Below are 71,756 nucleotides of genomic sequence, written 5' to 3'. Positions count from 1 at the left end.
GCGTTTCCATGTCCAAACATAAATATATATATATATTTTTTATATATCAAAAGAGATTTAAAATTTATATTTTTATCCATGCCAAAATATATAATCACGAAGTACCGAACATGAATATTTAAAAATAAAAACTAAAAATCAAATAAAGTTTAGTGTATGTTCTTGCTATTGCAGATGTAATCTACATTTCTTTCATTAGTTTAATTTCTCTAAGAATGGATACTAAAAATGTAAGAAGATTGGTTACTTTACAACTGGTTTCTCCATTAATGACTTTGAATGAATTTAATAATTTTCGATTAAGTTTGACGTTAAACCGAATTAAATATTTAAATTTAATATTCATAAATATTATTTCAACTTTTTTAGAAAAAATCTGATTAATATATTACTCTAAGAAAATGAGCCTCTTATAAATATTTAGTCATAATTTATATTCTATTGAATCTTTAATTCAATTAGCATTAAAATTCTTGTCAATATAAGTAAATACAAATTCAAATATATTATAAATAATTTTAAATATTATATAAAAATTTAATAATAAAATTTACATATAAGAATACTTGATGTGTAAATTTCAATATGTTCAAATATGGATGATCACACTAATCAAATTAAATTTACTAGTTTTCACATTTGAAAAAAATAGAAGTTATAAAAAATACATATTTAAAAATAATTATAATTTCATTCACGCTTATTAATTAAAAAAAGATTTTACTAGTTCTAAAGTTGACTGTTACTTGAAAAACTGAAGCATAAAATAAACGAAAAAATTATGGCAATTGTAATAATAATTTAAATTATAATAATTAGTTAAAAATTTGATGTAAAGAGAAATTAAATTAATTTTAATTGATGTAAAAGAAAATTATTACTCTTAATTATCACTTAAATAATTATATTAATTAGTTATTGTTCTAAATAATGTTACTTAAAATATGTTAAAATTTTTAATTATAGTTAAAAATTATTATAATATTTAATAAGAGATATTATTTCACGTTAATCACTACAATTAAAAATATAATATTTAAAAATTAGTCAAATATCCAACAATGTATAAGACCTAAAAAGCTAATATTTAGTATTTCTGAAAGTTGAGTATTTTTATTTATTTACATATTTAGATTTGATTATGAACATAATTTCTCAGAAGAAATTAGTTTATAGATCTAACTAAAACTGCCTCTTCATCATCTTTAGGTTTCCCTTCGCAACTTTAAACGTACAACCAATGACTTGCTTAATAAATATTGACCAATATTGATAGGTTTGATATTTTGAGTCAAAATTGTTGTAAAAAGCTCGAGCTTAATATAGAAAATTAATTCTGATAATATTTTCAGTTATTTAATTTTTAAAACAGTACATATTATAAAAATATTTGAGAAGTAAAAATAATAAATAGATTTAATTTTTTTTTTAATAATAAAGAACATTTGGTTTCAAAAATTGAACATTAATAGACTAACAAAATTTTTCAACGATTTTGGTGAATTAGACTAAAAAAACATAAGATGACTAAATCATATCAAATTATAAAATTAAATTCTAAGTTGAGTAATAAGATATGGCCTAAAACTATAATTTAGCTACTTAATTTTATATCTATTTCTCAATGTAGAAAAGATATGCTACTTCTAACATAGATTTATGATATATATATATATATATCATCTACTTATGAAAATATTCACAGCATTGAATTAGCTATTATGTACCACTTCCATAAGCCTTCTTTGTCAGCCAAATTCATCATTTTTTACTATCTTGAAAATGAACTCACGTCCTTTGGACGGGTTCGGGTCGTCGTTTGAAATGAATTTTTTAACTACCTCGAAGTAATCATTATCGGAATAAGCATATCTCCGTGAGTTACCCAGTTCACAAAGATCTCGGAGAATTCGGCCGGGATACCATCAAAAGTGAGTTCGGATGTGGTTCGATACCCTCCCTAAACAAAAGGCAGGAGAAACATCAAATGGATCTAAAATCATGTACTTGATACCTCTTTGGGTCGATAAAAAAACACAAGAATGATGAATGGAACTCTTTCAGATGTGGTAATTTACAGGGATGAAGCTAAAAAAATTGCTGTAAGGGCGGCTAGAGATAAATCATAAATTATTAAGAAGGCCAAAGTGCAATTTTACCATTATACTAACATGTAATTTCATAAAAATCTAAGAGGACAAATGAAAATCTACCATTTTTGGGGGACCAAGGCCACTGCCTGCCCCCCTTTGCCATTAGCTCATATCAGTTAATCAGTCATTAAACAACTATTTACTGACCTTTATGCTTGAACCAGACTCACTTGAAGATGTTGCAATTTCGGTTTTTAGTTCCACACCAATGTTTTCAGAGAATGGACCTGTTGTTGACCTGCAAGCAATAATACAGACTCATTTACGAGATGACAATGCAGTCAAATGAAGGTCTTCGAAAGCAAGAATGGATGCGTAAATTTCCTACAAACGCTGCACATATAGATTTTTCACCACAATTAACCTTATTTTTACCAACATTATTACAGTAAAAGTTGAACATACACAAATGGTAGTTGGCATAATGATCATTCGTTTCCGAAAAAAACATCTGGAAAGTTTTCTGCTTTCTTAAAGTAAGCTCTACTGAAGATGAGATTTAACTACCTGTCACATGTATCATCGTCACATGAATTTCCTGAAGATGAAAGCCAGTCCATATCGAAATTCGTGCAGTTACATTCATCTCCATTTTCATCAAAACATATGCGATTACCTTCGAAAAAATGGTCCATCTCCATATCTCCAAAAAGCTGCTTGCAAGACATTCTGGGAATAAGACTAGAAAACCAGCCCGAGTCAGTTTAATGTTCCTCGGTACAACAACCAAAAAGTTTCAAAATATTAAGATGTTGCCACCTTTAGGATAGCTATAAACTGGAAAATTTGAAGTCCAAAAGCTACTGTTTTATTATATTAACCTTTATGCAGGGGCGTAGACAGGGGGCAGTGCCAAGCCCAAAATGGTAAATTTACCTTGTAACTCCTTTAAAATTTTTAAAAACTATAAGTTAGTATAATGGTAAATTTGCACTTTGGCCCCCCAAAAAATTTATGATTCATCTTTGGTCCCCCTAAGGCAATTTTCTGGCTTTGCTCTAGCCTTTAAGATAGTAAACTTGGAAAAATAGAAAAAAGTGTGTGCACACCTGGAGTAAGAAATTTCTGAAGTTGGCATCTCCGAAGAGGAGTCTGAAAGACCTTGAGTAGCTCCTAAATTTTCAGACAAAGGCTCAAGGTGTCCAACATTTGAAGCAGCCATAGAAGTGTTAGTTCCGTAAAGAATGTTGCCATCAGAGAGTGATCTTTTGAAAGATGGCCTGCAGATATTTCAAATTCATCTCATTAGCAATTTATGCCATATTAAACTGGGATCACAAAACAGCAGCAACATTACTTTCCCGATTGATTAAATCCAAAAGTTGTGTAGTTTCTGAAACATGGTGATAAAATCGTAAGATTTTTAGATTTACAAGCACAACATTGTATATAAAAACATTAGAATATAGTTAAGCATTTGCATATTCTATTCAGAACTACATTTATTAGGCAATACGTAGTATCAAAGAAATAATTTGAACTGGAAATTTTGTATGAAATGTATTTACGACACAGAGATTCGATATATACTTTGCATACTCGTCGGAATTAAGAACATGACTTCCAACAGTATAGTGCTGGTCTGAATCCAATTCCCAGAGTGCTGGTTTACCTTGTTGTGGCTGAAAGTGACCCAAGAACCTGCATAGCATAATGCAATTTTCTAGGAGTGTTATCCATCATGATCCGTATGAACTACGAGTGCGTTTGGTAGCACATGGCAGTGTGGTGGAGGGACTCCCCACACACTGAGCGCTCCGTGTTATCGCACATCCCTAAGTATCATACATCAAAACTGCAATTTGCAAGACACTAAAAGATTTCCTGTCATAAGCCACTAAAGGCATACCGTATACGAAGAACGAGGCTAGTTTTTATCTTACAAATTAATGGCTCTTTGCTTCTCTGCATCCAAGTATGCGTTCCTATAGTAACGTTGCAAAGTTCTAAAGAACTCCTGGGACTGAGTTGCTGCTTTCCATTGACCTCTCATTTGGCAAAATATCTGTTTAACACAACCAGTGCAGAATAATATAATATACTCTGAACCTAAGACTTTAAGGTTCCAGTAAAAGAAAAAACTCATGATACTCCTGGCCAGGGGCCCGGTGGGGGGGGGTGGGGGACAGGCAGTGGTCTTGGCCCCCACAAAAGTGAAAAATTCTTTATATAGTCCCTTTAGATTTTAGGAAATTACTAGTATAATGATAAAATTGCACTTTGTCCCCAAAAAAAATGTATTCATTTTTGGCCCCCCAAAGCAATTTCTCAGCTTCGCCCCTGCTCCGGGCTAGCCACTCCATGTTACTACTACCCCAAGGTTTAAAGTCTTATGCTAACATCTTAAAACCCTAAAAGGTACATTAATAGCATGGATGGAACATATATTAATTGGTTTTATTATCATCAATTTCTTTTGGGGTGACTAAAAAAGGTCCCAAAATGTTTAAGAAGAATTACCTTGTTGTGTGCTGCAGACCCACCATACTGTAGAGCAAGTGTGTCACCCATTTCTTCATAAACTGTCATTAATTCATCGACCAAAGGACTATTTTGATCAATGGTATGGGATTCTATGAAGCTCATAGCATGGAGCTGGCGTCCAAGAGCCATCAATCCATGGGCATACTGCGCAACATTTGTTCGATCTAGACAATCAATGCAGTTCGTTCTAAGGACTCCATTTTGAAACATGGGTGGTTTTACATTCTCACTAGAGTTCTGTTTATCGTTACCAGCATCCTTTCCCAATTTCTCATCATTTTGCCTGAAATAAATAGTTAACATGGATAATCTAATAAGCATCAGCAAACCAATATAGCAAATACCTAAAAGGCTATATTTTTCAATAAGGAAGCAAATGAAAGAGGGACAAACAGCATGTAAGTTTAAGACATTTGTAAATGATGTGCATGCTATTGTAATTACAAGTTGAGATAATTCATGACATAAAGGGCACAATAAACAGATATTTTTTTATCAAATAAGTAGTAACATAAAGATAAGGAACTCTACAGTTTATATTTGAAAATTGAACTTTTAACAAAGAAGGAAGAAAAATATTACTTACAGGATCGTGAAAACATGATTTAATAATGTACAAAACTTACACTAAGCAAGATAAATTCAGCAACCCCTCTGGTCTACAATTTGGTGTAACTTGACAGTAAAAGATTCCCGTTAAGTTTAATGCATAATCAGCCACTCTGCTCAGAACTGCCACCGACTTTGTAGCTCTGCAGAAAAAGATCAAGTAAGTGAACCATTGTATAAAAGATCAGTAAGCAAGAATTTTGCAAAAGCAAGGGATTAGGGGACATAAAAGTACTTTCTGGAGTGTCGACTCAGGTCCCAGTGAAGGAACCTCAGACGGTCCTCCTCGGTTAAACTATTATTGAGAAATCTGATGGAATTTGCAAACTCAGCACGTAGAATAGTTTCACGAGGTTTCTTCTCACACCTCTGTTAATCACCGGAACAGAAAACAGAACAAATCAGGAAACCACTGCAGATAGAAAAAGAAACATCACAAAGTTTATGGAAGCTAATACACACTTGGCACAAGGCCTACCTTTATCAAATTCAATATGATTATTGGATTTCCATATCTCCTTACAAGATTTTCAAAATGTAGTCTTGTGGCATCATAATTTGGATCCTTCTTTGATACTGGAAACAAATGAAGAAATTAAGAAAATTTATAGTAGTTAGCACGTAAAACTACAGATTTGTGGCTCTTGGTGCATTGTTAAACAAGAACGAATTCATACATATAATGTCAGGTCTCAAATTCAAACGTGAAGTTTCCTGCGACCAGAAAAGTGGGATAGAGCCTCTATTCTGGACAACAGAACTTATTTGTGTGGGGCAGCCTTCAGGAACATCTTCAAACACAATTTGTTCAGTCTCAACATCATTTGCTACTCTACCTTTCTCATTCACACCACGTTTCAGATATCTATGCAATAGAAGAGAAAAAAGAAAAGTGAGTTCATTTTTTGAATCAAGAGCAACAACAGAAGTAGGTGAAAAAAAAGGTTTATCTATAATATGAAAGGAGCAATTACAGTTCTAAGTAACTGAAGCATACACATAACAAGGTAAAATCTCAAACCATTTGACAATGGAAAATAGCAAAAGAGTTAATTTTCCCAATGAATTGTGGACCAAAGGAAATGGCTAAGGGCAGTTCTAACTAATCCAGCAGAAATTTAAATCAGTAGCTAGTAAAGCATCTAAACCTTGTTCCAGCATAATGTCGGGAACGTCTTGCAATGAGAGTAAACATAAAGTCCCTGCCAGACACTGAAAGTTTGACCTGGATCTCAAAGTAGGGAATAATGAATGTTAGATCAAAACTTTAAAACCATGAATCAAAAGGAAATAATAATTCTAGCAAACATGTATGGCAAAAGTTTGAAAGTGAGAACCTGCATTGTTTAACTGCTATAGTAAATTTTAAGGTGGCTAAAGTTATAAGAGAGCGCTTTGTAAATGGGTTATTTATACTCTTAAAGTTATTGACCATGGAACTCTGTTTAATAAGACAGAACTGAAGAAATTATAAATTTGATAATTAGTTCAAAAATGAGGATTTAACAAATAAAAATACCAGTTTGTAAATGCAAAGCAACACATCGAATTCGAAAGCTATTCCATACCAGAAAACATCCACAGCCGCTGAAAATGGTATGAAAGTTTAGGGTTATCAAGATTCCTCTAGAGCAACATGTTTTATACGTTAAACAATCCATAGAGATGGAAACGGAAAGAAAATAATATAACTACTTCAACTTAACCATCTTCCTCCAAATCCTTACTTCCCTTTTTCACTTATCACTAACAAATAAGAAGCCTAAAGTGTATCATACCTGCTTGAAAAAGCCATATACCAAAGCAACAGTCCACAGAGTATTATTGAGATTATTCCGGATTCCGCGAGTTAAGAACTCATTCCAGACAAACATTGTTTCATAGTGACCTAGTCCTGTCTCATTCTTACATAAATTTCTTTGAAGACTATCCATGACATTGTATGAGTAGCTGAAAAAGAAGTCTTTCGTAAGATCCACTGCGCAAAGGAGCTTCTTATATCTAGTTCCACAAGTAAAAAGAACAAGAAAAAGGGCAACCCACGTTAATGCATGTTTAGTCATTATTTTAAGGAACAAATGAAATGAAACAATTACTTAAACTATAAATTTTAACTGGGAAATAAAAGAGAGTAATTTCCCCCAGAAACCCTGATGAACGTTGTTTCATTCAGCATGTTATACTAACATGACACAACAATGAAGTTTGTCCCTGTACATATGCAGGAAATGGTCTTACAAAAGGAGGAAGAAGACTCAAACCAGAAGAAGTGCTTTAGATAATTTCAAGTTGCATGGGCCCATGTCAATGATATAACATGAAGGAATTATCAGAAAAATAGCACAGAAATACCTCCACACCTTCTACTTTTAAAAGAGAACTCCAGAAATCAATTATAGCCCCAGAGATCATAATTAATTGAGAATAAAATAAAATAACGAGAAAATAACATGATTACATCTAAATACAATGGGCAACGGATACTTTCAGTGCTAATCTCATAATGTATCCTAACTTCTGTGCTAGTCTCATATGTCTCCTGATAAGTACCAAGTACATAATACATTTACATGCAGAATTGGCAAAAGACCTCTTTTCATTCTTAGAATAAGCCACATTGGACTGGTCAGGAGAATTAGAAATTGGAATCATCTCGCTCTTTGTAACGGCATAGATGTTATGGCCACAAATTGAACCAATCTTCCTTCTCTTCTTGATCAGCAGCATGTAATAAGGCCCCAAAAATTTTAAAAATCCTATATTAATTGGGAGAACATTAGCTTATACTGAAAAGGACAGAGAGAAAGTTGGAGAACCTGACATATATAACATACCAACGATTCCATAACAAGCTGTAACAAAATTAAGTCCACCTGTGGACCTGTTTCCATCATGTATCCGTCTTAACAGATCAAAGCATTCAAATTCTGAGTATGTTGTAGGATCTTCAAGAATGGTTAGTTCAGATGAATCTAGTCGATGAATCTTTAGTACCCTCCAAACAGTTTGGTTCTTATCTCTTCCGATCATATAGAAATTCTGTTGCACACCAGGAAAATACAAATGTTGCATTAATATTGTGTAATGGAAATGGAAACACCATTTATTAGCTCAAAGAAATTTTGAGGGGAAAGGAAAGAGATATTAAATCAAAAGCAGCACTTATCTATTCCTATCAGCACCATAGCGAATATGGGAAAACAACAACATTGTCTGATCATCTAGGATCTGTTCAAGGCATAAGGACTTTTTCTATACCAAGCAAGAACATGCTTGTCACCTCCAAAGTACATTAACAAATAACAATCCCAGCCATAACCTCCGACACAATGAACCTACTTTATCAAATTAAAAACAGTCTAACATTTCATAGGAGATGATTGCAGTTAAAGAGAAATTGTACACAGAAGTAAACCCGACCACAAAAATACCTACAATCATAAGCCTATTTATTAAATGAAGACTTCACCTTGTTAAGTTTAAATTAGAACACTGAAAAGTTCGAGCGGAGAAAAAACTAAAGAATTCTAATGCAAAATTTAATCCCTATGATAATAACAAGCACTGATTTTTATTTTTTTTAAACAATGCCTACTAAAGAATTCTAAAACATACTTGTGTGCTCGCACCCACTTGCTACGGATTGCTACAATATCAATTGTGCCAATAGAGCCATTGAGCAACAAGCAGGAATGTTGAAACAGGTAAATTGCTTACTTAAACTTCGTATTGCGAATTAAAAAAAAAAAAAAAACTGGTTCAACCTCACAAAATACGATACCACAACTAATCAATCATCCATTTAGTAAAAAAATCAAATTTCATTTAAGAAACAGAAAATTCAAATAATTCCAATATCAAGCTAACAAGCAAATCATTGACCAGCTTTCAAACCTAAAGCTAAAATTCATAATATATACTCAAAAAAACTTCACTTCCTTTTATAAATGAAAGAATTTGGATAAAAAAATCGCCAAAAAAACAGCATAAAGGAGAGAAGAGCTTTAGCGTGAAAAACATATAATCAACTTCAATGATTAAAACTAACAATTCAAAATTCTCAAATCTACATCCGTATACGCATTAAAACAAATACACAAGCATACGAACACTGTACAAAAAATAATATACATACATATGTATATTTGTGTGTGAATACATATAGAGGAAATATACCGAGCATGTCGAATATAATCCGAATTTCTGCAAATAACAAGGATTCGAGTCGGGTCCACCATTACTGTAATTCTCGGCTGCCATTTAAGGATCCTGAGTCCCGAGCTTCGAAGCTCCGGTTCACTCAATGCACAGATCACCAAAAAACCGCCAAAAATAGTTACAAGAAAAACAAAAACTCTATTGCTTTATAATGTTCGAACTGTATATATATATAATATATATATGCAGATAAAAATCAGAAAATCAGAATTTTTTTTTTTTAAATTGGAGAAGAAGGTGGAGGCAGAGCTCTGATGGAGACTGTAAACTCAGAAAGTAACAAAAAAATGATTATGAGAAAATATTATTTTCTAAAATTAATAAAAATGGGAGAAAATGTAGGGGTATTCCCGTCAATAGAAATCTCCGTTTTTCGGCTTTTTTTTTTCCTTTTGCCTTTTTTGTTTGGTTTAATGATTGGTTTGACGAGTAATGGCTCGTCAATAGAAATTATTATAACTAGTCCACATTTTTACATATATTTAGTAAAATTAACGTCGAGAACCTGTATTAAGAGTTTGATTAAATTTTATTTTTTTATTTAAAAAATTAATAAATTAGTCATTGTATATTAAATCAAAGAGTAAAGTAGTCTTTATAATCGCAATTTTCACTCAGTTCTATTGTTAAAAATCAACATAGTTGATGTAAAAATTAGATAATTATATATGGTGTGTTACGTATACCTCATGTTGATATATAGGGACCAGTTTTTAATTATAGATATAAATGGAACTTTTAACGGCATAAGAATTAATTTTCTCATTTTTTGAATAGAAAGAGAAAATGCAATCTAACTCCTATATATTTTTAATTGGTTAAAATATACTCCAAATCCTCGTATTCTTCATACATTTGAGATTTAGTCACTCTCTTTTACAGATTTTAAAATGCAAATTCAATCATTCTCTTAAATTCGTTAGTCTGATATTTTGGAACAGAAAATTTTTAACGATGTTAACAATTAAATTCTTAATTTTAAATTCAAAAGGTAAATGAACTAAATTTCTTAAAATAAAAGTATAGGGATCAAAATTTAAATATAAGAAAAGTAAAGGGCTTTTAACCTTTTTAATATTATATATATTTAAATATGTTCATATTAAATTAATTTCAATAAATATATTATTGATATGATATTTAAAATATTTTTTTCGAACTATTAAAATAACTATTTTAAGAGTAATATGATATTTGAATTTGTATTAAATATTATCTAATTTGAATAAATTTTTAGAAGTTATTTAGTATTATTTTAGATATTTTAGATAATACTTAAATATAATAATTATTTTAATATTATAAAAATAAAAATATTTTTAAAATTTTTAATATATGATGTTGAAATAAATTTTAAAATAATAAATTATAAAAGTGATTACGTCACTAAATAATTGACTCTTAAAAATATTGAAAACTTAAAATATTAAATTTTTAAAAATAATTAATAATAAATAAGTTGGTAAAATAGTGTTTGAAAGTGAAATCTTGTTAAAATAAAACAAAATTATGACTAACTGGAAAAAGGAAAAAATATATAATAAATCAATATTTTTCAAAACTTTACCTAAAAAGTAAAATTTAATTGATTGCAACATTAATTAAATTTATTGTCCATTAAATCATATATGGAATAAAAAATATGTTTAAATCTTCGGTTGATATGTATTTCAGATTCAATCTCTAATTAATCTTTATTCCTTATTTTCTATAAAGAAATATTAAAATTATCATTTAATTTTATGGAAAATATTAAATTATGCTTATTGATATCAATTTGGAATTTATGATTTTTAAATTTAAATTTAAATTTAAATTATTTTGATTGATATCAATCAAATCATTTAAATTTAAATTTTGTATAGAATAATACAAAATATTTAAAAATAAGTATAAAATAATTTTAAATCTTGCTTTATCACATGTACCCTTTATCTTCTCCCTAAATGTATTACAATTTTATTCTCATTATAGGTTCTAGTTATATCTTTTTTTCTTTTTTACATAATGTCATATTAATCGAGCTCATATTCTTTTATATTGACAATAATGTCCATACTAATTGAGTTAAGACTAAATCAGCAAAAAGGGATTTAAATATGAATATTTGAAGACACAAAACCACTTACTTAATATTTATTTAAATTTACACCCAAGTCATTTATGTTTAAAATATTATGTTTTAGTCACTTACGTTATTATTTTATTACGCAGTAGTCACTCTGCCGTTAAGTTTCATTACCTACTTGACGACAATCCTACATGGTAGCCCAAATAGATTTTAAATGCCAACTTGGATGTCCAATTGAGATGAGAATAGTTTTTTCAGTCAAAATAGAAAAGAAAATTGAAAGAAAAATGAGACGAATGATTTTCTTTTTCTATATAATTAATTAAATTTATTTAATTAAAAACTTATTTTCGCCTAAATTGGACATTCAAGTTGACATTTAAAACTCATTTAGACTGCTACGTAGGATTGCCATTAGAGAGATAACAGAGCTTAACAACAGAATAATCACCTTGTAACAAAACGATAACGTAAATAATTAAAATATAATCTGAGGTAAACAGAAGTGACTATTTTTAAAATTTATTCTTTATTTTAAATTGAAAATAATATTTAAATAAAAAATTATTAAACCAATTAATAAATTATTTTTAAAATTTGAGGATAGACATGAACGAAAAGCAAAAATGGCTTGTGATGATCTTTGCATGAAAATTAAACAAACCCCTAACATGGGGCTTAGCTATTTCCAACGTCACAACCTTTTTTTTTTAAATTAAATTATTTTTCTCAGATAAAGACAAAATTTTAATTTTAACACTTTTTAAAAAAGTTAAATAAAAAATTTACATTTATTAATCTTTATGTTTAATCACAAGAAAGAAATAACAGAAATTAAAAAAAAAAAAGTCGACAGTGAAATAAAATAGACTATGGGGGAAAGCGAAGTGGCCAAAATTCAACGTGGCAATGATCTGTGGCGTAGCTGGGGACAGCTGGCATTATGACGTGTGCAAATGTGGATGTTTTACTTGCGAGGCACGTGATATTCTGCTGTTTCTTCTTTGGATTAACTATGCCGATCGTCCTTAAACTATTGATTATGTTTCAAATTGATCCTTGAATTTTATAAAATTCTCAAATTAAAGCAATTATTTGAATTAGATCTTTTCATTAGTTTAGTTTTTTGGTTTTAGTTGTAAGTGTCCGTTTGAGTCTAATGTGGTTTTGTTTTTAAATATGTTGAGGGTCAAGGGCAAAATTAGACATTTTACAATAGTGAGCCAAAATTGAATTGAAAAAAATTGAAAAGGGCCAAAAATAGAAATATTATCATATTTTATTTATAACATTACAAATTTCAATGGTCTAAAACATAATTCCACCAAATCAAGGAATGCTAAGGCCTCAACTTGCTCCGTTGGTGTCAACTATAACCCCTGTTAAAGATTGCTTAGTCAAGTGATAGCATGTTCCCATTAATGATCTATATGTCATTAAGTTGAGTCATACAAGTTGCACATTATTGAGGAGAATCGACTATTTTGAGAGAAATTTTTGAAGTATCATCCGTCAGGTAGTTGATGCTACCCTCAATAACTAAAGGTATTATCTCGTGTTGGGTTTTTGCTTCTCGACTCCATAGAGAGCCCTGTGAGTTCATAAAGTGGGAGCACATTCGGTTGGTGGAGGTATGTACCTGTAGGAGAGGTAGAACATTAATCATAGAGAACACACGTGTGGGATTCAAACCACCAACGACAATACCAAACTTGTTAATAGAGGCAAAGTTAGAAAATTTTTCTTGGGGACAAAATTAAGTTGTATAATTTTATGAGATCTAAAATATAATTTCATCAGTTTTAGAGGGTCAGAGTGTAATTTTATCATGTATTAACTTAAAATTTTATAAAAAATTACATGGTCAAACTTAAATTTTCTATTTTAGGAAGGACTAGGCCCTGTTAGCTCCCCTGCAGTCACCCCTACTTGTTGGTGCACCCTCAACCTATGAACTAGTAAGATTCTCGAAAAAGTCGGGAAATATCAACAAAATACATACAACTAAATAAATATTTTAAAATACATTAGATCTAAATTGATATTTAACACCAAAGATTACAAATAGACTAATAAAATGAAGGGATTAAATTAAAATATTTTAAAATTTAGGGACTAATTTAAAATATTGACTTAATATAGTTTATAAAGGAAGTTAACCTTTTTGTTGTTTTTTCTTGAGCCGACAGTGACGCCCCTTGTCCACCACGTGATTGGTTTAAATGCCTGAAACAAGTTTACAACACAGAGCACGTGCATTGTCGGGTTGTACACTCGCAGGTGTTCTTGGATGCCTACACTATCGCTTTCTTTTTTTACGTTAAAATGCATTTTTAGGATAAAATTCAAAATTGGTCCTCAAATTTCATAAATTTTCATTTTAAGCACCAAAAATAAAAGAATTGCAAAAAGGGTACCATCGACAATCTGTTTTCATTTTGATCACTTGTCTGTTAATTTGGGGTTAGGCAATGTTATATTATTCATTAATTTTAGTTATCTAATTTAATAAATTTTTATTTTAGTCGCTCATTTTATCTTTTTAATTTTTATTATTTTTAACTTTTTTGGTAAAAGGGAAAATTTAGGTTTTATAGAGATAAACTTGAATTTTTACATGAAAAAGAATTTTATTTTATTTTTATTTTAGAATTAATTATAGTTTTTTAATAAAAGGAAAAACTGGGTTCTATAAGAAATTACTTTATATTTATAGGAAAAAATTATTTTATTTTAATTTCCTTTTTTGTCCTTCTTTAGAATTAATTTAAGCTTTTTTCAATAAAAATAGAAAATTTTGAGATTTTTACAAGAAATTGAGTTATAAGAAAAAAATTAAAATTTATTTTTGCAGCTAAATAACTTAATTTTCAGTAAATCACAAGTCTCCCCATTTTTCTAAAAATAAAAAAATAAAATAAATTACTGAAATGAAAATTTATTAAAAATTAAGTGACTAAAATGAATATAGAATAACATTGCGTAACCTCATAATAACAACGAGTAATCAAAATGAAAATGATTTTATGACCACAGTGCCCTTTTGCAAATTTATTATTATCAACTTCCAAAATGATAACTTATGAAGGTTAAGTGAGGCTACCCTTTTCTAAGTTTTGGAGGGTTTAATTAAAATATTCAAAATTATAAGAAATTCATTAGAATTGTTAAAGTTTAATTAAATCTTTTAAAATTTCAGAAAATTAATAAAAAATTTAAAAATTTTAGAGGATCAAATTAAAATTTTAAAAAAATCTAATATATTGAGGACCAAAGCCCTCTCTAGCTCCTACTACATTCGGCTATTGAGTAATTAACATTAGAAGTATTTTAACGGTTTTGGACAAAAATTAAATAAATTGATAAGTGGAGTAATTATTTTGTAACTTTTTAAACTTGAGTGATTTAACAAGAAATTTTCTAATAGTTGGGTGACCATTTATGCAGTTTTCCCTTTGATTTATTTATACATTTTAATTTTATTACTAGAAAACCCTTGTCACTCCACTAATAATCATTTAATTTTAATATTTTCATTCACCCGACGTGATAAAATCTAGTACTAATAATGTTGTTAATTGAGATTGTGTCACAAATTAACTCAGACACTTAGGATTGATGACAACACTATGATAAATATTTGCATTCATTTAGTATTTTTACTATAATATATTCATGTGTTTCAATTTCGTTTTACTTACAATTTAATCTATTTTTTGTTTTAATACCGTACATATTTTATGTGTCATTATTAGTAGTAGTTAGTTTATAACCATAAGTTTTATTATTTATCATATGTTATTTTTAAAAACATATTTGTGTTCTAAATACTTGGTTTTCTCACGCATACGCATGTGATAGAGTTTCTAGTACATATCTAATAATAGAAAGTTTTTATATAAAAAATAATTAAACATTTTTAATTCTGTTAATAGTTTGTGAGAATTGGATCAAATTAAAATTTCTTGTATAAAATTGCATGTTAGACCAAAGTTAATGTATAGCTTTGAGATTTATCCCTTTAATAAAATTTTATATACTACAAATAAAATATATCTTGTAACGGGATGAACTGACCAATATATATTTGAATTGAATTTTGAATGAACCGTTTGGAACTAATTAAGTTGGACTAAAACCAATTGAATTAATTTTATCTATTTTTAAATTTTTATGACTTTTAAATAATTAATTTAATTAGAACCGCACCAATAATTTAAATGATTCGACAACTACCATTACAGAAAACTTGATTGCTTTTACCAAATGGGAAATAATGGTCATTTTAATTACTAAATATAAACTTTTTCTCCAAATTATTAAATATATAATTGTTATTTAATCAAATATTAACAAATATAAACATATTAAACTATAAAGACGTTTACATTATTATTTAATTATATAAAATTATTTATTCAAAAATTATAATTACAAAAATAACCTCATAAAAACAATATAAATAAATATTAAATGAAAATAAGAACCCAAATTTTAATATAAAATCATAAATTATTAAATTCAATTCAATTGACCTCATATTTATCTCCCTCATATTTTCTCCTTTACTCGTAAATAATGTAATCTTCAAAACACTAAACTTAACTTGAAAATTTCTACTTGAGTAATGAGATTTTGAGTTATTTGCTTCACTTTTATATTTAATTTCTTGTTTTCGTTATTACTTTACCGTCATTTGAAACCCTAAATAGTATAAATTTTTTTATTCTTTAAATTAATTAGGGTTTCAATTGTTTTTGCATTCATCTAATTACCATTTTGTGATAACATGAATGAATATCTAATATTTTTCATAATGTTCATTTGTTTAGAATTCTGATTAGAAATAATGAGTCGTCCAAATAGGGTTGCAAGTTGGGGTTGAGATGATTCCTAATACATGGCTTCGCGTGGGATCGAGAATGTGGAATTCGACATATGACCCATCCATGGCTGATGCTAGATTTCCTTTGGCCGGACAGAATCAATCATTTTGTCCCGTAAATGAACAAGCTGCGAGTCATGGTTATCTTCCTCCGCTTTCTTTACAAGAATCGCTGGCAGACAGTAATAATCGGTTGAATCGAGCTATCCAACGGAAGGTTTTACTTGCTTATATCCAGTACAAGAATTCAGCGGCAGTTTCGGGGAATGACGCTCCGGCTTGGTTTGCGAACTATTTGCATTCGACTATCTGCTGTCGATATGCCTGTAGATGCACCAAATTCTTCTCACTTGCATCCCATTATGACGGCTGTCATGATGCTAGATGTGACATTTGCAACACTGTTGGGTATACTGATGTGGTCGATCCATTCCATCCTGACTTTGAACATGTAGAAGGAGGTAGTGGAGACTCTGGCCAGCCCACATATTGTAGTTCAGAAGCCATGCAACCTTTGCCGAAGCGTTTGAAGCTGGAAAATCCTACTGCTCCTGTATCTTATAATTCTGAGGCGGGCGTTGAATTGCTACCAAAGGTTTGAGATGATTCTACCATTGCCAACAGGATGGGTATGAATATGGAGGTGAACACTGAATTGCTACCATATCCTACAGAAGATCCTACAATTGCTAAAGAGATGAACATTGAAATGTTACCAAAGCCTATAGAAGATTCTACAGGTCCTAAAGAGATGGAGGATTGGAGCATGGAATGGATATCAAAGCTTATAGAAGATTCTTCAAGTGCTAAAGAGATGGCAGAAAGTTTTCCTGGTCCTCCAGAGGTGGCTATCGCTGGTTATAAAGTGGTGGAAACTGATGGTGTTGGCAGTCATAGAGAAGAGGATATCGGCTTCATAAATGTTATTGATAATGCAAGAGGCCACATGCTTTGCCCAGCTTCTCTGAAGAACTTGCAGCTGGTTGTGAAGAGGGAGAAACATAAGCTTAGTGATCCACTTAAAATTAAAGTAATTTTACATACATTTACATCTTTTTCATGAATAATATTTTAATAGTTTTGTAGTTAAATTTATTAATATAATTATATTTGTAAAATTTTATATCCATCTTATATGTATATGATATCCTTCAAAATATCACTTTTTATATATATATATATATATATATATATATACTATTAATAAAATCTCTGGATGAGTTGGTTATGATTTAAATGTATAAATGAAACTTTAATTTGACTCAATCATATATATTTAAAAAATAAATACATCAATTTATTTTTATATTGAATAAATTAATTACTTACATTATGCAATATGTAAAAAAAATGATGTTACGTAAGTAAATGCGTTACTAGTTTGTGAGACTTGGATCAGATCAAAAGTTATTGTATAAAATTACACATTAGGCCAAAGTTCATATCTAATTTTGAGATTTATCCCTTTAATAAAACTTTATATACTACAAATATAATATATACTTGTAACGGGATGAACTGGCCAATATATATTCAAATTAGATTTTGAATGAACCGTTCAGAACCAGTTAAGTTGAGCTAAAAATCGATTGAATTAATTTTATCTATTTTTTAAATTTTTTATGACTTTTAAATAATTAATTTAACTAGAACCCAGACCGATTAATTTAATTAGAACCAATAATTTAAATGATTCAGTGACAACGATCATAAAAAAACTTGATTTCTTTTATAGATTAAAATCCTCTCCATTACTTTTTTATCAAATGAAAAATGATTGACCATTTTAATTATTAAATATAAATAATTTTTTGAAGTTACTAAATATAAAATTGTTATTTCATCACGTATTAACAAATATAAACATATTTTTTTGAAAGCAACAAAACATATTAAACTATAAAAATATTTACATTATTATTTAATTACATAAAAGTTATTTATTTAAAAATTATAAGTACAAAAGTAACCTCATAAAAAGCAATATAAATAAATATTAAATGAAAAATATTATCCCAAATTTTAATATAAAATCATAAACTACGTACATTCTTCATATTTTTATTTCTCAGATTAAAAATGTAATCTTCAAAATACTAAACTTAATTTGAAGATTTCTACTTGATTTTGAGTTATCTGTTTCACTTTCATATTTTATTTTATTTTTTCGTTTTTGCTACTTGTAACTCTCTCTCCTTGTGGTTACTTAGTTGAAGAGTAAGCTTTTTCTTATCATTGCTTACTTCACCGCCATTTGAAACCCTAAATGGTATTTTTAGAGTTTTGTGTAATTTTTTTTGTACTTTAAGTTGACTAGAGTTTCTGTTGTTTTCACTTTCATCATCTAATTACTAATTTGTGATAATCTAAATGAATGATTATCTAGTACTTTTTATAATATTCACTCGTGTAGAATTCTAATTGGGTCAAATCAAAATTTCTTGTATAAAATTATACATTAGACCAAAGTTAACATACAATTTTGAGATTTATCCCTTTAATAAAATTTTATATACTACAAATATAATATATACCTGTAATGAGATGAATTAGCCAATATATATTTAAATTGAATTTTAAATAAACCGTTCAGAACCAATTAAGTTCGACTAAAAACTGATTCAATGTAATATTCAATATACTATAATCTTAACAGCAATATTAGTACTATGGACAGTACTAGCACATGAAATTTTATTACACATGAAAAAGATATAAGCTTATGTAAAATTACTGAATCACTCCTCAATAATATTTATACACTAATGCAATTTTAAAATTGTGGCTTCTGTTTCTCCCTCTTCATAACCAGCTGCAAGTTCTTCAGAGAAGCTGGGCAATGCATTGTTGAAGTGGCCTCTTGCTGTATCAATAACATTTATGAAGCCAATATCCTCTTCTCTATGACTGCCAACACCATCAGTTTCCACCACTTTATAACCAGCGATAGCCACCTCTGGAGGACCAGGAAAACTTTCTTCCATCTCTTTAGCATTTTGAGAATCTTCTATAAGCTTTGATATCCATTCCATGCTCCACTCCTCCATCTCTTTAGGACCTGTAGAATCTTCGATAGGATTTGGTAACAATTCAATGTTCATCTCTTTAGCACTTGTAAGATCTTCTGTTGGATATGGTAGGAATTCAGTGTTCACCTCCATATTCATACCCATCCTGTTGGCAATGGTAGAATCATCTAAAACCTTTGGTAGCAATTCAACGCCCGCCTCAGAATTATAAAATACAGGAGCAATAGGATTTTCCAGCTTCAAACGCTTCGGCAAAGGTTGCATGGCTTCTGAACTACCATATGTGGGCTGGCCAGAGTCTCCACTACCTCCTTCTACATGTTCAAAAATCGGGATGGAACGTATCGACCACAGCATTATACCCAACAGTGTTGCAAATGTCACATCTAGCATCATAACAGCCGTCATAATGGGATGCAAGTGAGAAGAATTTGGTGCATCTACAGGCATATCGACAGCAGACAGTCGAATGCAAATGGTTGGCAAAACAAGCCGGAGCGTCATTCCCCGAAACTGCCGCTGAATACTTGTACTGGATGTAAGCAAGTAAAACCTTCCGTTGGATAGTTCGATTCAACCGATTATTACCATCTGCCTGCGATTCTTGTAAAGAAAGCGAAGGAAGATAACCATGACTTGCAGCTTGTTCATTTACGGGACAAAATGATTGATTCTGGCCGGCCAAAGGAAATCTGGCATCAGCCACAGGTGGGTCATAATATGTCGAATTCGACATTCTCGATTCCATGCAAAGCCATCTATTAGGAACCATTTCACCCCCAACTTGCAGCCCTAGTTGGAGGAATCCTTATTTCCAATCCGAATTCTAAGCAAAAGAATATTATAAAAAGTATTAGATATTCATTTATGTTATCACAAAAATGGTAATTAGATGAAGCAAAAATAATGGAAACCCTAATTAACTTAAAGTATAAAGAAATTTACACAAAACCCTAAAAATACTATTTAGGGATTTAAATGAGGGTGGAGTAAGAATAATGACAGAAATCAAATATGAAAGTGATAACTCAAAATCCATTACTCAAGTACAAATCTTCAAGTTAAGCTTAGTGTTTTTAAGGTTACCTTGTTTAGGAGGAAATGAGAAAATATGAGGGAGGGAAATATGAGATCAATTGGATTAAATTTAGTAGTGTACGGTTTTATATTAAAATTTGGGGTCATATTTCTTCATTTAATATTTTTTATTTTTTGTGAAGTTATTTTGTAATTATAATTTTTGAATAAATAATTTTATATAATTAAATAATAATGTAAATGTTTTATAGTTTAATATGTTTATATCATATAATATTTGATTAAATAACAATTTTATATTTAATAATTTTGAGAAAAGAAGTTTATATTTAATAATTAAAATTAGCTTCATTTTCTGTTTGGTAAAGATTAATGAAGAGGATCTCAATCCGTAAAAGAAATCAAGTTTTTATAACGTAGCCTTTGAATTATTTAAATTATTGGTTTTGATTCAAATTAAATTAATTATTTAAAATTCATAAAAATTAAAAATAGAGAACATTAATTTAATCGGTTTTAGTCAAATTTAACTAGTTCGAACAGTTCTTTCAGAATCCAATTCAAAATCCAATTCAAATATATATTGGTCAGTTCATCTCGTTTCAAGTATATATTATGTTTGTAGCATATAAAATTTTATTAAAGGAATAAATCTTAAAATTATATATTAATTTTAGTCTAATGTACAATTTTATACAGAAATTTTGATTTGATCTAATCAAAATTCTACACAAATGAATATTATCAAAAGTATCGATATTCATTCATTCAAATTATCACAAATTGGTAATTAGATGAAAGCAGAAACAACAAAAATCTCAATCAACTTAAAGTACAAAAAAAAATATACAAAACTCCAAAAATGCCATTTTGGATTTCAAATGGCGGTGGAGTAAGCGGCGATAAGAAAAAGTTTACTCCTCAACTAAGTAACAACAATGAGAGAAAGTTACAAGCACCAAGAACGAAAATAGAAAATCAAATATGAAAGTAGTGAAGCTGACAACTCAAAATCTCATTACTCAAGTAGAAATCTTTTGTTGTTTCAGTGAATCTCTCTTAGTGGTGGAAAAATGAGGATTTTGTCTTGGAATATAATGGGTATGACTTTGGAGGCCAAGCTAGACTATGTTAGAAGAGTGATATGCAAAGCTAAAGTAGATATGTGTTTTATTTAGGAATAAAAATTAGATTCGTTACTGTCGACATTATTAGGAAGTACTTCAGGGTGATTATAATTTTGAATTTAGATTTTCGGTGGCAGAAGGGTCTTCTGGGTGTGTTATAACAATATGAGTGTAACGGCCTAATTTTCAGTGGTGTCGGAAATGGTGATTTGAGATCACTAAATTCGACAAATAAGATTGAACAAGATAGTAATTTAATATTTATGAGTCAAGGAAGAATTTAGAAGAATTTGTGAAATGGTGAAATTAGTGAATTAAAAGAATTTATTAGGTCAAACGGGTCAAAAATGAGGTATCGAGACCTCAAAGTTGAAAATCGAGCTATAAATATTTTTATAAATATTTATGGAGTGTCATTGAGTTAGTATTAAAGTTTCGTTAGAAAATTTTAACGTTTGGATGGCTAATTAATTAAAAGGATTAAATTGAAAATAGCACAAAATTTGTTAAATTGTGAGTAAATAGCTTAAGTATTTAAAAGATGGATTTAAAGAGCAATTAGACCCAAAGGTTAATGGCTGGACGGTTTGGGTATGAAATAAGCAAGAAAACAATGTGAACAAGGGCAAAATTGGAAATAGATAAAAGTTAATAGTTAAATAATGATGTAATTGAAAAATCTAGACATTTCTTCATATTTTCTCATCCAAAACGCCATAGAAGGTCTGGAGAAAGCTGGTTTTCATATTTTTACATCATGTGAGTCTAATTCTTGCTTTTTCTTGATAATTTTATGTTTTTATGACTTTTACAATTGGGTCCACTTGTAGAATTCATTAGTTTTTGATTTTATGGGTGAAATTGGAAGTTAACCTGGATGGATAAGGGAATTTTATGATGAATTATTATGAAATTTAAGTTCTAATTTCATATTAAGGTGGTTTTATTAAGTGATTTTGATAGGAAATGATATTTAGGACCTAATTGTGAAAAAGTTGTGAATTGAAGGTTGCTGTTGAAATTCAGAATATAAAAGGTTTTGAAATAGTTTATAATGATAAAATAAAGTGTTAATTGAGAAAAATTAGTTCAATTGATGGGTGAATTGAGTAGGGACTAAATTGTGAAAACTGTAAATTTTGGGGTAAAAGTGCAATTTCGAAATTTGAACAGCATAAATTGTGAAGTGAAATAGAAATCAAATAAATGCTAATGAGTAGAAATATTTTATATTATAGATCAAGAATCCAAAGAAGAACGAGGAAAAGAAAAAGTTGCGGAATAGTCCCTAAATTTCAATATCTTCTAAAAATTAGCGGGTAAGTTCATATGGTTGAATTTAGATGTTTATTTGTGAATGATTGAAGTTTATAATGTGTTATTATATCTGAATTTGTTGTGGGATTGTGTAGATTTTGTTAATGAAAGAATAAATGTGGAAATGCAAATTAGGAAAACGCAGGATTGAGTACGTTCAGTATCGTGGACGTGTGATGAATTGATTGGATAAGACCATGGTTGTTCCATGGCAAAGTGTGAAATGTAGGTATGGTATCATCCATACTGAGTTGTGAAATGTAGGTACGGTATTATCCATCTTGAAAGTTGTGAAATGTAGGTATGGTATTATCAAATCCATCTTGAGTTAAGAAATGTAGGTATGGCATTTCCCATACCGAGTTGAAAATGTAGGTATGGTATTTCAATGAGGAAAACCATACTGAGTTGTGAATCGTGGCATTGAGCAACGACGTACTCAATTTCGTAAGCCGTTTCCTAATTTGATTATAAGAAATAAAAGAGAAGTGATCCAAATGGAAGAGATTAAGTAGTTGTTCCTGTTGAGCTCAACTATGTGAATTATTATAACAATGGTTGTGAATCGCAGGAAACTTTAGTAAGTGTTTTGGTATTGTTTGGAAATATTATGTTTGGTAAGCATTACTTTTAACCTATGAACTTACTAAGCTTCAATAAGCTTACTTGTGTGTGTTTAATATTTTTATGTAGATTGACTTGAAGTGAAGTGGGTAGATCGGATCAACACAACAAAGCACACTATCCAGATCAATTCGGTAGCTTTTGTTTTATGTTTGAAGATTTATATGGCATGTATAGAGTTTAAATGAAATGAAGTAAAGATGTTATAAACTAGTTAACAACATTTTGTACTAAAATAGTTTTTGGTTAGTAGCAGTAGTATGAGTTTGAAAATTCACCATAAATCATAAAAATATAATTATAGGTTGAATAAAATATGAAATTAAATCTTATTGAATCTAGTTTCACATAGAATAAACGGTGTAAGCAAAAGGCTTTCATATCAGGAGATATTTGAATTTTTGTGAGACAAGGTCAGAGTGATTTTGAACTCCCCTGTTCTGATTTGTAAAAATCATTAAAAATTATAAAAAATTAATTAGGAGTCATACTATATATGTATGGATTCCTTATTTAGTCTATTTTTAATAGAAATAAACGTCTTGGTTATTTGAATTCTGTACATGGAGAAATTTGGTTCGTAGTGAACAGGGGTCAGAGCAGCCGAACCCTGAAATAGGGGAGACTTCAACTAATAAACTGTACTAACTGGCCCAACCAAAAATTCTAGAAAAAATATTAGTAAGTAGATATATGAGCCTATATTTGGGGAAAATTTACGGATTTAGATTTCGAGTTTTGTAACTCGAGATATGATTTTTTTTGCATCTGTAACGCAGTTGGACAGCTTGTCTGGAAAGTGTGATATAAATTGTTTGAATTTGTTTATGTGCTCAAATAAGTTTAGTAATGCCTCGTGCTCGACTCCGGCGACGGTCTCGGGTAAAGGGGGTGTTACAATGGGATAATAATAGTTTCCAAATAAGTAATTATTTCATTAATTTAGAAGAGATTTCTATTAGCGGAAGGTAAATGGAAGCATCTTTGATTGATGTTTATGCACCCAATGGGGTTTTGGATAAAAAAAACCCGTTACGGAGAGATATTCTAGATTTAAAGATTTACGATAGTCCGTGGATCATTGGAGGCAATTTTCTATATTTGTAACTTTTTAAAATCAGATTGCCTAACTTGATAATTTCTAATAGTCGGGTGATTATATATATATAGTTTACTCTCAATCAAAATAAGGTAAACTTGCATGGGTTCATATCCCATCATTTGTATATTTTATTATTTTTAAATTAAAAGAATAAAATACCCATAAATAATATAACTTATTTTAAATATGGAAGGTTATTATTGTAATTTCTTTAACCGAGTTGGTACTCGACACTAACTCACTTAAGAATTTTATTAATAGTATATATATATAGGTGATATTTTAAAAGATATCATAGACAAAAGACAAGTAAGATGGATTTGAAATTTTACTTGTTTTACAAGTATAATTATATTAATAAATTTAACGGTGAAACTATTAAAATATTACTCGTGAAAAAGATATAAGCATATGTAAAATTACAAATCACTCCTCAATAATATTTATACACTAAAGCAATTTTAAAATTGTTTTACATATGTTAGTAACTTTTTGTGTAATTAGCCCTGGCATCTGTTTCTCCCTCTTCACAACCAGCTGCAAGTTCTTCAGAGAAGCCGGGTAAAGCATTGTTGAAGTGGCCTCTTGCTGTATCAATAACATTTATGAAGCCAATATCCTCTTCTCTATGGCTGCCAACACCATCAGTTTCCACCACTTTATAACCAGCGATAGCCACCTCTGGAGGACCAGGAAAACTTTCTTCCATCTCTTTAGCATTTTGAGAATCTTCTATAAGCTTTGATATCCATTCCATGCTCCACTCCTCCATCTCTCTAGGACCTGTAGAATCTTCTCTAGGCTTTGGTAACAATTCAATGTTCATCTCTTTAGCACTTGTATAATCTTCTGTAGGATATGGTAGCAATTCAGTGTTCACCTCCATATTCGTACCCATCCCGTTGGCAATGGTAGAATCATCTAAAACCTTTGGTAGCAAGTCAATGCCCGCCTCAGAATTATAAGTTACAGGAGCAGTAGGATTTTCCATCTTCAAACGCTTCGGCAAAGGTTGCATGGCTTCTGAACTACCATATGTGGGCTGGCCAGCGTCTCCACTACCTACTCCTACATGTTCAAAGTCAGGATGAAATGTATCGATGACAGCATTATACCCAACAGTGTTGCAAATGCCACATCTAGCATCATGACAGCCGTCATAATGGGATGCAAGTGAGAAGAATTTGGTGCATCTACAGGCATATCGACAGCAGACAGTCGAATGCAAATAACTCGCAAAATAAACCGGAGCTCGATATAAGCATATCTACAGGCATATCTACAGGCATATCTGCCGCTGAATTCTTGTACTGGATATAAGCAAGTAAAACCTTCCGTTGGATAGCTCGATTCAACCGATTATTACCATCTGCCTGCGATTCTTGTAAAGAAAGCGGAGGAAGATAACCATGACTCGCAGCTTGTTCATTTACGGGACAAAATGATTGATTCTGGCCGGCCAAAGGAAATCTAGCATCAGCCACAGATGGGTCATAATACGTCGAATTCCACATTCTCGATCCCTTGCCAAGCAATCTATTAGGAACCATCTCACCCCAACTTGCAGCCCTAGTCGGAGGATTCCAAATTATGAACCAGAATTATAAGCAAATGAATATTATGAAAAGTATAAGGTATTACGAAAGTAAAAACAATCGAAACTCTAATCAATGTAAAGTATAAAATATTTACACAAAACCTTAAAAATGTTATTTAGGGTTTCAAATAGCGGTAGAGTAATATAAAATATATTACTCAAAATATGAAAATATCATTACTCAAAACAGAAAATCAAATATGAAAGTAAAGCAAATAACTCAAAATCTCATTCTTCAAGTATAAACCTTCAAGTTAAGTTTAGTGTTTCAATATTACCTTATTTAGGAGGAAAGGAGAAAATATGAAGGAGAGAAAATATGGGATTAATTGAATTAAATTTAGTAGTTTATGATTTTACATTAAAATTTGGTATCATATTTTTTCATTTAATATGTATTTATATTATCTTTTATGAGATTATTTTTGTAATTATAATTTTTGAATAAATAACTTTTATATAATTAAATAAATAATAATGTAAAAAATCTAATAGTTTTTTAAATAATGTTTTTATAGTTTAATATATTTATATATGTTAATAGGTGATTAAATGAAAATTTTATATTTTATAATTTCGAGAATAGAAGTTTATATTTAATAATTAAAAACGATAATAATTTCTCATTTGGTAAAAGAGTAGAGGAGAAGATTTCAATCCGTTAAAACAATCAAGTTTTTTGTAACGGTAGTCATCGAATCATTTAAATTATTTGTTCGATTCTAATTAAATTAATTATTTAAAATTCATAAAAATTAAAAAGTCCAACTTAATTGATTCTAAATGGTTCATTCAAAATTTTCAAATATATATTGGTCAGTTCATCGCGTTACAAGTATATATTATATTTATAGTATATAAAATTTTATTAAAGGGATAAATCTCAAAACTTTACATTAACTTTAGTCTAATGTGTAATTTTATACAGAAAATTTTGATTTGACCCAATCAGAATTCTACACGAGTGAATATTACCAAAACTATTAGATATTTATTCATTCATATTATCACATATTGGTAATTAGATGAAAGTGAAAACAATAGAAACCCCGATCAATTTAAAGTAGAAAAATATTCACACAAAACCCCAAAAACTCCAATTAAGGTTTCAAATGGTGGTGGAGTAAGCAGTGATAAGAAAAAGTTTACTCCTCAACTAAGTAACCATAAGAAAAGAAAGTTACAAGTAACAAGAACGAAAATAGAAAATCAAATATGAAAGTGAAGTAGATAACTCAAAATCTCATTACTCAAATAGAAATCTTCAAGTTAAATTTAGCGTTTCGAATATTATCTTGTTTAATATGAGGGAGAGAAATATTAAGATTTTACGTAGCTCATAATTTTATATTAAAATTTGGGGTGATGTTTTTCATTTAATATTTGTTTATGTTTTTTATGAGGTTGCTTTTGTAATTATAATTTTTGAATAAATAACTTTTATATGTTTATATTTGTTAATATGTGATTAAATAAAATTTTATATTTAATAATTTTGAAAAAAAAAGTTTATATTTAATAATTAAAATGGTCAATCGTTTCCCATTTGGTAAAAGAACAATGGAAAGGATCTCAATCCATAAAAGAAATCAATTTTTTTTTGTAACGCCAGTCGTCGAATCATTTAAATTATTGGTTCTGATTCAATTTATCGGTCCAGTTCTAATTAAATTAATTATTTAAAAGTCAAAAAAAAATTTAAAAATAGAGAAAATTAATTTAATAGGTTTTTCGTCCAACTGAACTGGTTCTGAACAATTCATTTAAAATCTAATTCAAATATATATTGGCTAGTTCATCTCGTTACAAGTATATATGTTAAATGCGTAGTATATAAATTTTATTAAAGAGATAAATCTCAAAACTATACATTAACTTTAATTTAATGTATAATTTTATACAAATTAATTTTGATTCGATCCAATTCTCACAAACTATTAACACAATTCCTTACATAAAATCATTTTATTTTTACATACTGCATACATAAATAATTAATTTATTCAATACAAACATAAATTGATGTATTTATTTCTGTAAATTTATATGATCGAATCAAATTAAAACCACAACCAACTCACTCTGAGATTTTATTAATAGTGTATATACAAGTGATATTTTTAAAAGATATCATATACATGACGATAATATAAAATTTTACAAATAAAATTATATTAATAAATTTAACCGAAAAATTATTAAAATATTATTCATCAAAAGATATAAATGTATGTAAAATTACTTTAATTTTAAGTGGATCACTAAGCATCTGTTTCTCCCTCTTCACAACCAGCTGCAAGTTCTTCAGAGAACCTGGGCAAAGCATTGTTGAAGTGGCCTCTTGCTGTATCAATAACATTTATGAAGCCAATATCCTCTTCTCTATGACTGCCAACACCATCAGTTTCCACCGCTTTATAACCAGCGATAGCCACCTCTGGAGGACCAGGAAAACTTTCTGCCATCTCTTTAGCATTTGAAGAATCTTCTATAAGCTTTGATATCCATTCCATGCTCCACTCCTCCATCTCTCTAGGACCTGTAGAATCTTCTCTAGGCTTTGGTAACAATTCAATGTTCATCTCTTTAGCACTTGTAGAATCTTCTGTAGGATATGGTAGCAAGTCAGTGTTCACCTCCAAATTCGTACCTATCCCGTTGGCAACGGTAGAATCATCTAAAACCTTTGGTACCAATTCAACGCCCGCCTCAGAATTATAAGATACAGGAGCAGTAGGATTTTCCAGCTTCAAACGCTTCGGAAAAGGTTGCATGGCTTCTGAACTACCATATGTGGGCTGGCCAAAATCTCCACTACCTCCTTTTACATGTTCAAATTCGGGATGAAATGTATCGACCACAGCATTATACCCAACAGTGTTGCAAATGTCACATCTAGCATCATAACAGCCGTCATAATGGGATGCAAGTGAGAAGAATTTGGTGCATCTACAGGCATATCGACAGCAGACAGTCGAATGGAAATAGTTCGCAAAACAAGCCGGAGCGTCATTCCCTGAAACTGCCGCTGAATCCTTGTACTGGATGTAAGCAAGTAAAACCTTCCGTTGGATAGCTCGATTCAACCGATTATTACCATCTGCCTGCGATTCTTGTAAAGAAAGCGAAGGAAGATAACCATGACTTGCAGCTTGTTCATTTACGGGACAAAATGATTGATTCTGACCGGCCAAAGGAAATCTAGCATCAGCCACAGTTGGGTCATAATATGTCGAATTCGACATTCTCGATCCCATGCAAAGCCATCTATTAGGAACCATTTCACCCCCAACTTGCAATCCTAGTTGGAGGATTCCTTATTTCCAATCGGAATTCTAAGCAAAATAATACTATAAAAAGTATTAGATTTTCATTTATGTTATCATAAAAATGGTAATTAGATGAAGCAAAAATAATGAAACCCTAATTAAAAGTATAAAGAAATTTACACAAAACCCTAAAAATACCATTTAGGGATTTAAATGAGGGTGGAGTAAGAATAATGACAGAAATCAAATATGAAAGTGATAACTCAAAATCCATTACTCAAGTACAAATCTTCAAGTTAAGTTTAGTGTTTTCAAGGTTACCTTGTATAGGAGGAAATGAGAAAATATGAGAGAGAAATATGAGACCAATTTAATTAAATTTAATAGTTTATGATTTTATATTAAAATTTGGGGTTATATTCATTCATTTAATTTTTTGTGAGGTTACTTTTGTAATTATAATTTTAAATAAATATTTTTATATAATTAAATATTAGTAAATGTTCTTATAATTTAATATGTTTTATATAATAATTTTGAAAAGAAAGAAATTTATATTTAATAATTAAAATGATCAATCATTTCCCATATGATAAAAGAATAAGGAGAGGATTTCAATCCATAAAAGAATTCAAGTTTTTTGTAATACTCGTCATTGAATCATTTAAATTAATGGTTTTAATTCAATTGATTAATTCTATTCTAATTAAATTAATTATTTAAAAGTTATAAAAATTTAAAAAATAGAGAAAACCAAAGATAGCATAAATTTAAATTAATAGTTTTGTTGTGTTGAATAAGGTAACAATGACTATGTCATTCATGTATACTAAAGATAGCATAAAATTTTCGAGTGGGTGATATTTTTTTAAAGGCGAAATTATATATGTGATCCGTGTTCAAATTTCAACAAAATAAAACTCAAAATTTTGTAAACATTATTGAATCGAACTCAAACTCAAGTAGTTGGAGTTGAATTTGATTCCCCTAAGGCTAAAATTATCAAATGGGTAATTTACATTCTAAGTCACTAAACAACAATTTTCATGTAGGTCGCAATACTTTAATTCATAAATTATATCATTGGAATTTCATTTTGAATTCAACTTCTTTTTTAATGGGAAAAATCCGAATTAGGATTAGTGACTTAATTTGTTCTGATTATATTATTTAATAATATAAAAGGTTTAATACCCATATGAAAATTGATTACCCTTAAACCACATTATTGAATTAATGTCCAAATCACCAATTTAATTATAAAACTAGAAAAAATGATTGAAAATTATAAATTCAAAATGAGAAAAGTCATGTTATGTGATTCTCTTTTTTGTGGCCAAAATATGTATTTATGTCTTTGACACTTACTATATTAGACTTTGAAAATGATACAATATTTACCAAATATAAATATATTAAAATTTATATAAATACAAATTAATAAACGGTAATTCGAGCTTTGATATCAATAACCTGCCTGAGCATAAAAACATACAACCCTATGTAAGAGAAAACTCGATCCGACTTAACCTGCCCAACCCAACCTAAATTGACCATTTATGGTTTAAGGCCTGAGCACGAAAATGACCCGAACCAAAATGACTCGAAACAATGTGAAGACAACATAACCCGACCTCAAAAACTTGATTGTCAAACTAAAATGACCCACACCCAACCCAACCCAAATAGATCATTTATGGTTAAGGCCTAAACCCGAAAATGACCTAAACCAAAAACCGAATTGACCTGACCCAGATTAACTCGATCCAAAACCAACCCAACCAGCTCAATCAACACTCGAATGTGTAGTCACAAGATCATTACACTTTAAGGATAAAACCTTAACTTTATAAAAAATATGCAAGAAACAAATAGCATCAGGTTAAACATTCATAGGAGTTTCAAATTTTCATCATAAATCACACATAATCAATGTTGTAAGTTCTAACAGTCACTCGAAATTTAAATTTGAATTTTTCGGTGTTAGAGACATCAAAATAGAAACAATAGTCAAGCAGTTGCCGGAGGGTAGAAACTCGCTAACACGATGCCTTATTTACGGAAACGGATAATAAGTAAGGAGAGTTTGTTCAGAAAATACCTCCATCTATGGAAGGAAAGTCATCAAAGCTCCAAAAACCCATTTCGTTTCCGCCATCCTGAGTTGCATCTCCATTAAGGAAGTCATCCATCGAAACATTCCAGTTCTCGTCAATAAATGGTGTCTGAAAGTAGTTCACTTGATTGTCCATAGCTAATAGCTCATCGGATAAACTCTTTACCAAATTGTCTCCTCCAGTAGGCATGACATTATTCAAGCTCAGCTTCAACTTCTTCGTAAGGTTTGCGTTGTCCAGAAACTCGTTGACCTCTAGAGTAGGTTCAAGAGAGGATGATATTTCAGGAGTCTTGGCACCCTGTTCGCCCCAGACAAGGTCGGAACTGTCAAAGTTGTTACTTCCCTGATCTGAGTTAAAATACGAAGCAGTATTCTCAGGTTCAGCAAAGGGTTTTAACCCATCATCTACAGCAGCTCTAACAGGGTCTGCATATGCAAACTGATCCATTAGTGACTTCTCTTCAATGAAACCCACGGTATCATAGTAACCCTGCTCAAGTTTGTTCGAGTAACTGAAATCTGGGTTGAGACTTGATTGAACAGAACTCAAATTTGACCCGGAAAGAGGTTTCTGAGAATTCATTTTAACAGCATGCTTTGGAGTGGTACGTGGAGTCTCATCAGGGAAGTTCACCTTTGCTTTCTTACCCCGAATTCTCAGTGCCTCAGCATCATAAGCTCGTGCAGCTTCCTCAGCAGTATTAAAAGTTCCAAGCCACACCCTAACCCCTTTCCTAGGATCACGGATCTCAGCAGCCCATTTACCCCACGGACGCTGGCGAATTCCGCGATACTGGTTCTTCCTCTTTCTTTTTGCAGATTTCTCAGCTTGACCACTGAATTCCACAGATTTTATGGAGTTTGAACCTTCAACATATATATTTAAAAAATCATTATATAACATTAAATCAATGAAAATGTATGAACCACTAAATCACTTTCACCAAGCAATAAAAGAAAAAATTTCAATTTAACCATTTGGACATTAGAGAACATGACCCTTCTAAGCTATGTTACTCAGACGCAAGTGAGAGTGTATGATTTAGGTATGTGTTCAACACAGATATGGTTAGGTTTTTCTAAATTTATCTACGTATTTAAAGCATCCTTAACAGATCAGATCCCTACATCCACGTGTCGAGCATGAGTTCTTCAAAGACAAAAAGGAAAGTAGAAATATAAGAACCATACTGATTAAAAGTTAATCTTAACAAATTGTACGTGACAGGAAAGATCCTTTTAAGCTATGTTACTCGAACGCAAGTGCAAGTGTCCAATTTAGGTATGTGTTCAACACAGATATGGTTAGGTTTTTCTAAATTTATCTACATATTTGAAGCATCCTTAAAAGATCAGATCCTTACATCCATGTGTTGAACATGAGTACTTCAAAAAAGTGAATAACTGGAGCAACATAGACTCTACGTATTATGGTTTCAAACATCAATAGACAGAGGAAAGCAGAGATATAAGAACCATACTGACTAAAAGTTAATTTGAACAAATTTGTACGTGACCTGAGAAATTCCAAACAAATAAATTTACACAAAATGATGTCAAAAAGGATTGAACAACATAAATTACAATTCCCTGCATTAAATTCTCAAGGAAAGATGAAAAGAGAAACAAATGATCTTAACATAAAATTATGCATTGATGCACCTAAAAGTGATCATGAATGCTTACCTATAAATCAGATCATATGTGCTTAACTATGTTACACAAGACTCCCCGTTTTCCACGAGTAATACATATTCAGACTCCGGCTACACAACTCTCCAATTATATAAAAAAGCTTCAAAAGAAAATTATGCATAGCCATGTTGTACACACAGAACGATGACTCGACACTCACCCGAGTTTTTGTTCGAGTAACATAGATGCTTACATAAAAGCTCAACATTATTAATTACTACAGAATCATTACTTGTCTTTTTTATTAGACAATTTCCAACTTATAATCAAATCTTTAAGGGCATGAGAGACATTATCAAATAAATAAAAGCATATAAATAGAGCAGGAAAAAAGGAAATGAAAAAAAAAGAAACAAAAGCTTATATATTTACAACTGAAAAAGAATCCTTTGTTTTTTAAAGAAAATTATTAGTCAATGCGTTCAAAAGGCCTAGTTCAATCATCAAACAATAAAATAATCCAGGTAAATTTAAGAATTATTCAACAATATTTAAAAAAAAAAAGAAGAAGTAAAATTCATGTAATCCAATATTACCCAATGATCTAACCCAAATAAACCTTCAAAATTTTCCTGGAAAATTCACAATAAATTAACTAGTTTTGACCCCAAAAAATTACATATTTCGCAAAAAAAAAATACCAAAGGGATAAATTATTAGTGTCATTATTAATATTTTACCATGATAAACAGCAGTAGCTGATGCTCTAACACATATGAACCTTCAAAAATTTTCTCCAATATCAAAGAGAGGAATAATAGCAATAAATTTAATTTTGCAAAAAAAAAAACAAAAGGGATAAATTATTAGTATTATTAATAATTTTTTTACCATGAGAAACAGCAGGAGAGGGTTTCTTTGTAGCAGAAAAAGCAAAGGACTTAACATCAGCCAAAACATCATCAACATCATCATTGAAGTCATCGACATCAGAATCCTCATCCTTAAACACCTGAAAATCAGCCTCGAAGTCATCTTCAAAACCGACCGCCGGCTTCTTCGAGTGCTTTCTACCCGACCGCTTTTTAGAGCCGGATTTTTTCAGATCGGGCCACAAATAATCCGCTGTTAACCGTCGCAACCGCGCAGGCGGGATGAAATCGGAGATAATCGCACCTCCACACATGGCGAATTGGCTTTAAAGTATGGGATTTACGAGATTTTTAGAGAAATTTAGAGGGCAAAATTATTTTTTTTAATTGTAAATTTTCCTTTTGGTGATTGGTTTTTGTAGGCGGTGAAACTGAAAGGATGGAATTATTATTATTTTTATTATAGGGGTTTTAGAGTGGGTTGGTGGCCGCGATGGCCGTAAAAATCGCCGATTTTGTTTATTATTACGTGGTTTTATTGCGCTTTCAATCCCTCTACTTTTTTCATGCTTTTAAAACTGTTTTTTTTCTTAGGAAACTACATTAGTAGTCACCCAACTATGACTTTTTTCTTTTTTCTTCACCCAACAATGATAAGTTACAAAATTGTCACCTGACTATTAGAAATTTTCTTTTTGGATCACCTAACTATGAAAAGTTACAATATAATCACTTAATTATTCAATTTTGTCTCTTCTGGTCACTCAATTATATTGGGTTTTTTGGTGTTTTTATTTTTACGTTAGCCAGTTAGATGACCAAAAAAGATAAATTTGAATGGTTGAATGACCATTTTGTAACTTTTTATAGTTGAGTGATAAAAAAATCATTGTTAGGTAACAATGTTATAACTTTTCATAATTAAGTGACATCTATGAAGTTTATAGAATTATTAGAACTACTACTACTATCTATCGTATCATAATTTAACATATAATGATAATTAAATAATACAAATAGGTCTTTATGTTTTTCATAAAGTTATTCTATTAGTTTTAGATATTCTATTCTTTCATTTTTATCGATGTCTTTGTGAATTTATTCTTCAAATGTTCTATAAGTTGTTTATAGGATTGGGAATCATATTTTTGTTGATAAGTATATTTTCTTTTCTATTTTTAGATTTTTTATGTCTTTTATTTTTGAAAGATGATTATTTAGAGAAAGTGTCTTTTGACAAGGCTAATATTATGTTACTATTTCCATAATATAAAGGTCTTTAAGTCTATCTCTTGTTCTATATTTTTATTAATAAGAACTTGTTCTAATTTATTATTAACTTCAGATAAGGTATCTTTAGATTCGTTGTTCAAATCTAATTCTATAACTTCTTCTAAATTGTTTGTTTGTTGTTCTATTTTGCTTACTTTATTATATAACTAGTGAAAATATGTAAAAGTAATATCTATTAAACTATTAGATCCCTTACTAAGTGATGAAATATTGTTTTCATTCTTAGAGTCAATATGCATAGCATGAATGCAAATTTTATAGACAATCAGTTTCTTCCATGAAATTTATCTTAGGTACTTAAAACCGTCTGTTATCTTTGTGAAAAATAAAATAAAGAACACATAAATTTTATGTGGAAACCCTTTCAGGAAAAAACTACGGGCAGAGGAGAAGAAAATTCATTATGTCAAAAATTTGAATCTATACAAGAGGAATAAACTATATTTATTTATAAACTTGTAAAGCAATATTCTAGTAAGATTGAAACACCTTATCCTAATCAATATAAAATAGATAAAGTTTAATAAGGTTTAAAAACCTTATTCTAAAATAAAATAAAAAAGTCTAGTTCTATATGGATTTTACTTTTATTTTATTTTCCATCGTATTTTATTAAATAAGAATTGGTCACTTAATTCTAACAATCTTTTATATTTTCTTACTTTAAAATGCCAATAGTTTCACTCAGATATAAACAGCTATAATAAGAAAAAAAAACAGATATATGGGTTTTAAGATAAACCAACATGAAATAAACAAAACTAAAAATAAAGAATAATAACTTACAATGAATACTATGATATTATTTCTCCAGAAAACATTACACTGACACTCTGATACCAATTATAGTGGATACAGGAGACAGTAGATAGTTATACAATTAAAGAAAGAAACTAGTAAATAGTAAGGGAAAGGTTTTTACAAAGGAGGGGAGGATGGTGGATGAGAAGTAATTTGAAAATTTTTTTCTAAAACTAACTTCGATGTCTTTCTTAGGCTTCCTTCCTTTCTATTTATAGGAAAAATTTTGAACTCTATTTATTTTCTTTGAATTCCGCACAATTTTTTTTATAAGGATCATGTCTCATCATTGATTTGATGATTTTTTTTTATCTTGATATGTTTGCTTCCACATTGCTTCCTTTTATTTTTGGACAAGGATGTGGTTGCTTTCCCACGTTGCTCCCTTTTTTTTTAACTCTAATAAAGACGGTCCAGGTTTTATATAGGCTCCCTTCACAATTGGATGACAATTAATCTTTAAAATTACTTCTTTATTTCTTTAAACGAGGTGGATTGGCCATGCCTTTTTGGGATTATCGCTTGGCGTATTTGGAAGAATCATAACTTTTTTATTTTTCAATACTTTTCTTGGATTTATGAAGAGATCCTTAAAGTTTCATACAGCTGAGCAAAGCAATATTAATTAGCCTCAAAAGTAGCTTTTCACAAGGCACATTGTTATTTTCATAATTCATATACAAATAGCAATTGGGTAAGCTTGAGAACAGATGGTTCGGTTAGACTTGATAAAAGCTTTGCAGCAGTTGGAGGTTTTGTGTGTGATCATAATGATAGGTGGATCATGGAGTTCTATAGGTATTTGGGCAATTGTACAGTGGTAGAGGCTAAGTTTTGGGAGATCTTAAATGGCTTAAATCTTATTTTGGATAGACGGTTCGAAAAAGTCTTAATCCAAACTAACAGTATTGAAGCTATTAACGCTATTCAAGAATGTTCTTCATGGAATTCTAATTCTGCACTCGTCAAAAGAATTCATCTTATCCTTAAAATGGTAAAACAGTGAAGGATTCAACATATATCTCGTGAAAAGAATCTAGTTGCTGATAGTCTGGCCAAGTCAGTTCGTTCTAGAAGGTTAGGCTTAAGATTGGTTGAAGATCCTCTTATGAGGATTTAATTTACTAATTTTGTAACCTTTTCTTTTGACAAAAAAAAATTCTTGAAATTTGATATAGATCAAATCGATCTCTCTCAATAAATAGGGTAATTTAATCCTTACCAATTTTAAAAGCGAGCAATACAAACAATAATTCACAACGTTTAGTTTTTTCGTCAATTTATCCTACTTTTGGTTGGTATAATAACAAATTTAATATTCAATATTTTCAAATTTTATCACTTTTTAATGACTCAAGAAACTTTAACAAATATACTGCTCATTTAGAATCAAGATCAAATTGACAAAATATGTAAATATTTAGAGTTAAATTTTTAAAAATTAAGACAAACTTAACAAAATGTTTAAACATTGAGAGCTATCGTAATCGATCGAAAATAAGATAAATTGATGAATCACTTTTGAAATTGAAAATAGATTAATATATGAATAATTATTTTAAAGAATATTTGAGCCTAACCCAACATGATTAATACATTATCAATTTAACCAATGAAGTTAAAGGGATTATATAGGTTATGACATCTAAACTTGACAATTAAGCCTATTTTGATACAATAACAGTCTCACATACAATATTCAAATAATCAAACCAATAATTGAATTGATCAAACTTGATCAGTTCAACTACTATATCAACAATAATAAAATAAATAATTAAACTTTTAAAAAGAAAAAAATTATTAAACCGATTACTAGTTTTTATCATAATTTTCGATTTTTATCGATGTCAAATAAATTCCAATTCAATTGGTTCAATCCCTTTATTTGAATCAATATACTAGTCGATTCAGTTGATCCGATCAACCAATCTAATCATGTTCTAAAAACACTTTACACATCATCAAATCTCGATAGAATCCTAATTTCATGAACAAAAATGAATCTAATTGCCAAATTTAAGTAGCAAAGTGAACAAAAAGAACACAAATACGAAAGTAAACCTAATTGTCAAATTCAAAACAAAAATTTTATATTATCCCTAAATTAACAATTAAAAATTTTATAAACGAATTCAACATTGGTTTTTTGTTTCAATTTTCGTTTTCGGGTTCAATCCCATTGTTCTTAACCTAACCAATCCAATTCCAACAACAGCGCATAATAGATGATTATGCTACAAACAATTCTTGTGCTTTACCTTTTCATTGAGCTTTAATTTTTCATTCATTCCATGTCATCAAAAATGGCAATCTTTGCATTCTTCAAAATGTTGTGTATATACACACACACATATATATATAAATATAGTTTATTTTGTCCTAAACCAGATACATGTCATGCAAACTAAGTGATCAGATCGGATTGAAACGAATTTCATAGCATTAAACCAAAACACTCTCACTTACTGCATATGAACCTAAACCGTAAGGAGCTTCGTCTGCAATTCAAAACTATAAATATAGCTGAATAAGCTCGTCGCTAACGACGGAAGGAGTAAGCACACCTAAATCTGTAAAGAGTAGAGTCAGATATTGAGGAGGTGTGTAATCTCGAGCAGATTTTTCGACCTCGACCTTTGATGGAATAGGTACCCCGAAATCAATAGTGCGCAAGGCAGGACCCATATCCTTTTGGTCCAAAGGATAAAGACGGGCAAACTGCAAAAGAAAATTATCAATTCGATATTTGATTCCTTCTTAGGTTTGTTGTCTATATGTAATTTCCTAGTTCAGGTACTCCCGAGAAAACAAGAAAAAGAAATGAAGCTTTTATTACCTTGTAGCTTTCGGCGGCCACATAAACGGGTTTATTCATGCTATGTGAGACCAACGCAATCTGGTATGTTCCCATCATATTTATGATACCCCCACTTTCAACAACTCCATCAGCTCCAACAAGTACCATGTCTACCTCATCCATTGTATATGCCACAGCCGAGTCTATTAGAAGCTTTACAGGGACATCAAGCTTGGCCAGCTCATTAGATAAGCGTAATCCTGTTCTGTCGGGCCTTCCTTCTGCATTGAAAGCATGGATAAAAGGAAGATGGACTATTACATAATCGCATCATAAACATATGCAAAAGACCTGACTCCTTTTACAATGACAACACATTTGACTTAGTCCTGAGGTATGTAGAAAGTCAAACCTGTGCAGAAAACTCGAAAGTTTTTCTTGTTTTGTGCGGCTGTCTTCAATACTTCTAGGACAACTCTAGAGAAACCGTGTACCAAAATGGTACAACCATCGAATATAAAATCTTGACTTAGCATTGCAATAATCCGACGTGCCTGCAAATTTTTGGCAATAATGTCTTCAGGACAGGAATGATCGAAGTATAATTTATGTGAACAACATGGCAATGAAGGGTAAAAGTATCATGGAGGCCTTTATACTAGGAGTAGAATTGCATTTTGCCTCTACTAAAAAAATCAACAAATTAATTCTCGTACATTAGACCAAATGGCAAACTGGTCTTTCCATTCTACTGTTAAAAACTGATCCCGAGATATATGTAGCATGCCACGTGTAACTGTTTGGTTATTCCGTTAATTACACCAGTTTTTAACAGCAGAAATGGATAAAATTTTAATAGCAAGGACCGGTTTGCTCTTTAATCTAACATAATTTGCTCATTTTTTGAATAAAGGGGGAAAATTGCAATCTGGTTCCTAATAGAGGAACCTTCATGGTACTTTTACCAATAATGAAGTGGTTAGCCATGATTATTTGAAATACCTTGTAAGATATTTCCCCAAACTTCTCTGCACGCTCAATCAACCGATACCTAGCTGAATTAAAGTCCTCATACTCTAAAGCTGATGTTCGAGTCACATATCGCATGAAGAGATCGCAACCTGCTGTCAAAGAGATTGAGGTCGCGTCCCATGCCTGGAAAGCAAACATTGGGTGAGCAGTGATGCAAACGAAGATACATTTAAACATCAAACTAAATGAAAATGGTTAGCAGATAGCAATTTAAATTTCTCAAAATTAAGTCAGGCGAAAATGCACAATTTGACATTAACTGGGGTAACTTCTTCATGTTACCCTCTAACATGCAATGGCAACGGATAAGGACAAAGTATCCTTGTATATTTATCATGCCACCCAATCTTTCGCTCAAAACCATTATATCATCTTGCTAAGCACCTAATAACTTATCCTTTAACCATTTCACACATGTTTTCTCATAAATAAACAAATGCTAAACACATAGAAGTAACATAAAAGGATTGCATTCAGGCTCCATCTTTTATGAGTTACATGAACGTTCTTTTGACAAAAAGCATAATATACATATCAAACCAGACTGAAAAACTGAAGCATATTGCCAATGACTTATGATCTCAGACACCTAAGGACAAGTATGGCTTTATATCAGGATAAGTAAGCAATTTATAAACATTCTTTCAATAAACAATGTCCACAGGAACTCAAGAACAAACTCAGAATATGTACTGCAAAAACCAGCACTATTAGGTTTCTACAATCATAAAGGCATTAGCATTTAATCACATCAGTGTCCTCCATAGCAATACCATCGACATTAGACATGGAAAACTAGCTTCTGCCTTTACAGAGCAGCGATGAGTGAAAATTGTTCGTAGGTTATTATGTACAATTACATAGAAATCATCATTGGAACTCTCATATAGTTTAGCTTGAACACGACTCGTGTGAGTAACTTAAAATCACAATGCTCCAAATCTTTATTTTTTCCTGAAATACATGATTCTGAGACATATTCAGACATGGGGAATACCATCCTCCAAAGACACAGGAAATCTTGGAAATTTTTTAAAGTATCTTTGTCGGACACATATTCATATCTTACAAGTACAGTAAATCAAAGTACAAATACATGTTCGAACAACCACAGAGTAGAATATGCTATTATATAAAAAACAGATTAAAAACTGAAACAATCAAGGCTAGAGCCAACTAAACGGACTAAAACTCACTAATGGCAACAGCACATGGCTGCTTGGAGAACCGCCCATATAATTACGCATTATGGGTCTCGAATCTGATACTTAGGACATAGGGCCTCCGCCTTTGCCAATTGTGCCAAGGCCTCATTAGCTTTAGTAAGCCGGTACTTATATACACATGATTCTATAAAGATACAAATGTATCCCCATTGAAAATGAACTAATATGTGCTACTAAAAGATCAATAGAAGTATGAAAAATGAGATAAATTTTAGTATTTCACTAAGTTTCACAGTATAATCTATCAGTCACTATCAAAGCAATAAAAATTTACTAACATAAAAGGCAATTTTTCGAAAAAAAAAAAAGCAAAATAAAAAGCTAAATGGCTCACTTTAAGCGAATCAGAAGCCTTTTTAAGCTCAATTTCAAGTTCCATCATGGTAGTAGCTTGGCTAGCCCTAATAACAGCAGCGAGAGCGCGAATAGCCGCCACAGCCTCCGCCAAATCCGGCTGTTTCCTCCAGCTATTGAACTCATCAATGACGCTAAAAGTCTTATTATCCCCACCAGTTCCTCCACCAGTCGGTGCGACTCTTCCGTCACTTCCCGACGAGACATCATCGTTGGTCTGGACGCTAACAGCAGCCTGGGCCTGGGCGAGCCAATCGTTCGTTACGACGGCGTGGTGGGCGGCGCGGGTCTGGTAATAGGCGGAAATGTCAGGTTTAGGGTTTTGGAGAGAATCGGCCATGGAAGGAGGTGGAGATGACAGCAAGAGCGATTCAGGGTTTGGGGGCAAGTTGGTGTTTTGCTCTTGCTGTCTGTCGAGAATAAAAGAAGCAGATCTCCACCACATTTAATGAATTTTTTTTATGTGATTCGAGTGTCACTTTCTCGGGAAAAATATTACGGAAACTGAAGGAAAATAACAAAGGCGAGGTTCCTTGTTTGGCGCTAACAGAGAGAGATTAAGATTATAAATAATGAAATTAATAATTAATTAATCGAAATCAGACTCTCATATTTATGGCAATAAATAATTAATTATATGTACCAAAGAAAATATTTATATATTTCTAAAAATAAAATAATTATATAATATGATTATTATTATTAAATAACTTAGATTTTAATTTTTTAATTATAAAAATATAAAATAATCAAGATTGTGAAATCATATTGGAATATATATATTAATTTAATGTAATTTAATTATATTTATATGCTAAAAATTACTACAAAATTTGAATATTTTAAAATTTTGAAAATAAATAATAATTTTATATATTAAAAATAATTTAAAATTACTTATAATATTTATTGCCATAAATAATATTTTTCATTTAAATTTTGGGTCTATATTAATTTAATACGTAAAATGTTAATTCGTCAATTATATACTTTATTCGCTTATCACCTAGAATTATTTGTAAAATTCTTGTAATATATATAATATTACCATAATTTAATTATTGATTGAGTTTTAACTCAATTAGCGATAAAATTATCATCGAGACCTTATATATTTTTATTCAAAATTTTGATAATTTAGTCTTTGTACGTTAGATTAAATAAGAAACTAATATTTTCTGTTAAAATTTTAATCTATTTCTACTATTTAAAATTGGTGTAGTTGATAGAATAACTAGACAAATACATGTGACACACCACGTATACTTCATTCTGAGTTCTGATGTACAATGACTGTTTTTTAACAGAATGACTAATTTGTTCTTTGATTTAATGTACGTGAATTAATTTACCAATTTTTTGAGAAAAAATAAATAAAATACAATTAGACTCCCAATATAATGACATCCATAGTACTTTTAACTCAATTAGTATTATTGTTATTGTTATTCCATAGTGCTAAGAGTTGTTAGTGTTTAAAGTGTCGTCTATTCAAAGTCAATAATCCACCTAATGGGTTAGTGTTATCTACAAGTTGACCCGATGCTTTCTCCTGACTCTAATGAGAGATTAAGTATCTAAAAAGATCATATGTTATTTAAGTTCACAAAATGGAAGCACTTCATCAAATCAGACGATGCATAGTGCATGACCACCTACCAAAAAAATATGAGCATCTGCACTTTTGAACCCAAGCCCTTAAATGGCATCAATGACATCTATGCTACCACTTTATCAAAACCTATCAAGCACAAATTCTCATGTTCCTTTTATAGTGACCATATGCCACAGGCAAGATTCAATTTGACGACGTATACTATTCTATGAACCTGTCTCAAGTGACCTTTTTAAAATCTTAGACTCTCATCAAGGTCGGAAGAGAAAACCCCAATTCAACTCAAGAACAATACCAACCTATTGATAGGTTGGTGAACACCAAAGAAATAACACTTCAAAAAACTTGTTCGAGAAGAGTTGACTTTTTTAAACAATTATAGTCCTAGAGAATAAATAAATAAATAAAAATGAGTAAACTAAAAAAATAGTCACTTTTGTTTATCTTATATTACATTTTAGTCACTTATATTTAAAATGTTATGTTTTAATCACTTATATTATCGTTTTATTACGAAGTGGTCACTCTATCATTAAACTCTGTTACGTCTCTAATGGCGGTTCTACGTGACAGTCCAAATTAAATTTATTTAATTAAAAATCCATTTTCATCTCAACAGGATATCCAAGTTAGCAACCCATTTGGATTGCCACGTACTACTATCATTAGGGAGGTAACAAAGTTTAACGATAGAGTAACCACTTCGTAACAAAACGATAATATGAGTGACTAAAACGCTACATTTTAAAAACAAGTGATTAAAATATAATATCAAACAAACAAAAGTAATATTGTTTTAATTTACCTAAATAAAAATACACATTGGAGTGATCTCAATTCTAATTTATTTTGACAATATATCCCATATTCGCTCAACAAAAATTTCAAACTTTGAACTTTTCAATCGAACATAAAAAAAGTAATTGCATTTTTCAATTTTTTTTTCTCTTTTTTCTTAAGTAAAAATCTTTTGATTTTTAGTTAAAATTAGTTTCAGTTTCCCTATCACTAGCATCTTACATTCTCGCCGCTTCTCTCACTAAAATTCTTTTATGAACATTTTATCGATTTACTCTTGTTCGTCGAGTGTTTTTAATTCATTACAAACAAAACCCATTTTTTGTTTCTTTGTAAAATTGTTGAATCCTTATCTTTTGATTCTTGTTCTTTAGCTTTTGAATATACAGATCCTTTTGATTCCATCGATTTTTAATACCCCAATACCCAAATAAACAACACTCTTTCAGTCTTTACTCATCGCCCTTAAATTCTTCTTCTTCTTTTCTCTTTGAAATTTTATCGTACATTATGAAGGCAAGATTGGTGGTGTTTCCAATTAAGGGTAAAATCTGGTGTTTTAGCAGATCCATTGATCAATCTGCATCAGCATTTAACTCTGCTAACACTCCTTCCACTGTTAAAGAACTTTGGAAGAAGATTTCAACAAATTCAAAACCCCTCAATGCCAATGCTGAGCTTCTTGTTGATTTCATTTCAAACAAGGTCCTTTTTTTTTTTTTCATTTCATGGTCTCATTAACTTTCAATCTACATTTTAATATGCTTTGATTCCATTTTTGTTTTTTCTTTAATCATAGATGAATAATGCTTGGGTTGGTTTGGAAAAGGCCCCTGAGGGTAGTTTCAAGAACAAGCTTCATGGGTATTACTTAAAAATCAAATATGATTAGTTTAAATTATTGGGTTTTCTGGCCTTAGTTTATTGTTGATCTTTTTTTTGTGTGTGTGTGTGTTTTTTTGGTTTTAACATATGTAGGTTTGGATTGCAGCTTTTAGCTCGAGTTAAGCCATCTGAGATTTTGTTGAAATCTATAAGTAAAGAGGTCACTAATGTTAGGATTACATACCCCCCCAGGTTATTTATTTTCTCCTTTTTTCTAAAAAATTCTATTGCTAAATGTTCTATTTTATATGTTAAATATAGTTATATTTCATAATCTTGCTAATGTTTGTATTCAAATGTTCTCTGGGATCTATATTCAAGTATAAATTCATCTTTCATTACTTCTAGCTTTGATAATCCGTTCCCTGGTGTAATTTTTTTAGAATAGCTATACTGTTATTGGCATAACCTATGTGCTCCGACTTGGGTGTGGGTGTTAGATACGGGTCTGTTCTATATATTATGAAGTGTTCTCGTGCATTTGGAGGGTATTGGGAATTAGAATAGCTATATTGTTATTGGCATAGCCTATGTGCTCCAACTCAGCTACAGGCGTCAGATACAGGTTTTTTCTATATATTATAATTTTGTTTTGTGAATTTGGGGGTTATATCCCTTTACCCAGGTCTGAAAATGTGTTGAACAAGGGTACTTCAAGAAAAACGAAGGAGCATAACACGTAGGGCATAACATGTTGTACATATTTTCGGCCAATATAACAGCTCATATATAGCAACGCAAATGGAAATTTTGGTAGAAATTAGAATAGCTATACTGTTGTTGGCATAACCTGTGTACTCAGGTACGGCTGTACCAGTTTGTTCTATATATTATAAGTGTTCTCATGTATTTGGAAGGTTATATCCCTATACCTATGTCTGAAAACGTGTCGAATAGGGGCACTTCAAGAAAAAGGAAGGATCAAAGCACGTAGGGCATAACATGTTGTACATAAATATCTGGCCAATATAACAGCTCATAAATAGTAAATGCAAGTGGCTTTTTAATAAACAATCGTTTGCAATAATGTAGGTGGTAGTGTATTTTCTTTTGCTTGTTTTCAATTTTGTAAAATTTCTACTTAAATTGAACTTTCGCAATATCTGAGAATGAACAATGGTAGGCATCCTTCTATTGTTTCTACCTCTGTTGAAATCTAGATGGAATTTAAGCTTCTTTTATGGAAAAATTAACATTAAAGATCCTTGAGAATACCAGATTTCGGTTTTCAAGTGTCTGGCACTTTGGGTGATTGGTAGTTTGTTCTTAATACTTATAAGTTTTGCAGTTTAAATTCTAGGCTCGTGCGGCGAAGATTACGACATATAGCCATGAGGTAATTGTTTTACTTTCTTTATATTTGCTTCACCAATATGCAAGAGATTAGAATAGTTTCCCGTGTACAAACAGGTGTTTTTACACAGAAGGTTTCTATGTTTTTAAAAAATGAACAGGAGAATAGTGGTCAAGGTTGTGTAACTTGGTTTATGGCATTTCTGAGGTACCACTTTGGAGTTATCAGGAATGACCTTCTGCTAGAATCATCATATATATATGGACATTGAGTGTCTCTATACAATTTTTGCCTCAGTGGACTGTTTATTGATGTCTCGACATTTAACAATCCAATGAAAATAAAAAGATGGTTTTCAACGTTTGATGTTGTTTAATTTATGTTCATATGTTTTTTGTATATTGCTTGAGTTCCTGCAAGCTATATAGTTCCGACTCTTTGTTTTCCAAATACATGGAAAAACTTTAGAAATAATTGAACATGCTATTTGATACACATGCCTAAGTTCGAGTAACATAGCATGCGGTAAAAGTACCATAGAAAGCTCATTGTGATAGGAGTTAGATTGCATTTGGCTTCTCTGCTAAAAAAAATGAGCAAATTAGTCTCTATATATTAGATCAAAAAACAAACTGGTCCTATTAAAATTTACATTCATTTTTATTGTTAAAAACTGATCTCTGTATGTTAACATGAAGTACACGCGGCACATTACCTATAACTGTCTGGTTATTCCGTTTGCTAGACTAGCTTTTAACAATAAAAATGAATGTAACTTTTAACAAAAAGGACTAATTTGATGTATAGGTACTAATTTGCTCATTTTTTAGTAAGGGGGATAAAATGCAATTTGACTCTTAGTAAAAGGGTCTCCATGGTATTTTTACCCATAGCATGCAAAAAACCAATATTATTTCTAAACGTATTGTTCTTTGATTTTCAGGGGTACTGTTTTACACAGGAAATACTTTTATGGTTCAGTTACGTTGCTTCCACTGACTGCTGCACTTGCTGTACGTATGTGGTTACTTTTGTTATTCCATCATTTACTGTTCAATGACCTTCCTTCTTGACCCTTTTTTTCTCATTCCGGTTTTGTCTCACATCCTCGTTTAATCTTCTTTCTCACCAGGTTCTACCTCTGCCTAACATCCCATTCTTTTGGGTCCTGTTTCGCACTTATTCACATTGGCGAGCTCTCCAGGTGAGGATTACTGTTCCTAGAGAGATACTTTGGGGTGGTTTAAAAGATGCTGTAGTCGAGAGGTTTGTTAATGTGGATAATATTTGAAACGAACAGTTTAGTGTAACCTATGTTGGCCGCCCAGTCATGTTATTCCAACTCTTGTTTTTCTTCAAGTCATTGTGTCCAAGTATAGAGATATGACCCTACAAATGAATGAAAAACATAGAAAAAAGTTGAATACACCCATGTTCAACCCTGACAGATGAGTCCGAGTATATGTAGCGCCTAACTGTGATGAGATATTCACAAATACTACTTCTCTATTGAGGTTCCTTGCCTTTTGCTTTCCACTTCTCTTAAGAGCTCGGCATGCTTCTTGTTCTTTGCTTAAAGTTTGGAAGAAGATCCAGTTTTGTTTCTAGGTGAACGAGGAAAAAAGGAATTAAAATAGCTCGTTCTTAGTAGTTAGTTGTTAAGCAATAAAGAATTCAGACATAATATGTATACCTTAGTTTTCGGTGTCAATCTTCGAATTTATCACCGGTTTTTGAACCTTCCACTTAGGGATGGCAAAGCCCGAATTGTCCCATGGATTCAAACCAATGAAGTGGATCTTCTTTTTGAAAGGTAGATATAGGGTGAGGCAGGGTCGATTATTTCTTTTAGGCAGTGAGTATGAAATGGTTATGATCTACCTCGCCCCGCTCCACTATATAAAACTATCATTTTATCGTTGCATATATATAACTATTAAAATGGTCATATCATATTATAGAGAAGTTCATATATTTTTTGTTCAAATATTTACTTTGACTTTAAAAATATTGAAAATATTAAAGATACGTAACAAAAATTAAATTGAAGCTAAACGGGGAGGAGCGGAGATGGATGCATTCAACATCCATGAAAATAATAATGGATTTCAAGATTATACATCCACGTTGAGGCAGGACAGGTGGCAAAACAAAGTGTATCTACTATAGAGCCCTGCCCTGCTCTATTATCATCCCCACTTCCACTTCATATAATTTGTAGGCATACAAAATAACCACCCACTCACCGTTGTTTCCCCATGCTGCAGGGAAGTGAGAAGCTCCTTCAACTAGTCTCAGATAACTCCCGAGCTCAAAGCTTCTCTTCCGAGGTTTCCTTTTCCTATTTCGTGCTCTTGATGTGTGAATGTGTTTTTTTGGTTTACCATTTTATATGGTTTTGTATGATGGAGAATAACATTGTTTATGATTGTGTTGATTAGATGATGGAAGCATCGAAGGAATTGGAGGAGCTTCTTCGCAAAGGATATGAAAATGGCAGCGTAAATGAAAAGGCTATTTCAGATATATGCATCAAGTTTAAGTTGAATAAGATCGATGTTTTGAAGTGGAGAGATTTAGTGTAATTTCACTCATCTCTTCTTTTTGTTATCCATTTGGAATATTTCATTAATTGCAATTTAATTTTCTTTTTTGCCTAATATTCTAATCTATTAATATTGTATTAATGTAAAATTAATATAAATTTACATAATATTTTGTACAATTAATAATGCAAATTGTTATATCTATGAAAAAAAACATTCGGCAAAATATATATTGATAATGAAGGTATTTTCTATTGATATGATAATAGTATATTGAATTGAAAATAATACAATTCACACTTCTGAAATGAATCTTTCTTAATAGTCTGTGATGATAAATCATTGAAAATAAAAATTTCAACTTTAATTGTGTTTCATAGTTATTTTAATTTTCCACTTAATATAAAATTTTGAAAAAAGAAAGTTAAATAATATAAGTAGATAAGCAATTACTTACTCAAAATAAAATAAAATTATTTTAGAAAATATTATATTCAAATTATTATATTTTTCATTCATCCAAACCATCCAAATTAATATCAAACATTATATTAATAAATATAAAAAATTAAAATTAAATCATTTTTAAAAAATTAATATTTACTTGTATCAAATAATATAATTATATTCTGCTAGTTTACCAATAATTTATTTTATAAATATCTCCTTAGTCATTTTAACTAAACAATTCATTTTTATATCAATTTCTAAGGCAATTCTTAGACTAGGAACTTCATGGCCAAAAATAAATAATGTACGAAATGGTATATGCAAATATGAAATTCCCATTAAAACAAATTTTAAACCAACACTTTAAATATTTATCATTCCAATACAGTGAATATATATTATGATAGAATCAAATGCATGTCTTATAGGAGTTCAGGAACTGCAAATCAATATGGTCTCACCAGTTTCTGGGTTTAATTGTAAACCATGTATTTAGGTGTTGCACTGAACTTTTGATATCCCTTTATGACTTTGTTCACTGCATCAAGGAAGTCTTTTTCCGTCACTGTTTTTCTTCGAGCCCGAATAGCGTACATTCCAGCCTCAGTACACACACTTCTTATATCAGCTCCTATGAATAAAATACCATAAAAATCTCGAAATCACTCTTTGGAAGTAAACCAAAATTCGAAACAAGATAAAACTTTGGGAAAAAGTTCCTACCCGTGGAATTTGGGCAAAGTCGGGCTAAAAGCTCGAATCTAATATCGCGTTCACAATTCATTGTTCTTGTATGGATTTTGAATATCTGTGTCCGAGACTCTAAATCAGGAAGACCAAACTCAACCTTACGATCCAATCGTCCGGGACGTAATAATGCAGGGTCTAGTGTGTCTGGCCTGAAAAATGAATGAAATAGAGTATGACAAAAGCAGTAAGCATATCCTGTTCCAACTATTCGAGTCAGGATGGCTTTAAGGAACAAAAGATGATGCAATGCTCCGTTGAATATAAAGAATTGAAATCGTAGGTAGCAGTGTTGACCTGTTTGTTGCCATCAGAACTTTGATGTTTCCACGAGCATCGAAGCCATCGAGCTGGTTCACGATTTCAAGCATGGTACGTTGAACCTCGTTGTCTCCACCTACACCATCATCAAAACGTGCACCCCCAATCGCATCAACTTCATCAAAGAACACAATGCATGCTTTCTTTGATCGTGCCATCTGCGGTTATTCAGTAACGCCAAAATAAAATAAGTAGCGTAGAATAACATTCAAGAGAAAAGTCAAAAAACTACTTTAGCAGGTTATAACCTGAAACAGTTCTCGGACCATTCTAGCTCCTTCACCAACATATTTTTGAACGAGCTCACTTCCAATAACACGAATGAAGCAAGCATCAGTTCTGTTTGCAACGGCTCTTGCAAGAAGTGTCTTACCGGTTCCAGGAGGACCATAGCAAAGAACACCCTTAGGAGGATCAATCCCGAGCTTGACAAATTTCTCAGGATGAAGCATGGGTAGCTCAACAACCTAAAAAAAGAAAAAGAAATCATCAATCCATAGTATGAGAAAAGCTTAAAGTTTTCTACTGTGCACGTGTACATATTAAAAGAAGATGGTGCCATACATACTTCTCGCATCTTTTCGATTTGTTCCTTGCATCCGCCAACATCATTATATGTCACATCTGGCTTCTCCTCAACAGTCATCATGGTTACACTCGGGTCAATTTTTGGAGGCAAGGGAATCTGTATCTGATATTTGTTGCGGTCGACCCTGCAAAGGCAACAAATAAATTCAGGTCATGCAAACATACAACTATCTAAAAAATTTCTTAGGTTACAAATGAAGGCAACAATACAACTGCAACGGGAGAAATAAACTATTTTCCAGATATAAAACTCTAGGAAAAGCATAAGAGAGTAACGTTGAAAACTTACCCCACGCGCATGCCTTCTTCAATATCAGTGGGGGAAACTTTGTCACCGAGCCCAACAACAAACTGCAGTTAGAAGCCACATGCATATCAAATAAAAAATTTCTGATGCCTATCCAGATGGGAAAATATTAAACTCAGAGATCCATAGATACATACCTTGGCAATTTGCTTAACATTTATAACATATTTGGCATCTTCGGTATTTGGATTAATTATCTTTGTGCATCTTGCCACCTGGATGAAAAAATAAAGCCAATACTCAATTGACTCGAGAAAGTAACATAAATCCACAACTTTCTTGAAACCATTTTAGTAAATCTTAATACCTGAAGTGGTTGCTCCTCCTGCATCATTTGCTTATCGGAGACAAGATCCCATTGGCTAGGCGCAGCTAACCCAGTATCAGATTCCTTGATGCCTATTTAGCAAAGTATACCAGCAAAGAAAAGGGAATCCGTTAGTATGACAGCCACAGCTGCTAAACATGATGCTGTGTTCACAGCAGCCAATCAAGAAGTCACAACAGTAAGAAGAGGGATTACGAAAACATATTAATCATTAAAAATTGTAAGCAAAAGGAAAGCTTTTCCTTGTCAAGATTGGTCAGATACTGCAAATTAAGGTTTTTAGAGACAAGCAGGCATGTTCCCTAAAGAGCTAACTTATGCTCCACCGACCACAACCCAATGCACAGATTTTTCACATGAAAATATAAACTAATATGCCATACAATATATTATGTTGCATCATTAATGCTGTAACAAGCACCAAAAGCAAGATTAGTTCAAACTTATCACTTGGTACCAAACAACAAAATTTATGAAAATATACAGTTTGACCCCAATTTCACACAAGAAAACAGAAAACATAAGGCAAGCAAATGACTTTGTAAAACGGCAACATAAGTAGGGGTGTAAATGAGACACTAGTGCTGGCTAGTTACTCGAATTCGACTCAAAAAAAACTCGAATTCCATTTAGTAATTATCAAGCCAAACTTGAGCTTAGTAATACTTGGCTTGAACAGCTTGCAAGCCTTATTGAGCTTTTCATTTTAATATATATATTTAAATATTATATATTATTAAATTATGTTATTGCCCTTAGTATATATTATTAACTCTTAGTTTAATTATCAAGCAAAGCTCGAACTTGAATACATACAAACTTAATCAAGCTCAAGTTCAAACTTGAGTGCAAAAATTGATAAACAAGCTTAATCAAGCTTGATTAGCTCGATTATATCTCGAACTAGCTCAAGCTTAAAATAAATGTTCAATTGAGCTCAAGCCAAGTATCGAGCTATGAATTTCAAGTCGATCTCAAGCTTGCCAGTATTCAGACTCCACTCAGCTCGATTACAACCCTAATTGTAAGCAGTGAAAGAAGGGAGAAATCATATACCGCATAAATCATTTACATTCTTCGCCATTTCCTTAATCTCCTTTTCAACTTTCTTAATGCTCGTTGAATAAGGACCTAAACCCTGCCACACAAAAAAACGAAAATTCTCATGTATTTGTCCACATAATCAATACATCTAAAGCAAAAAGGAGCATTAAAAATCAAATCATAGAATCTTCAACAGTATATTTCACTTACATAAACCCTAAAAATTGGCAGTTAATGTTAAACAGCACATCTCAAACATATAAAAACACTACATTAAAGAAGTAAAAAAGCGAACTTCCGTATCTGAAACAGATCTGAAATGCGAAAAAGAAACAATAAACCGAAAGATTCAACGTAAAACAACGAGTAGAGAGAAAGAGAGTTCAAAATTTACATAGGTTTTGAGAAGCGCGATATCATCTTCGTCAAGAGGTCTAGGGTTTTTCTCGTCCTTCAACTCATCCTCTGGTTCAGGCGCCATTTTTTTTTTTTGCTTTCTTCTACTTTTCTTGAGCGGAAAGATATCTGAACTGAGAAATTAAGTAGGTAACAAAATAACCACACCACCTATATATAGTGTATAAAATAATGGTATAATTTGAATTTCAACCCTCTACTTTACGGAAATTAATAACTTAGTCCCTTTATTTTAATTTGTCTGAATTTGATTTTTTTTAGTTTACGAAAATTTAGAAATTAGTACAAATTAGTGGTTCAAGTTTATGTTAACCGATATTTGGACTAAATTTCAATTTCCATAAAGTATGAAGCCAAATTCTAACAAAATAAATGAACTAAATTCTCAATTTTTGTAAATTAGAATGCAATTTTTTTAAAAGCCATAAATGAGTTAGAGCTCCGGAAAGAAGCTGTAATCTATAGTACTATATATAAAAGGCTAAGGCTTTCCTTAAGAAGCCACTTATCCATTCCTTTCTTTTTACAATGGGAAAAAAATGGTAAAATTTCAGTTTTAACCCCTCTGTTTTTTATCATTGTATAAACATGGTTAAATTTCAGTTTTAATCCTTATATTTCACTCAAATTTGATATTTAATTTCGACGCTTTGATTTTTACATATTTTAGACTCCTGTCGGTTCCTTTTTTTTCTTTTCTTTTGACAAGAGAAAATAATGGCTAAATTTCAGTATTAATCCTCTACCTTTTGAGATTATATAAAATTGTTAAATTTCAGTTTTAATCCTTATATTTTGTTTAAATTTGAGATTTAATCTCTATATTTTAATATTAACATAATTTACACTTGTCCTTTTTTTTCTTTCTTTTGACATGAGAAATAATGGCTAAAATTCAGTTCATTCATCTACTTTTTAAGGATTATATAAGAATGATTAAATTTCAAATTTGATTTCTAAAATATGCTCAATTTTAAGATTTAATCTCAATTTTAAGAATCATTAACACCATTAAAAGTCTTTATTAAATAAAAGTCCATTATAAAATCATTTTTGTTTCATTGAACTCAACAGAGTTATTTTTATTTCAACAGAGTTATTTTTATTTTAAAATGTCACGTCAATAAATTCAATATAAGAATTTTAACGATATTAATAAATGAATCTAAATTTTAAAATTTAAAAATAAAGAAATTAAATTCCTGAAAATAAAAACAAGTAATCAACCTAAGACCAAATGTGAGAGGATACGAGCATAATGAAAAAGATTGAAAATATAACTGCATCGGTTTCAGCCATTCCAACCAACACAACATTCCAGTAATAAATCGGTGCAACTCTCCCTTTTGCACTAGCTAAAATTCCGATCTATATCAATCGCACTAGCTTATTCTACTCAATTCCAATTGCACCGACCAAAACATTATTAATGCATAAATATTTTATATTTGAATATGCATATATTATTTAAAAATACCGATAAATTTAAAACAATACATCGAAACAAACTGATACACACCAATCCAGTAAAAAGACATTACGTCCACAGGTGCGATACTATCTTGGGTGGAGGTAAACATTTTCTTCAATATTGTGATAATTACATAATGAAAATATTAGGAGTGGGAACAAATCCATCACTAATCACACACATATATTCAACTTCTCTTTTGAGACACATAATATTTTTTTTAATCCATCTTGGTCAGTCAAATCACACACACATATACATATATTAACTAAATTTATTGCAACAATGGCCAATAACTTACTTTGGAGACCTAAAATTCCCTCTCTGGGAAAAGAATAGGAGCAACTAGAGACCATATATAGAGACCTGCTGTTGCCCACCCAGTTATAATCCGAACCCAAACCGATGGCCATCCTACGTCGACTAACTTCCCGCTTTCCCCAACCGAGGTTGACCAGCCGGTTAAAAGCATTGCTGAGTACATACTTGCAAGAGAAAAGATTATGTGGAAGAAGGCATATGAATAGGAGACCGGCTTGTTCTTCTCTTTTTCTTCATGTTCATCTGCCTTGTCCATTGGAAGCAAAGGCTTTCCTGCACCTTCAACCATTCAAATCAAGATGTTAAATTGTACCCTTAAATAGGAAAAAAAACATGCTTGAACATGCTCGACCCTACGTGCTCCTGGTTGCTGCAATAGCAATGCTGTCAATTGAGCTTAAAGCTCAATATATGATAATTTTATCTTCTTTCCTTTTCCTTTTTTTTTTTTTTTTTTTTCGCCTTAGAGAACCTCGGGTTAGTTTGCAATAAGAAACCAACCCTTATTCTCATCCCAAATCTGTAATTTGGAAACCAACCCTTATTCTCATCCCAAAAAATGTGAAATTTGTAAACAAAACTTGCTTAAATTTTAAGAAAAGAACACAGATGAATGGCTATTTTAATGGTATACGGCAGCAATACCTGCACGAGGTGAGCTTGGTGGGGAGAGTAAAGTTGTTGAAGACCCAGCACGAACAGCAGAGTAGACAACTGACAGGACAGTGGTAAGCAGACCTAAGGTCAAGGTACCAGTTGAAATTGCTTTTGAATGCTTGTGAAGACCATTGCATTCGTAATCTCTCGGTTCACTTGCAAGTCCACTATAGCATAGGTACATGCAGTACAGTGATATAACTGAAGCTGGCAAAATGCTACCGCCAACCTGTTACATGACAAAAAAGAATAAAGTATTTCAACAAGATATACGTATAGAACACAACAATTCAACAATTCAATCTATAGTAGTAATTTCTTGTGTAAACACCGTGAAATAGGTGAGGAGAGTGAGAAATGAGACTTCAATAATTCAATTTTAAAGAACACAACAATGAGCATTCTCATAAGGTCAAATGGGAAAATAGTTTGTCCAATCTAAGCCATCTTTGCAATCGACCTATTCTTATTTCGGTTCTATATTATATCCTTTAGTTGCAATAGGTTGATCGATGGAAAATAGAAAATACTCGTTCGAAAAGGTATTTAGTCTATCGAACATAGAAAAAGCATCACTTATCTAACAGAAGCCATCAACTTTAGCTAAGCCCATCCCAGCTCCCATTAATGATATACAATCCACAAGAATTCAAGCTGGTCTAAATTTAGCAAAGGGCGGCCTCAACTTTACTCCAATTAAAATTTTAACCTTACACATTTTTATTCCACAAAACACTAATAGAATTGATAATGATGGGCTATTATGATTGCGAAGACATAAAAACAGAAGCTTACCGCAGGATGCAGTGCAACTATGGCAAACAAAAGAACAAGAGTCAAGGTCATAACGATAAAGAAGGTATTGAGTCCACAATCTTGTCCGGATGGAGTGAACAAGTGGAAGAGAAGTCCCGAGAAGCCAAATGTTGCCAAATAACAAACAAGAGAAACAACTAGTAGAGCAACATACCTACAAGAAAAAGCAAGCATTGCACCTGATCTGAAGAATAGAAAGAAGAGATACCAAAAAAAAAATCATAAAAAAAAAAAAAAAACTAACCAGAATTGCTCATCATATCCAACCCATTTGTCATTCCATCCATGAACAAAGTCGAGTAAAAGCACGACTTGAACCAAAAGAAACAGTCCTGCGCCAAACTTTGATGCTGACTCTGTAAAAGCAAAATTTAAGTGTCATATTAAGTTAACCATAGGTGCTTTTAGCCATATTATTTTCTTCACTAATCATTTAAATCTTTAATAAAATTTTCTCCTATAGCATGTAAGATACTTCAAAAAGGATCATAGTCTTAATTTAGTAGAATGGTCCACCAAAACATAGCTTACCATAGAAGCTGATAATCTCGTTTGGAACAAAAAACATCAAAATCACTAAAATGAACCAGCAGATAATTTTCATCATCCATCCACCATGGTGCACAGCATCACGAGGATCCCTCTGGTTTTTCACACCAACCATTGAGAAAGCTAGGATAGTAAAGAACAGAAAGTTTCCCAAGCTAACCCGCAGCACTGCATCCGTTTCAAACCATTCCCTGTCGGGTGTTTTATGGAAATGGTTGATCCCTGAATAAATAACAACATATTCACTAGATCAGCAAAATAACTCCAACAAGCTGACCTTCAAACCTTATATTAATGAAATATGGGACCCCAAATCAATAACTAAGGACAATCTAAAATGGGGCAGCGCAGTAGATGAGAAATAAGGTATGAGTACCAGTTGCCACTCAAAGGAAAATGTGGAAAAGGCAAAACTCCTAATTTATCCACGAAACAGGACCGATTCAATAAACCATGGCCCCGAACATGGTGAACGGTGATAAATTTCATGTTCACGTGGAAATCTGAGCATTCTTCAGATTCCCTAAAATACTCAATACATCAAGAAATCATGAAAAAGAACAATTAGCTCCGAGTGATCCAACACTCCTGAGACAAATGACTATAAAACTAAAGCCTAAAGAATTCATCTTCCCTGCCCATTGCATAATGCTATGATACTATCAACAATTTAGCAGCATCATTTGCACAGTTAAACATTAACAAAAGTTTTTTTAATACATATTGGGAACTCAAAACAGGCTAATTAAGTGAATCACACAATGCAGCAATAATAAATAAATAATAAGGAAGGCACAGTTTAACGAAACATACAAGGGAGCTTCTCCATCAGCGGGGCAGCAACCTCACGAAGGATCCACGAAACAACAAGAGAAAGAGCAAAAAGTCCACAATAAGCGATCCTTGCAGATCTCCGACTAATCCCCGAAACCACCGTGCGGCATGCATCGCAGGCACATGCCGCACAACATGATGCAAGACATGAAGCAGCCCACATCCTCTTCAACCACAACAACAATCAATCAACCAACCAACAACTACAACAAATAAAAGAATCCCTTTATCTAAACATCAAATAAATCATTAAATTCCATTAAAAAAAACCCTGATTGTTGAAGATTCAAACGGAAAACCGTCAAAATCGTTTCCAAACAACAACTAAATTGAAAAAGCCACATCCTCTTCAACTACAACGACAATCTTTATCTAAACAATAAATAAATTATTAAATTCCAAAGAAAAACTCCCTAATTGTTGAAGATTCAAACGATAAAACCCTCAAAATCGTTTTCAAACTACAAATAAATTCAAACAGCCCAGTCAATCAACTAACAACGACAACAAATAAAAGAACCCCTTTATCTGAACATTGAATAAATTATTAAATTCTGCAAAATAAATATATATTTGCTGAATATTCAAATCGGAAAACCCTAAAAATCGTTTTAGAATAAATGAAGAAACTTAATGATTCTTTTCTTACCTGAGAAATTCAGCGAGATAATGTAACGCAAAGACGATGATCGGCCTTGGGAGGCACGAAGAATATAGGAGAAAAGACTCGAAAGTTTAAATCACATACGGTTCATTGTATACTAGAGCTCTTGTAATTTCCTGATCAAAGCCGTTGGCCCACGTTCTGTCCTTTCAAGGTGAACGGCATGCATTAATTTGTTCCTTCGGGCCGGGCTTAAGCGGCTAGCAAAATTATATATAATTTAGGTTAAATTCTGTTATTAGTTTCTGTACTTTGTAAAAGTTGTGATTTAGTCCAATTACTTTAATTTAATCAATTTTAATTTCTGTATTTTGTGAATTTTGAAATTTTAGTTCTAATCTAAACAGGGAAAAATTAAAACCATTTGGTTAAATTCAATTATTAGTCTCGTACTATGTGTATAATTATAGATTTAGTCTATATTCTCCAATTAGATCATTCTAAGTCCCTATACTTTTTAAATTTTGAAATTTTAGTTTTGATGTAAATGATAGTAGGGGTGAGCGTTCGATCAAATCGAGTGAAAATTTTGAGTTAATCGAGTTGACAAGCCTTATTTTATCACCTAATTTTAGATCGAGTTAAGTGAAATGAAATTTGAGTCGAGTTGAATCAAGTGTAATTGTTTGAGTTAAATTAAAAATTAAATATATCAAATTAAAATATTATTATAGTATAACTAATTCCATGTTAAAGCACTTAAATTTAAAACCATATATTTTTGAAAAAATTCAAAGCAAAATAAAAAAATACTTTAGTATGATGAACTTGAATTAATTAATTTGTTTAGGTCCCAAAATTATTATTCTAGAAAATTTGTAATTTTTAACTTTATTTATATATTTTTAGATTTTTGTTGAGAGAGAGACCGATTTGATAATTTTCAAACTAGATAGAAACCAAAAGAGTATTTACACCAATCTATTATTTGAATTATTCAAATTATTTGAATTGTAAAATTCAACTCGATTAAAATTCAAAACTCAAATTACTTATTCGAGTTTACTTGAATAATTCAAGTAACTCAAATAACTTGATTCAATTAACTCGAATTCAAATTTTTTCAATTTTTTCAATCGAAATGAGTTTTGCTTATCCCTATATAATAAATCGTTAATCTATTAACTAAATTTTTAGTAACATGTGAAAATAATAAGTTAACATGACACATACGATAATATGTTTGCCCATCTGATTTTAGAAATAAAAATTAATTAATTGTTATTATTTTGTAAAGATTATAACTTTAAAATTTGAAGGAAAAAAACTATCTGACTAAATCTATATCTTTAGTAAAGTATAAGGACTAATAGTGAAATTTAACATATGTCGAAACCATTTTTTTCTTAAAAACGATGATCGACTTTTTGAAAACACGACATGGAGTCGCCACCAATCTTTTTGTTTTAGGCGTGATCGGATCACCTAATAAAATATTTATTCTATTTAAATCAATTTTGGCCTACGTGAATTTGAGAAAACGGATTCGGGAGCCGATTACGTATGAGGAAAGATTAGCACCCTCACTACGCCCAAAATTGGTACCAAATTGATTAAACTGTCCTTATGTCTGAGATTTGAAACTATTTTTTGAAACATGGTTCATTTGAAAACATTTGAATAGCTCAAGTTGGTCGTCAAAGTTCTCTTGTTTTAAAGGGATGAAGCATCATATCTAACACGATAGGACATGCTCCTTTATTCCCTCGAGAACACTACAAATTTTGACTTCCAAAAATTTATACGTTGAAAAAGAATGCCCAATTATTTTGTCCAACGAGAAAATAGAAACCCAGCACAGTAGGGCACAACTCCTCGAATTTCTAGATATCAGACATTGCCTTATCTTAGAATTTAGAGAGTACGAGTGAAATTCTAAAGGAATCTTCGATCATTTTGGACGAACGAGAAATTGCAACCCAGCACGATAGGGCACGATTCCGCGAATTGCCAAATATTGAACATCGCCTTCGTTTAAAGAATTTTTAAATGAATAATTATAAAACTAGCTTAAAACGCAATAATTCAACTTGAAATAAAACAGAATTAATTTTAAAGATTCGGACCTTATAAAACCAAATTTCGTAAACCAAGTGGGAAACCATGATATGGGATAATACACACAATAGATACAATCAATTAACAAACTAATAATTAAGTATAGCTAACCTAAAAAATGTAACCCGATTACAATAATGCATGGAGAATAATTGATATAATAATACAATGACGAAAATAATAATATAACAATCACACAAGCAAAACAATACACACAATAATATGCCACAATAATGTACATAGCATGATATAGAATAACCAATGCAAGATATAAAAACAACATAGCAATTAGAAGTCAATGTGCTATAAAACGGTTTTAAAATAATAACGAATAAATGGACCCATATATATAGGTTGACAAATTTGCATGAAAACTACGGATAGCTATATGATTTTTGGAATAGATATTATAGAATAAAAGTTTGAATCAAATTGCGTGTAAAATGTTTTAGACACAAATTCATTTAAAAATTAACAATGTACATGATAATTTAAATAATGTATATAATATGAAAGAATAATAAAGATATATGACAAGATATAATGCACAAGATAGATTTACAAAACATATACACATAAATAACTTTTAAAGATAATTATTTGTAAAAACATAGAAATACCTACAAGCTTAAATTAATTTTATAACAAATTATATAATGGACTTTGTAGCGACGCAAAAATTTAATTTTTTAGCTTGATCGCTAATTGTGGCGATTTAGTGAAAACTTGAAAACTGAAGTTTGATTTTAAAATAAAGAGGGAGTCACCACCGATCTTTTTTCTAGGTGTGATCGGACACCTAATAAATTATCTTTTTGAAAAGAAAGTTTATCCTCGAACAAAAATGAAGCCCAAATTTGGGTCTACGTGAAAATCAGAGTAAAGTAGGGTTCGGGAGTCTGTTACGCGCGAGGAACGTATTAGCACCCTCGCGACGCCCAAAATTGGTATCTTGTAAAACACCTGTTGTCTTGATTTTCAAAAATACGAGTTCAATATAAGATTTAATCTTGATCCGATTGAAAAGACGAGGAATTTTAAATTTTGATTTATTAGAAGGGCGTTCCGTTTTCAACACGAGCCGATATGATTCACCCAATATAGCGATGAAATCAACGACTTAGTGTCAAACCGATACGTTGCCTCGTATATTTAGGAAAACAAGAATAAGATTTTCGAAATAATGCAAAGCAAATTGATAAAAATAAATAAATGACAGAGCTAGAAATATATTGAAGCAAATATAAGTGTGACAATAATATTACAAACAATAAAGATATATGTAACACTAGAATAAAACATGAAAGAGAAATAATGAATGTATATACATGATATTAAGAGTATGTATGTAAACTATATATAATGTTTGAAGTATATACCTAAGATAGTAAAAATATAACTAGTAATGTTAAAATATATACATATATATATATATATATATATATATATATATATGAAGTAAATATTGAAAATATATGTACATGATATATATAAGAAAAGTACATACATATTAACATTAAAATAAAATAATAAGTGATAATGATGAAAAGAATAGGTATAAATATACGAAAATAATACTATATAAAAAATATGTATACAAGAGTAATAAAATATATGTACTAATATTAATAATAAATATAGTGGGGTAAAATTATAATAACACGTACATAATACAATAAAAATATATATACATATATGTGATAAAGTATTAGAAAATGTATATATAGTATATATACTAGGAATAATAATAATAGTGAAGAACAACCATTAACAATGCTACATAAATGGACGTAAGATAGTAGTATGCACATAAGATAGTATAAAAATATATAATTATGATACCAAAGTAAATACATAATATATATATATATGAAAACGTAATATAATATTAGAAATATACATACATAATTATAGAAATAAAATATATATATATATGTATATATACATGCTAAAAGAATATTCACATAAGTATACATGTATAAGTACTAAAATATATGTAATAATATCGCTTGAAGAAATACGCATTAAAAATGCCTATACATAACATGGGATTTAAAAATATATATACATAAATAATAATAAGTAAAGAATAAATATAGTGAAAATAATAAATATAAAAGAAAAAGAAAAATACAATATATAAACAAAATTAAATAAAATGATGATATAAATAATAATGTGTTAAAATAAATAATAAATATAATAAGGTAAAATAATAAAAAGAGTATATTTACGTATATAATAAAATATATAATAATAATAATAATAATAATATAGAAAATATATAGACGAAATAGAACAAAAATGTGTAACTATGATATTAAAATGTATACCTAATAACATTACAAAATGTACACATAGCATTAAAAATATATATATGATGTAGTATTAAAAGGAATTATATAAATATAATGGTATTTAAAAATATATATAAAAATATACAAATAATATGGTATTAAGGGTATATACATAACTTATAAAAAATGCAATATTTAAAGACACATACACATAATATATATAAAAACATATTCATAACAATATATATATAATATAATAGTAAGAACACATATATATTAATATGAAAAAGGTATGTATATATATGATACAATATTAGAATACTTACATATTATACACCTAATATAAATACTATTAATGTTTAAAACTTATTAATTATTACATAGATACATTATAATGTAAAAAATATGTCCGTAATATGTATATTAGAAATAATAATAATGACTATAATAATAACATATTGATAATAAGTAATAAGAGGAATAAAAATAAAGTGATAACATGAACAATAAATAAAATGGCAAAGGCAATATGAAAATAAACTTAAATCTAGAAAAAAGGACCAAATTTGAAACAACAACAAGGTTTTGGGGCGATTTTAAAAAGAAACAAAGAAAAAGGATCGAAATGTAACATGTGCACACCCTAGGAGGACCAAAACAGTAATAAATCCCCTGGTCAAAACGCAGTGCAGCACGGGGGGACCGAAATGCAAAACGCGACATATTTTGGGCCAAATTAAAATAAATAAAAAACTTGATTGTAAAATAATAAAAATGAGGAAGGGCCAGAAGCTCAATTAGCCCTTCCGCTATAAAACAACACGCGGATCCTAGAGGGTCGGGTCGGGTCGGGTCGGTCCGACCCAGGGCGAAACGACGCCGTTTCAGCCCTGAATTTTAATACCAAAAACGACACCGTTTTGAAAGGCTATAAATAGCCTAAAAAACAGGAAAAAAAACATCATTTTGAGTTGGAAAAGGAAAAAAAAGAGGGAGAGGGGGGAGAGAAGAAGAAATCGGCGGGGGCGGTCACGGCTAAATCATCAACCTTCGCCGGCGTTGGCCGACCACCGCACAATGGGCGGAAAGGTAAATTATTATTATTATTATTTATTTATTTTAAAACGTATATATTTTCATAAATAAACTTGAAAGAAAAAGAAAAAGAAAAAAAGAAAAGAAATCGAAAACACACAAATCACCTCTTTTAAACTTCGATTTTGTTTCGTTTTTGGGTGTCCGTTTTAGTGCTATTCTCTAAGTTAAGTCGTGCTTGAATCTTCTTTGGTGTTTTGATTGTATCTTGGTATTCTAATGCCCTCATTTTGATGTTAATTTCTCTGTTTTTTTTTGTTTCAGAAGGGTCCAACCCCCTTTTACATTTGCTTGTTGATGGCTTTTATAGCCTTACAACTTGATTTTTCTATATTTTCTGTCCTATCTCTGCCTATTGCTTGCAGGTGCGGTGGGTGGAGGACATGACCGGGAGCGATGCTGCAGGGGCTGGTGTCAGAAGGCAAAGGCAAGTGGGAGCCAGGGTTTCGGGTTAGAGCTGATTAGGGTTAGGGGTAATTGGGCTGTTGGTTTTCTAGGGATTAGTGGGTTTGGTAATTGGGTTAATTTAATGATTGGGGTTTAGGTTATAGAAATGGATTGGTTTAATTGTAATGGGTTTTGGGTAAGGGTTATTGTTTGGGTTTAGGTTTAATGGGCTGAATGGGTAGTTAGGTTAGTAGCATTTGGGTTTGGTTTGTAATGAACGGCTCAAAATTGGCCTATAACAGACTTAAGGACATGCTTATATATATATAAAGAAGACTATATGTATAAAACACATGGATTTAATAATATATATATATATATATCAAATATAGGTGTCAATAAATATACATGCATATATAATGATTACTTAGAAGATATATTACGTAGGACTATATAATGAAATACAAGAAAAAATTTGAAAAATCATATGTATAAAATAATATAAGGTTAATAATATATATATATATATGAAATAAAGTTAACTTTAATATATATAAAAAAATATGAGTATGTTTTTTTAAGGAGTATCTAGTTAAAATGATCATATACATGTAAAAATAATAATTTAAATGACATATACACCATATATATAAAAGGATCGAATATGAGGATAAAATATAAATAGGTATATAAAAATATATGAAAATTTTTAAATGAATGATAAAACGATTTTAAAGATACATCAAGTTTTAAAATGAAAATATATATATATAAACACAAAACAAATCGCAAATATCTAAAATAAATAACATATGAAAGCCTTAGATTAATAATAAAATAATTGAAAAGTAAATGATATTACAAACTTTAATTCATATAAAAAATATTAAAACCTAAGTAGATATATGTATACATATACACAAAAACATTTAAATATGATGTTATACAAAATGTGTAAATAATACGATGAAAAGAATTTTAAAATAACTACACAAACAAATAAAAACAAAGTAAAATTATCAAAATAGATTAACACTTATAATAATATTAGATAAATTTTAAAATGGCAAGTTGCTCAAATAAAAAAAAAAAACTCAACTAAAATACTATGTATGTGCAAATATATACAAAAACATTTAAATGAGATATTACACAAAGTGTTCTGCAAATGCATGATAAAACAAACTTCAAAACCTTTACACAAATAAAAACCTAATTAAAATAAATTTAAAATGAATGGAGGTAATGCATAAATTTTTGAAATTGCGCTGAGGACTAACGCATGATGCGCATAAATGCCAAAGGACTAAAGCGGGAAATAATTCTGGTCCCAAAACGCAAGGCTTAAGAACGGGCTGAATTGGTGAAATATCTTAATTCCAGGTGCCATTTAAAAACAAATAGAGTATGAATAAGGGCTAGATTTAGAATTAGCGCGAAGGAGAAGGGCCACGCGCATAAATTCCCCAATTTAAGCAAAGGCACGCGGATCCGGCCTGCTAAGCGGGTTAGCGCGCGGGTCTTACCTTCTTGAAACGGCGCCATTTTTGACATAGCCCTTAAACCCCTATTTCCATTAATTTCTCTTCTGAAATAGAGCCAATCTTTTAGCCCTCCCTTCTCTTAAACACAACAGAACCCTTAACCCTTTCCATTAGGGTTTGGTTCAGCACACAGCCACCGAACCACTACCTATACGATGGACGACAGTGAGCAAATGGCATCTAGATCTCGCCCACAGAAGCCACGCCCACAGAGATTAGGTAGGCCTATTCCTTTCCGTCTTCTCCTTTCTAAAAAAGGGGTTAAAATCCTATGTTATTTTGTTTTTAAAAAAAGGGAGCAAAATGAAATTCAAAAGAGAAAGAAACGAAAACACAACACCATTTGATCCTAGCCCAAATCATTGTACTTTTGAGATATATGGGCTCTCATCGGCGCAGTTCCAGGTATTCTCCTCTTTTTTATGCTAAAGTTGCAAGAAAATAAATAAATAAATAAATAAATAATAAAATAGAATCTGGAATCACCTTAAAAAAAATTGATTTTGGATTGCTCTTTTCTTTTTTACAATATGTGTGTATATTCCCTTGCTATTTTATTCATTAAAAGAAACAAGAAAAGACCCCCCGTTACAATCCAAGTCCCAATGGCTTTATAGCCGAAAGAAGATAACAGAAAAATACAAAAAACTTTGTTCCTATGCTTTTGCTTGCTGTTTTGCTGTGCCATTTTTTGTCTTTTTTTTTACAGGTATGGAGGCCAGTTGGCGCGGTGGTACGTGGTGCTCGGCGTGGGGTGGTGCGTGAAGGCCGTACGGAGGAGCGCTGGAGGTCAGACGAGGTTATCATGGTACAGCATCTAAAAACCTAGGGTTTCTATTTGCTAAGGAATTTTGGGCCATTTGGGCCTTGGGCGTTTGGGTCTAAGTTTGGGCTAGGGTATTAATTTGGGCTTTGGATTAGTTATTGGGCCAAAGTCTGTAAATAGACATTTAATGGAATGTTAACATTTATATTTGATTTTAATTCATTTTGTATTTTGGTTCTTCCTTGGGCCCGGGCAAATTGGCCTGTTTACAACATAAATTTCACTTCTATTAAAAATATATAAAAACGTTAATTGCACTTAACATCCCCAAACTATGATTTTCATTTAAATTTGGTCCTCAAACTTCAAAACATTCTAGTTATACCCTCCAACTATCAATGTTATATCAATTAGGTCCTTTTTATTATTAAAACCGTTAGTTTACTCTCAAATCTTACATGACATAATTTAAAATGAAAAATTTAAAGACAAGTAAAACATTCCTGCATAACGTTTAAAAGTGAAAATTAAAAACAGAGTAAAACTAAAAAAAAAAGAGTGAACGATAAAGCTTTTGTAAAAGTTTCAAAAATCTCAAAGTAAATGGTTTTACAATATTCATTTTTCTTGAAATTTTTCATTCTAAGTTATGTCACATTAGATCCGACATCTCATTTAACAGTTAAACTAATAATTTTAGTAATAGATGGACCATATCGATATAACATCGATAATTTAGGGATATAATTGAAATATTTTAAAGTTTAGAGACTAGTTTAGAAGGAAGGTTATAGTTTGAGTTGCATGGGGAAATTAACTCTATAAAAAATGTTTTCTTAAATTTCCTTTAAAAGCCCAACTCTCAACTCGCTTTAGACATCCACGCCGCCAAACAAAGCCTCCTCCTCTCCTCCTCCTCCTCCCCTCCTTCCTTTGCTGTTCCTAAAGTTTCGTTCTCTCTTAGCTGCCTGAACGTCCTATTTTTCCCTCTCTCGTGACTCGTAAGTTCTTTTAATACCCAGCGTCAATTTACTGCTCTTCATCTTCTTTCTCTTCTTGGAATATGATTACTGAATTGAATTTATTTTTTTTAAATTAAGGTTTAGGGTTATTTCTGTTGAATCAATTGCTCTTTTGAACGAATTATGTTAATGAATGTAGTATTTACAATACATTAGTAAAAATAAAGAAATTGGGATGATTGGGCACCCAAAGTTTTGGAATCGTACGATAGAATTAGGGACTTACCTGATATTATTTGGTAGAGTTTTGTTGGATGAGTTTTCCGGTAATGAAGAGTGTTGAGAGGATGCCGAATCCTTTAGAGAAGTTTGTGAAAGCGTCGTCCGTTTGGAGCTGACCGAGCCGACTGATCCATTTCATTGGTATTTTCCCTGGGTCGAGCTGAGGTATTGTCTCTCAACTCTATGGAGAGCTCGAGGTTTTGCCATTGGTAAGTGACTGTGGACCATGCATGGTCCATTCCAACGAGGCGTTCCCTCTCTCTATAGAGTTGGAAGACGACTCTGGCCTTGACTCCATGAAAATTCTGACCTGTTGAGGGGTCTCCAAAAGGAATCGATCTCTCCTAAATGAAGTGCATAAAATTAGATTATGGAACCTGTGTAGGGTAAATTATAGGAAACCATCATCGTTTACACTGAACCTTCCTCTTTGTTTGCTCTGAAACATTCATCTAATAGTTGTACTTGACATATAGTAGGACATGGATATCAAAGTATGTTTCTCCAACTATATTTGAGAACATTAAAACAAAAAAAGTTTTGGGGTATTTGTTCATTTAAATTTGACTTGTGTGAAAACCTCTTTGACCTTTGAGCAGGTTCATCAGGAAAAACTTGTTCGAGTGAGCATCAATGGATCCACAACCTGAACCTGTTACCTATATCTGTGGAGGTTAGTATTATATAGCCTCTTCGCTCTTAAATAAACCCTGAGTTTTGGGGGAAAGTCTTTTGATTTTTTGTTCTTTTTGGGGTGATGTTATAAAGACTGTGGGCAAGAGAACACATTGAAGCATGGAGATGTGATACAATGCCGGGAATGTGGTTATCGCATTCTTTACAAGAAGCGAACCCGAAGAAGTAATGTTCCTTTCTCACTACTTTTGTCCTTTTCCTTAATTTTACTATTTTTTTATAGTAATATTTGTAATGATTTGTTGTATTTCATTACTTATTTGTGTCATTATCAAGAATGAATTTAGGATATATTTTAAAAGTTCTTTTTTTCAAGGATCAGGAACAGAATAGAACCATAGTCGGCACTAAATTTAACTTAGGTGAAACATAAAACAAAATGTGATATGAGATTATTGTTCCGATATTTGACAGTGTTGAATGCAACTTTTTTCCCGTAATTATGAACTAGATTCAAATAACTTAAAATTTTAGGATCACTCCTCTTATATTAATCCAAAATCTCTCATCCTGAAATTAAACAAATTGAGAGACATCAAGATTGCATGTCAAAGACAATCATATTATGGTCTTCATTCTCTTTTTCCTTTGCTTTTTATACTTTGTGAGAACAGACCATTATCAGATATTCAACCGGGACAATATCAAGTATCAACCTTCATCAATCTACATTGATTGTCCATTAGAACTTAATGATTCTCCTCTTTGCTATTGTGAACTTACAGTATCCCAGAGACCTACCAAACATAAAACTTTTGATGCATATTAGACCATACACAAGTTTTCTTTTTTGGCATGCTTGTGCGTGTATCCGTTTAATGTTTGGGTTTTTTTTATTAAGTTTCTTGTTAATGCTCGGGATGTGTTCTTTGTTGCCTAATGTTTAGCAATAGGCCCTCAAGTGTGATGTTTCAATTCTACAATTTTATTCTAGCTAAAAGCAGATCTATAGCTTTGTTTAACCTGCGAAACGAATTTCCTCATGGTCCTTTTCACATCTCGAAGAGAGATAAACTTGCTATTTCTTTCATTATTTTGACAATTAATGTTGTAAAACCTTGTGTTTTCTGCAGTTGTTCAGTATGAAGCTCGCTGAAAGTGGTGTTTGGAGAAGGGGAGGGTATGAGCAAACAATCTCTTAGTCAGTAGTTATGTGTTTTGTATATGGTTGGTTATATTAAGTGTGGATAGTGAGGATTTGAACACTTAAGTTCTGTCCATGGATGCTTTGCCTAGCAACCTAAGTGATGTCTATTGATTTAGAACATCAAAAACAAGTTCATACGTTTAAAGAACTGTCTATGTTATGTTTCTTATTGTGACTGCTTTTAAGTGATTTCTGGTTCAATGGTGAACTTTTAAATCTTTAATTATATATTTTTAAGTTTTGGATTTGATGTTTGGTTGATAGAAATATGTGAATGATATAAAGGTTGTTAAATCATCTTTCGTGGGTGAAATGTGCTGTTCTTGGTAAAATTTGGCACGGTCTTTTTCTCTTGAGATGTAAAAGTTTAAATTCTGGTATTAGTCCTTGTATTGTTATGTTTAAGTCACAAATTTAGTTTTTATATTTTAATTTGGTCATTTTTAGTTGTAGTTTTGGAATTTTGAGATTTCAGTCTTGATTCTAAGATTGTCAAATTCTATTGTTTTTAAAATTTATGCCATAGATATATATGTGTAACGTGATGTCACTTTATTGTTTTTACATGGTATTCAGAAAACAATTTGAGGATTAAAAATATCAAATTGGAGACTTGCATAATCTAATGGATTTAATCATTATTGTTCATAATTAATTAATAGTGAAATTTGACTTTGAGTTGGTGAAATATGTTGGGATTAAACCAGTGTTGTATAATTCATTGAAGTGGCTATACATATACATAATTACATATATTTGCTTAATAATTGTTTTCCTTTGAGAAATGCCTTTTGTTTACTTTGTATTTTTTTGGTAGTTTAAGAGTTATTTTTTCTTTTGTTTTCTTATTCTAAATCACTGACATTCGGGTGTAAAAGTACAGTACTCCATCAGTCATTGTAGGCATAGTGCATTACAGTACTCCATCTTCTTCCAATAAATTTTTTATATATGTTGGTGGATCTACATTAATAGTCACCTGTTTTATTCTATGTTTAGCTTTTTTGATGATACGATCTATCATTTTGTTATTATCTCTCAAAATATATCGAAATTTCATGTTCAATCTTTAGAACTCTAATAATGTATAAGTTTAATTTCGCTGCAATTCCCCATTCTATATTACCTAATTTAGGTGCCTATTGATAGTATATCTACGTTTAAAATTGTCACGGATATAATTTTTAAGTGTTAAGACTTAAATATGTCTATAATCACTTCTCATTATTTTATTTCGTTTCATCCCATTTGTTTACTATATACTTTTTGAAAATTATATATATATATATATATATGAATATATTTATGAACATAATTCTAGTTTATATCTAGTCTTTGAAATGCACTTCGAATTCTTGATTCAATAACAAAATGAAAGAGAGGTAAGATACGAAAAAGAAGGGTTAGGTGTATAGAATGCAAATATCATTGGATAGCTTATCGGTACGGTCAAAAAAACCTAGTTGACTATAGTTTAAATTTATTTATTTTTTATAGTATATTTTGTTTTTATTACGTATTATTTTCCTTGGTTAACAATAATTGTAATTTTACCAATATCTATAGGTTCTTTACTTTTCTCTCTTCTTCGTAGAGGAAATAAGCAAATTAAGTGGTATACAATATGTATTTTTGAACTCCTAACAACTTATGGATTTTGCTATCATTTTCGATTGGACGATCAATTAATCCAGCTAGCAGGAGATTATAAATGGATAAATTTGTTTATTTTTACTGGAGATTGGGAATACCTATTAGTGGTTCAAGTTTCGTATGATCTCAAATATGATGAATGATGGTAATTTATGTATTATTGTCAAAGTTACAACAACCGTATCTTTATTATGAGTGTGAAATACACACACAAAAAATGTATTCTCAACTAATGAATGAATGCAATAAACATGAAGAAAAAAAGGTAGTAGGCGAGAAATGTATAGAACATGAATATAGTAGGACAATATTGCGTCATTTTGCTTTATAAATTCATTGTCATAATCGCAATAAACACATAAATTTCATATTAAAATTAAAATAATTGTTTTTCAATATTTTTTAAAAATAATTTTTGAATCTGGGCTCCATGCAATTTGGGATTACCATTTCTTAAAATTGGATTGGCTTTTCGTGGTGTCGAGACATACTCATATTGAATGGCAAACACTCTTCTCCACTTTTATGTTGGTTGCTATGGAAAAATCGAAATTATTTTGTT

General features: G+C 30.8%; 7 protein-coding genes across 9 annotated transcripts; 2 read left to right on the top strand and 5 right to left on the bottom strand.

The window, feature by feature from the left end:
• Positions 1-1,588: 1,588 nt before the first annotated feature.
• On the bottom strand, positions 1,589-9,963 carry LOC108458159 (phosphoinositide phosphatase SAC2-like). The gene is made up of 16 exons (XM_017757443.2): positions 9,423-9,963; positions 8,081-8,285; positions 7,837-8,002; positions 7,025-7,247; positions 6,395-6,471; positions 5,924-6,111; positions 5,725-5,822; positions 5,482-5,615; positions 5,264-5,389; positions 4,614-4,920; positions 4,037-4,158; positions 3,684-3,794; positions 3,203-3,373; positions 2,661-2,834; positions 2,301-2,391; positions 1,589-1,960 (listed from the first exon to the last, which is right to left on the bottom strand). Exons 1-16 carry the CDS (start codon positions 9,504-9,506, stop codon positions 1,838-1,840), a joined length of 2,400 nt encoding a protein of 799 aa, XP_017612932.1. The 5' UTR covers positions 9,507-9,963; the 3' UTR covers positions 1,589-1,837.
• A 21,386-nt stretch (positions 9,964-31,349) lies between these two features.
• Positions 31,350-34,655, bottom strand: LOC108460679 (ethylene-responsive transcription factor RAP2-12-like). Its single transcript, XM_017760267.2, has 2 exons — positions 34,169-34,655; positions 31,350-32,509 (listed from the first exon to the last, which is right to left on the bottom strand). Exons 1-2 carry the CDS (start codon positions 34,461-34,463, stop codon positions 31,614-31,616), a joined length of 1,191 nt encoding a protein of 396 aa, XP_017615756.1. The 5' UTR covers positions 34,464-34,655; the 3' UTR covers positions 31,350-31,613.
• A 3,850-nt stretch (positions 34,656-38,505) lies between these two features.
• LOC108457939 (uncharacterized) lies at positions 38,506-42,225 on the bottom strand. The gene is made up of 5 exons (XM_017757156.2): positions 41,636-42,225; positions 40,046-40,198; positions 39,456-39,597; positions 39,083-39,324; positions 38,506-38,964 (listed from the first exon to the last, which is right to left on the bottom strand). Exons 1-5 carry the CDS (start codon positions 42,098-42,100, stop codon positions 38,758-38,760), a joined length of 1,209 nt encoding a protein of 402 aa, XP_017612645.1. The 5' UTR covers positions 42,101-42,225; the 3' UTR covers positions 38,506-38,757.
• Positions 42,226-44,150: 1,925 nt separating this feature from the next.
• LOC108458260 (uncharacterized protein C23H3.12c-like) lies at positions 44,151-48,907 on the top strand. Its single transcript, XM_017757585.2, has 8 exons — positions 44,151-44,773; positions 44,868-44,932; positions 45,047-45,145; positions 46,242-46,289; positions 47,191-47,260; positions 47,380-47,451; positions 48,515-48,577; positions 48,689-48,907. The coding sequence occupies exons 1-8, from the start codon at positions 44,579-44,581 to the stop codon at positions 48,830-48,832; spliced, it is 756 nt and encodes a 251-aa protein (XP_017613074.1). The 5' UTR covers positions 44,151-44,578; the 3' UTR covers positions 48,833-48,907.
• A 653-nt stretch (positions 48,908-49,560) lies between these two features.
• Positions 49,561-53,139, bottom strand: LOC108457853 (26S proteasome regulatory subunit 7A-like). The gene is made up of 10 exons (XM_017757032.2): positions 52,973-53,139; positions 52,591-52,672; positions 51,514-51,605; positions 51,344-51,421; positions 51,189-51,250; positions 50,880-51,024; positions 50,560-50,778; positions 50,288-50,469; positions 49,967-50,142; positions 49,561-49,874 (listed from the first exon to the last, which is right to left on the bottom strand). Exons 1-10 carry the CDS (start codon positions 53,057-53,059, stop codon positions 49,717-49,719), a joined length of 1,281 nt encoding a protein of 426 aa, XP_017612521.1. The 5' UTR covers positions 53,060-53,139; the 3' UTR covers positions 49,561-49,716.
• Positions 53,140-54,435: 1,296 nt separating this feature from the next.
• Positions 54,436-58,469, bottom strand: LOC108460745 (uncharacterized). Of its 3 annotated transcripts, none has more exons than XM_017760364.2 (7): positions 58,293-58,469; positions 57,623-57,846; positions 56,792-57,031; positions 56,505-56,616; positions 56,240-56,414; positions 55,433-55,673; positions 54,436-55,066 (listed from the first exon to the last, which is right to left on the bottom strand). In XM_017760364.2, the coding sequence occupies exons 2-7, from the start codon at positions 57,804-57,806 to the stop codon at positions 54,777-54,779; spliced, it is 1,242 nt and encodes a 413-aa protein (XP_017615853.1). In that variant the 5' UTR covers positions 57,807-57,846; positions 58,293-58,469; the 3' UTR covers positions 54,436-54,776. The 3 variants fall into 3 exon arrangements, with proteins under 3 accessions (XP_017615853.1, XP_017615854.1, XP_052885630.1); XM_017760365.2 differs by having other exon boundaries at positions 57,623-57,809; positions 58,293-58,467; XM_053029670.1 differs by having other exon boundaries at positions 55,439-55,673; positions 57,623-57,809; positions 58,293-58,467.
• An 8,830-nt stretch (positions 58,470-67,299) lies between these two features.
• Positions 67,300-69,786, top strand: LOC108458370 (DNA-directed RNA polymerases II, IV and V subunit 12). The gene is made up of 4 exons (XM_017757731.2): positions 67,300-67,455; positions 68,298-68,371; positions 68,467-68,559; positions 69,468-69,786. The coding sequence occupies exons 2-4, from the start codon at positions 68,332-68,334 to the stop codon at positions 69,488-69,490; spliced, it is 156 nt and encodes a 51-aa protein (XP_017613220.1). The 5' UTR covers positions 67,300-67,455; positions 68,298-68,331; the 3' UTR covers positions 69,491-69,786.
• The last annotated feature ends 1,970 nt before the right edge of the window (positions 69,787-71,756 follow it).

This window comes from Gossypium arboreum, chromosome 6, assembly GCF_025698485.1.
Source record: "Gossypium arboreum isolate Shixiya-1 chromosome 6, ASM2569848v2, whole genome shotgun sequence".
NCBI lineage: Eukaryota > Viridiplantae > Streptophyta > Magnoliopsida > Malvales > Malvaceae > Gossypium > Gossypium arboreum.
This window is presented reverse-complemented; position numbering and strand designations above follow the sequence as displayed.

Excerpts from the sequence above, each read along its gene's own strand:
- LOC108460745 (XM_017760364.2), bottom strand. The coding sequence starts at position 57,806 with ATGTGGGCTGCTTCATGTCTTGCATCATGTTGTGCGGCATGTGCCTGC. Across the intron at positions 56,617-56,791 it reads CGAGATTATCAGCTTCTATG|AGTCAGCATCAAAGTTTGGC; the intron begins GTAAGCTATGTT and ends TTGCTTTTACAG. Across the intron at positions 55,067-55,432 it reads ACCAAGCTCACCTCGTGCAG|GTGCAGGAAAGCCTTTGCTT; the intron begins GTATTGCTGCCG and ends GAATGGTTGAAG.
- LOC108458260 (XM_017757585.2), top strand. The coding sequence starts at position 44,579 with ATGAAGGCAAGATTGGTGGTGTTTCCAATTAAGGGTAAAATCTGGTGT. Across the intron at positions 44,774-44,867 it reads TTGATTTCATTTCAAACAAG|ATGAATAATGCTTGGGTTGG; the intron begins GTCCTTTTTTTT and ends CTTTAATCATAG. Across the intron at positions 46,290-47,190 it reads TTACGACATATAGCCATGAG|GGGTACTGTTTTACACAGGA; the intron begins GTAATTGTTTTA and ends TTTGATTTTCAG.
- LOC108460679 (XM_017760267.2), bottom strand. The coding sequence starts at position 34,463 with ATGTGTGGAGGTGCGATTATCTCCGATTTCATCCCGCCTGCGCGGTTG. Across the intron at positions 32,510-34,168 it reads CTCTCCTGCTGTTTCTCATG|GTTCAAACTCCATAAAATCT; the intron begins GTAAAAAAATTA and ends TATATGTTGAAG.
- LOC108457853 (XM_017757032.2), bottom strand. The coding sequence starts at position 53,059 with ATGGCGCCTGAACCAGAGGATGAGTTGAAGGACGAGAAAAACCCTAGA. Across the intron at positions 50,143-50,287 it reads GTTCTGATGGCAACAAACAG|GCCAGACACACTAGACCCTG; the intron begins GTCAACACTGCT and ends TTCATTTTTCAG. Across the intron at positions 49,875-49,966 it reads ACTTTGCCCAAATTCCACGG|GAGCTGATATAAGAAGTGTG; the intron begins GTAGGAACTTTT and ends TTTTATTCATAG.
- LOC108458159 (XM_017757443.2), bottom strand. The coding sequence starts at position 9,506 with ATGGCAGCCGAGAATTACAGTAATGGTGGACCCGACTCGAATCCTTGT. Across the intron at positions 3,795-4,036 it reads AAGCAAAGAGCCATTAATTT|GTTCTTGGGTCACTTTCAGC; the intron begins GTAAGATAAAAA and ends TATGCTATGCAG. Across the intron at positions 1,961-2,300 it reads AGTCTGGTTCAAGCATAAAG|GGAGGGTATCGAACCACATC; the intron begins GTCAGTAAATAG and ends CCTTTTGTTTAG.
- LOC108458370 (XM_017757731.2), top strand. The coding sequence starts at position 68,332 with ATGGATCCACAACCTGAACCTGTTACCTATATCTGTGGAG. Across the intron at positions 68,372-68,466 it reads TGTTACCTATATCTGTGGAG|ACTGTGGGCAAGAGAACACA; the intron begins GTTAGTATTATA and ends GATGTTATAAAG. Across the intron at positions 68,560-69,467 it reads CAAGAAGCGAACCCGAAGAA|TTGTTCAGTATGAAGCTCGC; the intron begins GTAATGTTCCTT and ends TGTTTTCTGCAG.
- LOC108457939 (XM_017757156.2), bottom strand. The coding sequence starts at position 42,100 with ATGTGGTGGAGATCTGCTTCTTTTATTCTCGACAGACAGCAAGAGCAA. Across the intron at positions 39,598-40,045 it reads TTGGGGAAATATCTTACAAG|GCACGTCGGATTATTGCAAT; the intron begins GTATTTCAAATA and ends AAAAATTTGCAG. Across the intron at positions 39,325-39,455 it reads CTTTCGAGTTTTCTGCACAG|AAGGAAGGCCCGACAGAACA; the intron begins GTTTGACTTTCT and ends CTTTCAATGCAG.